The sequence below is a fragment of the Cinclus cinclus genome, chromosome 1 (assembly GCF_963662255.1).
Source record: "Cinclus cinclus chromosome 1, bCinCin1.1, whole genome shotgun sequence".
Taxonomy (NCBI): Eukaryota; Metazoa; Chordata; class Aves; order Passeriformes; family Cinclidae; genus Cinclus; species Cinclus cinclus.
The window spans coordinates 32,309,902-32,381,990 of record NC_085046.1 but is presented as its reverse complement, the minus strand read 5'-3'; positions in this window follow the sequence as shown (position 1 = coordinate 32,381,990).

Sequence of the window (72,089 nt, the reverse complement as noted above, 5' to 3'; positions counted from 1 at the left end):
AAAATGTTAAAGAAGAAAAACATAAGCGTGACTTTCAATAGCCCTTAACAATCTGTGAACCGGCCCATTGCTAACTGTCACACACAATGTACATTTTGTTTAGTGATTTCTGTTACACTGCCACTCTCTATGAAAATGTTTAAAAGAATAATTCAAGCTGCATGATCCCAGGTGCATAAACATGTGCTCCTCAAGCCAGCAGAGAAACTGCCGAGCCTAGCAGGGTCAATTCAGGGACTAAAAAAATCATTTCCTATTTTCCTTTATGGATTTGGAGCATGCTGGGATCAGCCAGTCTTGAAAAACAGAAAGAAGCTGTGTCTTCTACAGCAAAAACAGAACTGGGAAATGAAAGATGCCTCCAGTCCTGGCCAATTCTGTCAAAGCAGGATGGGGAAAATGTGTGGTTCCTGCTGTCTGAGGCTCCCAGTGGCTGTTCCTACTGCACTGCCAGCTCTGCAAAGCTGTGCCCTGCTTTGCTGAGAGTGGCTGGAGGGGAAGCCTGGCCCTGCTCCAGTTGAGGTGGTTAATACCTCACACCAAGCTTCCTCAGCTGAGGTCCCCGTGCCCTTGGCTCCCTGCTCAGCATATTTTTCAGGCACTTGAATTGCTCTTCAGAGACCTTCAAAGGTGCCTACCTTTCCACTGACTAAGCAAATATGCTTAAGTGGGATTTCAAGCCTTAAAGTACGGCTCCGTGCCTCCATGGGAACACGTGGTTTTCACGGACTGAAGCCCTTTGCTGTGTGCTCTCTCCTCTGGTGGAATGAGTTAGTGACTAAACAGGTCCTATTTCACCATTCACATGAAGTCACAGTCCAGTTTGTGGCACCTAAAACAGCTCTAAATGCAACTGTTAGTATTTGCTATGCCATGTGATGCACGATCCCTAAAATTCCTAATAATTTTCTCTTTTTTCCTCTTTTGCATATGGCTAAACTTCTTGCTTCTGCCTGGCTGAAGCATGGCAGGCACTTGGAGTGGTCCCCTGGTGTGGGGTGGAAGTGAATCAGTTGTAGTGCTATGACTTCAGCAAGCCTGGGCAGTCTTCAGGTTGTGGTAACACCTTGGCCAGCCTGTGGGGGAGGTGGGACCATTCCAAGTAACCTTTTTCCTGAGTGAAGAAGCTCAAGCAATCCCATGGCATGATGCTTGGGTTACCTACCTTTTTACTCAAATAGAAGCACAAGGGTCCGAGTTTGGCTCCTCTTGTTGTCCCCTGGACTGTGAAAACTGAGTGGAGACCATGATGAAAGAAACATGGTGCCACTTGTCTGTATAGTAAGGAAATGGAACAACTCTAAGTGCATGTGGTTCCAAATATGTTTATACCACTCAATTGCTTCCTTGACTTGCCCAACAATGGGTGATCTCCAAGTACTCAGGATGTATAATACTTTGGACGAGCTTCAGCTTGTTAAAAATTGCTGGAAAGCGGGAAGATTTCTGAAGAGACCTTTGGGAGTTATTCTCTGTCACTCAGAGGCTATGATCATCATCAAGGAGACAAATGGATGGCATGCAAGCCCCAAGGAAGTGCTGCCTCAGCAGTAAGGACCTCCTCAAATCCTAGTGTTTCTTCTCTGAATCTCTTAATCTTCTGTTCTGTTTCCAGCTAGTTTCCTGTTATGTTTTCTTTCCTGTTATCAACCCCCCCTTGTTTGTTTGTTTGTAAACAAGTTGTTTACTCCCTATTGGAGATAATGAAATCACTTTCTCAGTCTTGTTTTGGAGAGATACCACAGGCTGAGCTATAAAAGCCTTTCTCTGAAGTATTGGTCTTCATAATTTGCATTAGGTCTTTTAGATTATTTCTCATTGATATTCCAGTACGGCAACATTCTTTCTCTAAATCCATTTCTCAAGCAATATTTCTGTAACAGCAAGTTAAGCTAAAGACAAGCACTTTTTAACTTGTTTAAGAACTGAACACTTAAGTTCAGTACCTACCTCTTCTTTCTGGCTTAAATCTTTCTCCTGTCTGCACCGGAAGAGCAAACACTGCTTTGTGAATGACAATTCTCTTTTCTTTTGCTACTTGTCCCTCTTTCTTCCCTGTCAGTCTCTAGCATTTCCCTTTCTGTTCTTTGTGGATAAGTAGTTACATTGGAAGTGCTGGTGGGCTTGTCCAAGGATTCTTAATTCAGTATTTTGCAGAGGTATTAGTTAATTTTTTATGGTGTTAGGCATTTTCAGAAGTTAAGAGTATCTGAAGAGCCTTCTCTGTACCAATGGCAAATGACAATTTTATTTTTCCTTTTATTCCCTGCAAAATGTGTTTTTAAAGGTAGAGAAAAAGAGGAAAAATCAGCAAAATACCATATATTAATTATTATATTGAATACAACAGCAAAGATGGTTTAGAGAAGAGAAAATAAAGTGGGATAATAACATCTGATGAAACACTTCCATTTCAAAAATTGCACAATGGAAAGGTGTTCAGTTTTCCTTCGATGCTAGGAGTTGTTTTCCTATCTCCTTGCAGTTCAGCACCTAACTCTGATTCAAACAGTACATAATCTCTTTGGAAGCCATGCACCCTTTCAGGAGAGGGAGAGAAAAAAGGTGTGGTCTCTTTTATGAAAGCTTACAATACTGAGAAGGTCGCGGTACCAAAGAATTTCCCGTGTGTCGTACACGATCTATTCCAAGTCAGACAAAGTAGTCACTTGTTTGAATTAACAGGATGTTTTCGGTTTCCATAGAATCCATGCTTTTATGGTAGAATCAAACACTTCTTCAGCAGACTTCTGTACTGAAGCATACTAGCAGGGGTGAAATGAAACAAGTTTGAAAAACTTGACCTAATAGAAAGCAGAAGAAGGAAGTTTTATCTGTTGTTTCTATTGTCCTCATCTGCTTTACACTGGCAAAACATTAACATTGAAAACGCTGCTTGGAGAAGATTAAACATTTCCCTGTGGAAATATCTGACTGTTAAGGGAAACATCCAAACCTGGAAATTTATGGCTTGAATTCTCCTGTCTGGAAACACTCAGAGCTGTGATAGGTGAGATGCAGGGTGGCTACAGCTGTACTATTCTTTAGGAATATGGTTCCCTGCTAAGCTGCCTCTTCTATGGTGCAATGGGGAGGTTGAGGCAGATAATGGGATAGATAGATAGATAGATAGATAGATAGATAGATAGATAGATAGATATATAGATAGACAGACAGACAGACAGATAGATAGATAGATAGATAGATAGATGATAGATAGATAGACACAGCCAACATACAATGGGCTCACTAAACTACAAATGTTATGACACTCAGAGAGGCACTTCAAGACAGAAACACTTCTTTGTTTGCCTGTTGACCAACATCTGATTTTTTTTTCAGTTTTAGTTAATTAACTGGCAAATCCAGAGAGAGTAAATCACTTCTAGAAAATATTTTTTTTTTACTTGCACATAATATTTGCCTTTTCAAAGCTTCCAAAAATGTCTTTTTTCAAACATTTATTTTCTTTGTATTCACGCATTTTTCTCCCTTCAGTAAAACAATACTGCTGGTGATCTGACTGGTTCATGTTATGACAAAAACTGATAGGACCCATAAATGTGATCCTCTTTCATTGTTTTGTTTGGTTATTTCTTTCCCCCTCCTCCCTGTTGCACACCCCCACCCCCCAACCCCCCCAAAACCAAGTTTTTCCAGAGTTTCCAAAGAACAGGGACAGTTTGGATCTGGGTTACATTTCCTTCAACATAGAAGCTTTGGATTTTGATCCCCATCTTTAACAAGAAAAGAATGAAAGAAAGAGAAGCCATTTTTTGCAAATTAATACCTCCCTGACTGATATGAATTCAGTTCAGCATTCACAGTCTCCTTTCAGCTCTGGGGTGGACCACAAATGCCCGAATAGCCAAAGAATCAGCAAAATGTTTTCTTAAAAGTAAAGAAAACACAGATGCTTGAGCATGAAGAAAAGCATTCAATTTATCTTAGAAATAAAGAACTTTGTGACCCTGAATGATATTTGAAGATTTGTTTTAAATCCTTATCAACATGTTCTGCATGATTTAACAGCAATGGAAGCTCTATTTAGTGCACACCCTATTACAGCTATGCAGTGTCCCTTACACTGCTAATATACTTCAGCAATCATATTTTTCACTGAGTTTTACCACTGTTGACTACCTGTGAATTGAAGACTGTTGCCCTGACCCCTGGCAGCCCTCATACAGCTGTCATACATAACAGTCACCTGCCCTGAGATGCTTTTTTGTGTGTGTCATTGAAACAAATGAGTGGCAGGAGGTGCATTAGAGTAACATGAACTCCATCTCCAAAGGATTAGCAATAATATTGTTGACTTCCACGGTCAGACCTTTATGATTTAAAATTATTTGGATTTATCTCCTACTGGTATGCTCACTTTGGGGTTTCTGGTTGTATTTTCAGGGGGGGGAAATCAGCAGAAAGGAAGCATTAAGTTTTTCTCTCACTCATTTAGGTCACAAAATGGAGCTTAGAAAGAAAAATCAGTAGCTTTCAAATGCTATTACCTTGCTAATGATAGCTCTCATCGCATGACAGTTCTCAAACTGATAAGACATTCCAAACATCCACAGAAAAGTCAGAGAGGTTTTTCAGTGCCCCAGCTCTGTTTCTGCAGCTTGCACATGTTTTCAAATGTAATTTCATGCCTGCTTTCTGACAGCTCATTAAACAAAGGCCTCTTGGTACATATAGTGCCCATCTTCCTGCTGAGATCGTAACATATTTATGGTGTTTGCAGATTGCTGGCTGCTTGCTCTTCTACTTCCCAGTGTCCTGCCTGCCAAACGCTTATCAGTGTAGTGAAGGTGACAGTTTTCCCCATTTGTGTAGGTAGCAATGGTCTCGTGTTTGACCCTCAGAGGCAAGAAGCAATATGATTAGAAGAAGCTCCTGCAAGCAATAGATAAAAGCAATCACACAGGGAGAGAGACAGTGAGGAAGAGCTCAGGGGAGGAGGCTGATGTTGTGGAAGCTGATAGCTTGTATTCAGGGAAAGTGATGGCAGTTAGTTAGCTAGACAGCTGGTAACATCCAGACCTTGTGGGATTTCAGCTTCAGACAAAGCAAACAAGGATTCAGGAGTGTTGAGAAGCTATCTGGAGCGGTGTACAAGGGCAATCAGAGCTACTCACTTCTAATTATCTGCCTCTTTCCTGCCATTAAACTATCATTATTATACATTTGAACCAATGAAGTTTAGTGAATTTTTCATCTTTTATTTTCTTTAAAAGCTGGTGCCAAATCCCTGCTTTCCTTTTGAACAGAACAGATGAAGACATCTTTAAGCCAGCCGTTACCATTCATCCATCTGTCCTTGGAGCGTGGCAGGGGACTGGGAGCAGGTTTCTGCTTGTACCACCACCAGCAGCTGAAGTATCTGTTCCACTTCACCAGAGTAACAAAAGGGCTAATTGGGTTTTGTTTTTAAAAGAATTTTTTTCTTTTTTTCTTTTTTTTTTTTTACTTCTTGTCAAGCTTATCGCTTAGTCAGTATTAAAAGAAAATGCAGTAACAGCTCTGTTCAGCTGCCCAAAACCTAATCAACACAAAGGAGTTTTCGAGTAGACATCAGATAGGATTATGATATTGTTCCTAACTATGTGCATGTTCCAGGAAAAGGAGCATCTCTTTAACTAAAAGTCAGAGGGTGACAGGTAATGAAAGAAAAATATTTTACAGCTCGCAGGATGATTCTGTCCTCACATTAGGAGATCTGCCTAATTACAGCTGAGAGAAAAAGCAGCACCTGTGCATGTTTGCTGCTGTCTCACCTTGTACTCTGAACCCCTCATCTCTTACAAATAAGCAGATACTGAGAGAGTCCCAGCATGAACATAAGGGTTTGAGAAACATCCATGCCATGAGGGAGTAATATGTGTGATTTAATGGGTAGCTCTCCCTACTTGAGACATAAGTGAATAAAAAATTTTAGGACTTTGTCATGGAGAGTGACTTTGGGATCAGAGACAAACTCAAGGATCTCTGAATTTCTGGTCATTAGTGATGATATGACATTATTTATGACACCAGTGAAATTGAATTCTGAGTCTTACCCCCAAGTGGTGAGACAGGTAAGAGTTTGAGTAGGTTTGAGTACAGATGAAATCAGATGGGCTTGGATTCATCAGGATAAATGCAACTTACAGCAGACACTTGAAGTAGGACAGGAGAATCATAGACTAAAGGTCTAAATGCTATCCCAGTTCTCTCCAAATCTAAAGGTAGATAAGATGAATCCCACCTGCAAGGACTCCAAGTTCTATATTCCAACACAGGAAAGAAAGGAAGAGCCCTTACTTCCAAGGCAATACAGGCCAAAAATGAGCCCATAGATTCTCTAGGAAACTCCCAGAGAATCAAATTTCATGCTTGCTTATTTATCTGTCATCCATCATGGCTGAAAAAGAGTGATACCAGCTGTCCAACAAGAGGCAGATTTGAGGGATACAACATGGGTTTTGAGGGATAAATCCAAAATGAGATAATATAGATTTAGCTTTAGTTGCTTTCAACTTTAGTTTTAATTTCTTGGGGCCTTTTTTAAGACAATATAATTACCATTTTACATACAGTGCAAAGAGCCCAAGAATGGAGCTTTGTGCAGTACTGCCAAAGGCACTGTGAGTAACTGCAGTCCTCTGAACATCCCCCAGACACCCCACCTGTCTTACCCACCTGCATGGGCTCCAACTCACACACTGGTAGCCTTTTCTGCCTAGCAACTACCATGTGAGTGATAAGACATACTAATAACAAATAAATTATGCCCTAAATTACAACCCCCCTCATGTCAAAGTGTAACTCAGGTCAGAATCTGCATTCAATCTTTTAGTCCTGGGTTTTCCAGATACTGCTTTTGGTCTCATGGGTCCCCAGGAAAGTCAGTTAGCCTCTCAGTGACTCATGTTCCCCATCTCTGGTGAAGCAATTATAGTTTCCACCTACTGTGCAAGAGATGGGAAGGATTTGTTTCTCAAATATCACAGAGAGCCAGAAAGAATGTCCTGGAGAAGTGCTGTGATAGTGGTGCTGCAAAAAGCTGTGCAAAAATCACTGAAATGCTTTGGCTTGCCAGGAGTGTCAAAATTATGTACTTGTTATTTAAGACACACTATCTTACAGAATTTTCTGCACCTAAAGTCTAGGGCACATCACAACCCCCCCCCCCCCCCCCCCTTTTTTTTTTGTTTTTTCCAGGAACAAGATGTATTTTAAATAACTATCCCTGGATCCTTTGTAGACACTGTTGGTTGTCACAGAACTCTGGTAAAGAAAATATGTTGTTTTAGTATGTGTTTTTCCCTGTCTAATGAGCTACCACATCGGTCAATTTTGTTCTCTGTAATACATCAAAGCAATGGGAGTGCATTAAGAACCAAATGAGGGTCTTGGCCTCTCATCTTAGTTTTATCTCCCCCAATAATAATGAAGCTGGGTAACTTCCTAGAAAATAACAAATTGATATAAACAGCACTGGTTTGCCAGCTACTGTCATTGCTGATGGATAATCCTACAGCCTGAATGGGTTGTCCACATAGCTATTTGTCAGCACTGTCTGTGAGGAGCTCTGTGATAACACACTGTGCTAAATTCACTCTCATGTCTACAAAGGAATAAAAAATGGCTCATTTGAGTCAATAGATGTCACACAGAGTAAACAACAACAAAACCAGGATGTGGTTATATTGCAACCTCGCCAAAAAGATATCCCCAATGCTGAATAGGTTGCTACAGATTTAGGCACCTGGAATTTGGGTATATGCTAGTAAGTTTAGCTCACTGTTGGTCTGTTGTCTTTCTTTCATGAGAGTTAAATATGTTTAGTGCTTGCATTAAATGCCTACATTTTTATTATTGCTGGCAAAACTGACAATGAACATTCATCTAATCTCATTTATATCAAAGGGTAGATTTCCTGGGGTACACAGTTCTCTTAAAAAATAAAGAAGTGTTGAATTATGCTTAATGTCTGTGCTTCTGAGCTGACAACTGTGGCCTGTCTGGTGCATGACTAATGAAAATGGACCAGCTGCAACACTGGAGCTGGGCAAAAAAAGCAGACAGCTCTGCTTGCACGTAGCTGGGCACTCCTGTTGCCACATCTCTTGGCATACGTTGTGCTGCCTTTAAAAAAAATCCCTTTATGCTATAAAATATGTGCATCAAAACACAGAATTGTATAGTGTTGGATGAAGGACATTAGTGACCATGATGCACCGTTGGTACTGTGGACAGTTGTAAACCTCTTGAAGCACAGGGACATGCTGCTGTTTCTAATGAGAAACAGACAACCCCAGCAGACACATGGGAGGACACCCATTCCCTCTTCACATCCCACACCCTCTTCACTCTTTCCTCGCAGTCAGCTGGTGAGTCTCTCTTCAGAAAAACAAGGAGTGGTTGTTACATATGATGATGAAACATCTGGAAGGCTCACTTTGAAATATTTGCAGGATAAACTTTCCTCATGTTTTCACCAACATACTGACATTGCATAAACCTCATTGTGGAGAAGATCAAACAGGATGCTTTGTACATATCCAGAAAGGAAAGCATGTCCTGCTGGTTTTGCAGGATGGTTCCTTACATAAGATTTCCAAAGCAGGATGAAGAGCTCTCATCCAACAGCCTAGTTATGGCATACTGCTGCCAAAGTCTTTCAGGTTGCTGACCTTCAATACCCAGGTTTGAGTGTTAATATCTTAGTATCTCCTTTTCCCTGAGCATCTAGGATATGTTGTCTTCTGAGGAAGATAACAGGAAAGAGGTTTTTTAGGAGATCCCAAATATATTTTTAGTGGCCAAAGACTTGTAGTTTTCACCCAGGCTATGGGAGTGAGCACACACACATACAAAACTCCCCAACTTACTGACCCCACTGATTGTCTCAGCTTCTCAGAAAAACAAGTGACCCAGGACCAAGAATAGAGAAGTGAATGATCAAGCCAGGACAGAGATAGCATCTACATCTCTCCCTCTAACTATTTTTACTTAGAAGTTCAAGTGTCACTGACTTTGTTTTGAAGCAGTTGTCATGTTGATTCTAATGTGGAAAAAATGACCCAGACTTTTAGGGTTTTTTTTAATGGAGGCTGGAATGACAGTAAATTGCTGCTTTAATGGCAAATTGCTCAGCATTGCCTGAATAGTGCATTTTCTCCCAGAATTAGTCTGATTCAGTTGTCGAGTATAAGGCACACCACACATGGTTCACAGAGTCCAAAAAGGCTGTCACACTGTGTATCACGCCATCTTAATTGGAGGAGTTGGAGTGAAAGGCTGAAACTTGATCAGTTGTTGGATTAGGAGACTATGCAAGGAGAAACAAAGAAATGGCCCAGAGTAAAATGGATAACTTCGTACTAGAAATGTTATAGCTTGACCACACACATTCCTTAATAATGCATTTCCAACATAAACAGAGCCACAGGCACTTGGCATATAAGACAGCTTCTCTTTTTTGCAGGTAATCAATACACCATGTTTACATTGTCAGGATGGTCTCAACAGTGTTAAATTATAAATTAGATTCAGTGCAAGTAGAGATGCAAACACTGATCTGTATACTTTAACAGCCAGAACATGGGCTAAGCAATTCGTCCCTTTCAGGTAAAGATTTTAATAGGAAGTTTGGGAAAACCTGGACTCTGAAAAAGTTTCAAAACAAGTGTTTTAAGTGTTTTGTTCTAGAAGAAGCCTCACTTGGGAACAATTTCAGTTAAGCGCCATTTCGTAAAGATGTCCTTGGAGCAGCTTGCATCCAGCACAGAGTAAAACTGAAGCTGTCTCTTAAGGACAATCATCTGCAGCACACAATATTGACACATCAAAATGCCAGTGACAGTGGTGGTGACAGGGGCAGGTTATTCCAGCATTTTAGATTAACATATGATGACAGTCTTCAAAATACCCAGTGGAAAACAAAGCAATTACTTTGGGAATGCAAAGGTATCAAAAACATCTGGAGAAAAGACAAATATTTTCTATTTGAATTGTGACCTGTAGATGACAGCAGAAATCCCTTGGTCTCCCTGTCCAGAAAGCTGATTGAAAATTAAGTAACAGTATTTCCTGAAAAATTCTTATCATGCTGATGTTTTGTTAGCACTTTAGGAAAGAAAACCCCAATAAATATTATGTTTATAGACTTATATGATTATATATTACATTATTTTTTTGTATTAAAAAATTCTAGGTGCCCACTGACCACACACAGACAGAACTGGCCTGAAGCAATGGTGTGCAGGTGGCATGGCAAATGCTGCATCGCTGACCTGCCACCTCTTTGCTTTTCAATGATTTGCTCTTATGACAGACCAAGAAATCTTCTCATCTCTGCTTCTTCAGTTCCTTGATAAAAGAATTTTGTTTTATTTACTCCATATGAAGGTAAGAACTGTCTCACACCAAAGCCAAGAACCGTACAAGCCCCAGGGCAGAGGCAGATAGATGTGAGCAATGTCTTACATATGCTCCAGGATTCTCTCACAGATCACTTGCTCAGTCATATGCTTTCTGGATGCTGAGCCATCAGTGTTTGAAGAACAAGATAGGTTTTCTTTTTAAGACTGTGACTCCACATACCTATACCTTGCATCTGACAAGACGGGAAAGCAAATCCTAAATTTACAAGAGCTCTCTTAGGAGAACTTCTCTAGGGAAGTTCAGAAAACATAAAGCCATAGAGCTTCAAAGTCAGAATAAAAGCTAGAAAAATCTACTACAAACCCAGAGATACACCTTGGAGTTATCTTCTGGGGCCACGCTCTCTGGCAGAAGGATGTTGAAATGACCATTGATTATTAGTTCTTATTTTCATCCTAATAGGACAGAGAGTCCAGTCAGAGTTGGGTGCCATTGAGTTATCTGATAGACATGCATGTGTTAAAGCACACCTCTTGTGCCAAGCTGAGTACAGATGTTTATTATGACTTTTTAATTCATTTATGCATTTTGTATCAAGGCAACCCAATCAGAGGAGGCATAGGCTGATACAGGAAAGGAGTGATGCACATTTGACCACTACCTTGAATCCCTGGGTTTTTCTTAATCTGATTCGCTTGGTGAATTATAAAATGTGAAATGCCTGAAAGAACTCTTCTGGAATTCTGGTTTAGGGAATTTGTTGGTCTATTTCATATTTCAGCATGCTTTCTGTATTTTCATAATATTCTCCTTTTTTTTCCAGCAAAACCAATGATAATGCAATTATAATGTTTTTGATGATACTCGAGATACAGTCCTTCTTTATCTCTTCCCCTCATGCAAACCCATAAACTATCCAGGGAAATCTAAAGAATCTAAAGAAAGAAACCAACCCCCCCTATTCTTCCTGTGATCACTATCATCTGTCTGACAGGGGGTTATATCAGTTTTGTTTGCTTCTTTTTTATTTTACCCACATGTCACCAAAAGCAGTTTGGAAGGGTGTCTGGTGTGCACAGGAGACCAGGAACATAGAGCTGCTGGTGAGCATAATTTTGGACCCTGAGTTCACGTGTACATTTTGGGGGTGGGGAAGTTGTGCTCAAATTTGCAATCTAAGCAATTGTAGTCCTTGTGCTTGTAAAGACAGAGCTCAAAGGTGAAACCATTTTCCCCAGTGATGGTCTTATCCAGCCTGGGAAGCAAATTTATCCACTTGTGACTAGAGCAAGGGTAAGTGCCAGCCCGCAGGCAGTGTGGATAATCTAGGAGTTGGACCCTACCTCAATTTTACATGCCAAACATACTGGTACAGATATAGCCTTTATTGTAGATCAGTAGAAATTTCACTTCAAGTGACTCAAATGGTTGCAACAATACTGCTTTACAGGGAATTTTATCTCCTTAGACCTTACAAAAATCTGGTTTAAATAATCCAAATAATGTTTTAGAGATTAATTTTCAAACATGCGATTTTACCACCCAAACACAAAAGAGATCTTTGGGTAGACAATGTCTGAGGGAAGCTGGACTACAATCCCTATGGAAACTGGGCTCACAGTAACAAGGTGGGTGAGATCTCCCAGCTGCTCAAATTGCTATTGATCCAGCTGGAATCTGATCAAATGTGTTTGTCTTTATTACCAACATAGTGAGTGGGTTGGATGAGGAGCTGATTTCATTTGCTGCCCGTCACACTGGGGCAAATCTTACAGCCACTGAAATGCAAGTGAATTATGCTTGTTTTAAACCTGTGGCCTTTCTGGAATTTAGCCCACTGATAATTTCTTGTGATGCTTTGTAAAAGTCTAAATGAATCTCCAGTGAATGAATGTAGGGATTACTTTTTGCCCCCAGCACAGTAACAGCGTGCTACACTGAACAGCAGCAAAACTTTTTATCCTGCTGTGAGAAGTATTCAATTTCTTCAATGCAGAAAAGACCCAATACAATAACAGATTAATCCTGTGTTGTTATTTTCAAAACCTAACTTTACAGACATTGCAATAAAATCAAAATTAGGAGGTAAACTACAGCTGTAAGAGCTTTGGAGAAACCTGATGAAGGAAACACATTTCTGAAAGCAAAATAAGAAAACACCAAACCTATGAGCCAGGAAAAAACTTACTAAAAAGCAATGGGCAGCACTGACTGGGGTCTAGAGGTCAGAGACATTTCCCCTTATTATGGTTATTCAGTAACGTCCATGAAGGGAAATGGTAGCCAGCATGATGGGGCCAGCATCCCAGAGATCAACAGCAGTCAGTGTTGGAGCTCTGTTATGGGAGGTTGGGCCAGTAAAATTTCTTTTCTACTATGCAAAGGGGTCACTGGTGGGATTTACACAAATACCGTCATAGGACAGGTACTCCTGTCCTACATATATTCCTGTCCTGACCACTCTGGAAATAGATATCACAGAATCACAGAGCCAGTAAGGCTGGAAAAGGCCTCTGTGATCATTGAGTCCAATCTATATACTTTGAACTCAGTAATTAGTGAATGTCAGGCCCAGGGATTGTGTTAGACCAGTAGACTGATGCACTTTCAAGAAGCTGAGCCCTGGAATCCTGTCATCAGCTGGGCTGTCCTGTAGTGACCAAGCCTACTTTTTGCCTCACCTCCAGTAGCCTTTGCAAGTAGGGCCTTGACTTCCAGCCTGGTGCAGTGACTTTCATTTTATTGCACCCCTTGAGCTATCTTTCAGCTAAGCCCATGTGGTCCAAGTATTTCTTTACCTTCAATTTCTTTTTTCAGGTTCCTGCCAATTGCTGTACAATGGAAAGAGAGCCTCGATATTCTTTTGCCTAGATCCACCAAAGTTTCACCCTCCTTGCAGTTCTGACTTCCAGAGGCTTCCCAGAGAACTCATTAGCCCTGCTCCTTTTGCAACTGGGGAGGTCTCTGTGCACTCTCCCACCCAGCTGTGTGAGCTGCTCTCCAAATCCCTCCTGCCACCAACTCAAGGGACCAGAGCATCTCCAGCTTCTTTAACTACATATTAGTTATAGCCTCCACTGTAGAAATACAATGAGTTTGGCATGAAATGACAAAATAGAGCTGTTTATCACTCTATAAACCCTGGAGGGCCAAATGGTTTTGACACTGAGGCAGTGGAGCGATTACAAATCGAGCCTTTGGGCTGCAGCAGTCCCAGGGCTGCTGCTCTCTCTCAGCAATACATCCTCTGCTGGCTCCCTGCTTGCCAGCTCTTTGCAAAGCCCTTTCTACTGCCCATGTTAGTGCAGTGCATGGGCTTCAGCTTCGTGCTTGGCCTCTCCCCTGTGTCCCTCCATAAACCCTGGAAACAAGAGAAGAAAACAGCAGCAGGCAGTCGTACATCTGGCTGTCAGAGCCCATAGTGGCATGCCATGAGAGAGCTGTTGTGCCATGGAGGGGGGTCGTGGGCACACACTTTTTTAAAATGTGGCTTAGCACTTGAAATCCAAACATTTTTTTTCCTTAATGTAACTTTTGTTTGTAAATCCAGCACAGAAATCTTTGATTCCATCTGTGAAGTTGAGCTATGGCTCTCTTCCCAAAACCTTGGTCATAGGGTAAGGTTTGGTCTTTTTGCTCTTATGGCCAAAATTAACTAATTCTGCTCTTGAAATACAATATAAACAATAAATAATTTAGCTGAAAATACTTTTTTTTTTCTGAGTGCAAAACCAGTGCCTAATTTTTGCCAAATCATGTTTTATATTAAAGCAAAGAAGTTGAATATCTGCTCTTTACCACAAGAAGGGAAAGAAAACCTTTCCCATAAAGTCCTGCACAGTCATTAAAATCAGGAAAGCAGTTACTCTAGCAAATCTCCTTGCTCCTTCAGTTGTATTTCCTGTCACACTTATGCTATTTGTTTATGCAGTAGGGTTTCCTGTTAAGCAAATGGCAAGTGGGTTAATGGAGAATTCTCAAATACTTCTTTTGTGTGGCTGAAGTCCCCCTGGGATCTATTTAATTGTTCCTACAATGAAAGCGGTACCGTCTTAAGGTTCTTTAGCTCAGATAAACATCTTTAATCACTTTCATGTTGAAATAAAAGGAGCTTGGGAATGTGAAACATTAGTACACTTTGGTTCCTGAAAAGAGAACTTGGGGACACATTGCAGATACATATATAAATCATCTTGCTAACATTAGAGGGAGGGTTTGCTATAAGGCTTTCAGGATGCTTTAATGTAAGTAGCTCCTATTATTGCAGCTAAAATATTTTGCACATGTGAGCTGCTCTTTGGATGCTGGGAATGCAGCTGTACAACTTCAGCTTCACTCTGAAGCTGAAACTGGTCATTATCAAATGTGTTGTCGCGTATCAGTCTGAAGACAAATTCTGAAGTTTAACTTCTCTGGAGGCTTGCCAAGTTATAGAGTTAAGCCAGGGTCTTTTCTCTTTTCCATATGCTCTTGGGACTCCCACTGATATTAATGTAGAAAGTAATAAATACTATAATAAACTCATAACAATGTAGTCTGGTATCAGGCTTAATTATTCAGGTTTATGCCAAAAAATGCCTATGCCAGCAGGTGCCCTGGCAATAAGTTACCTGGAATGAACTGTAATAAGAAGCAACAAGGTATTTTTAATTTTTTTAAAAAAATTTTATTTATTATTATTGATAAGCATTTAATCCATCACTGGAACTAATTAGTAGGCATGGCAAAAGAGACCTGTACTGCTCTGTGCCTCGTTTCTTCTTCTTGCACACAAATGATGCTATTAATACTGGAAAGCAGCATCCCAAAAGTTTGCCCAGGGACTCCTCAGCACAGCTGGAAGATGCTCTGCTGTGTGTACCTGCCTTCCCTGCAGCTGAGCAGTGAACCCTGGAACAAGGCAGCTCTTCCCTGCTCAGACATAAAGGGAAGCTTGCCCAAAACACTTCTCAGTGTGTAACTTTGTGTAAAAGCAATAAAAGAGCACCTTTAATTGTGGATTTTTGCTGGGGAAGGAGATATGAGCACTACAGGATTGTGCTCAGGACCTCTGATGGCACAGTAGCATTTCCAAAGTGAGCTGAAAATGGAGAATGGGATCCTGATCCTTTGCTGTTTATTGCTCCAATGCAAGTTTACTGATTTCAAGAAGGGACAGGGTGAAAATATCTTTTCTACCATTCACTGAAACCTGACTCTTCAGCACAAGGACGGTGTACTTGGGTAGAATCAGGTCCTGCCCCCTATTGTTTCAGTACCTTATCATTTTCTTTATGCCTAAGAGCAAAATTAATCCATTTTAGATGTTATTCTGATTCTGCAATAAAATAGGGCTGGTTAATTTCAACATACTGGGTAAAACTCATGGCCCTTCTCACAACTTCAGAAGGTTTTGTGGTTTTGTCATATTTGATTATTGCTACACATCTAGCACTCTCAGGAATTTTACTTCCCCTTTTCATTAAACTTATTTTTACTACATTCTTTATGTAATGAAAGTGTCTGCAGGCAAATAAACACAAAGGCAGCACATAGCAGCAAGTAGGCCTTATGGAGTTCACATTCGAGGAGTTTAGTTCCAATGTTTCTGCCATTTTTTTTTTAATACCTGCTATATTTTCAAACCACAAAAGAGAAATGTTATAACAAACTTATCATGCAGACCATAACCACTTGTTACCTCAAACTAATTTTTAAGGTTTCCCTTTCCTTTGGAATTTCTGTTGAAATAATTTCAGTGGTTGAGTCCTGCTTGTTTCAGGACATGATGGAAAGCATTACTGGAGGGGGAAAGAACCGACTGTGTGATGCCTGCAGCATGACAAAAGAAAATTAGTCACATAGGTATTATTACTTGTTTCTCTTATGGCCTCTAATTCTCTATTTACATGGAGTACGTCCATCAAACACCCCCACACCCCATTATCTTCAGCAGGCTAAGACAAACTTGGGGCTTTATAACAGACCCAAGTACATCACCTCTCTGATGTACTACTAGGTATTTGTAAATTAAATGTCCTTTCATCATTGAGTCAAAAAACACAAACCTGCCCTTCTGGCTACTGTAACAATTATAGTTACTTTTCCTAAGGCTGCTCCTGCTGATTTATGTAAAATTTTAGGTTTATATGTGTGTGTGTGTGTGTGTGTGTGTGTGTGTGTGTGTGTGTGTAACTTTTTATTGTCAGCTGATAACACTACCAATTTTTTTTGTTTGTTTTAGTGAGCAATACTCCATGTCTTTCATTGAGATAAGCTGCCAAGGTTTTGACCTCATAGTTTATCCACATCAGTACCAGATTATTGTCTCGTAAAACTGTTGAGATGGTGCAGTTAATACTTGCTATTATTTTAGAGACCAGAACCATAATCTTCACCATAAAGATTGAAGTCCTTTGTACATGCTTAAAGTTTTCAAACTATGGGTCATATCCTGCCATTGATTTTTACGCAAAACTTCCAGGGTTTTTTGCAGTAATTGTGTTCTTTCCTCTTGTGATTTCACACCACAGGACTGGAATGATGCAATCACATTCCTAATACAAATTTATGAACTTTGTAACATCAAATTGGTGCTATAAAACAAAATCATTTTCAGTCTAAAGGGCATGTATGTGTATATTTGACAGACCTGTGCATCATTCTGCAAGCAACCATTTTTCTTAATATCAGCCAGCGAAACAAAGTTATATGTGAGTGATGTTGCTATTATGGAACTGATGGTAAACCCAAGCACTGTGCTGTTCCCTCCCTGAAATTATTTGATACAACAGTGGCGTTCTTTTTCAAATGCTAAAAATCAAAAGACACAGCGTCAACTTCAAAGGGAAATTGAAATGTCCAGATGAAAGGCGAGATGAAAGTCCAGATGGGAAGTCAAGTGTGCCTTGCTTTGGCTCATCAGATAAGTAGGGAACCAGGTGCATGTTTGAATTTTCCGGTCACAAAAATAAATTTTCTTCACTTTTTGGGAGGCAAATTGAGGATCTGTGGGTGTGCAGTTCCGCCACCCCATCTATAAAAGGTTATTTCAATGCTCATAACAAGCAAAATTTTGTGAGAAATATTTTTTTCCCCTTTTATGACTGTGTCTGCACTTTCATGCTTGTTTTCTGTTTCTCTTGAAGCAAGCAAAAACAAAGCAGATTTGTGGAAAAATATTCGGGCTTTTGCAAAAAGTAAGAAAAAACAAAAACGTCTATATTGATAAGAATGGCATCCGACATATTTCCAGAGGGCTACAAGAAATCTGTTATTCTTGTTGTCTTAATGCAAAAATAGTCTATAGAAAACTGATTTTGAAAAAAAGAAGTGTGATTCTACACATCTTTTGAGCTGTTGGCAATGCTGTTTATACTTTAGCTACTATAACATCATCTGTTGCTCTCATTTATGTGAAGAAGGGGACCAATGTTTCCTGCCAGACAAAAGAAAGAGACAAGATGGTCACCAAGATACTCTTTTTTTCTCTTAGCTGGTATAAACCAAATCCTGACAAAGTCCCCCTAGCTATAGGCACACCCAAGCACTGGAGTCTGTTTGAATAGGATTTTTTTCCTCCAGATTTTGCCTTCTGAAAACTGCATGTGCCCAACAAGTTGGACAGCCCTGTCATTGGTCCCAAAGTTAGTCCAAAGGAGCTGGTCATTCTTGAGGGAATTTTTCCTTGTGGCTTGCATACCACTTTTAGGATGGGATAAATTATCTCCAGGAGATACCTGGCTCCACCCATTGATTGTAAAAGGAGTTAAGGTGTCCAGTTTAGATGTAGGTTAGATGCTTATTTTAAAAATAAAGTCAAGTAAGATGAATTCTATTCCAGTTCTGTGATCAATACCTCTTCTTCCCATATTTTGTCTAAAATAGAATTATCCCATGCTAAAGCAAAGACTTATTGACTTGAGAGGTTTTTATAAATTCTAAGACTGTCACAGTGGTTACAGCAAGAAACTTCCAGTCTGTGTGCCTCAAAGCGATTTCTTCTGTGCTGATACTGTTTTTCTCAGTGAAGGGTATCAATAAAAAAGCTACTCTTCCTTTCTGTCCAGTGTTATTTCATGGCAAGTAATAGATTGCAATTTATACTTAATCTCTCATTTTTGTGTCTCAAGTCACTGATCATCAGACACTGACAAACCTTTGCTGCAGAGCTGTCAGTGATTCAGAACGTGTAACGCCACATTTCACAACCTGAAGCTTTCTAAACGGATTGTAACTGATGGTTAACATCCTGATCAAGGAAAATTTCTCCCCTTGTTTCATTAAGGCCATCTTGAATGTATGCTCATAGAAGATAATTTCCAGTTCCTTCTGGTATTGCCTAACCCATGGTAGTAGCGTACAAGCAATTAAAGAATTTATTCTCTTAATGTTCCTGGGTGTCTTGATTAATTTTGTTCTTGACATATTTATTTTATGCTAAATGAATGTTAATTTTCTCCTTCTTTTTCTTCTCCCCTTTTGCTCTTAATTTAGTGCTTGTCTGCTCAGGATAAGCAGACAGCACTGGGACAGATTGTTTCTGCTGCTGAGAGGGAAACCATCCAAATCACACTTGTCTCTTCCTACAGAACTGGGGCCCCAAAACTAAGCACTCCTCCTATGCCCACCTCGGTGTATGTAGTGGTTCACTTTAAGGTCTTTAATTGATGACTTTTTTTGCTCAAAACAGTATAAAGGATCTCCAATACAATAACCTGGGCACTTGACTCCTGAGGACTGTCCCAGGGTGGCACTAAGCTCCTGGCTTTTACTGTATGACAGCTATCTCCATACATCAGATTGAGAGTGAAAATCCAGATCCATTTTCAAGAAAGGTGATGTGGCTGTTCAGTGTGAATATCATAGAATTATTTAGATTGGAAAAGATCAGTAAGATCATTGAGTTCAACTGTTAACCCAGCATTGCCAAGCCTATCAGTGCCTAGGTGCCTCACCTGAATGTCTTTAAATATTTCCTTGGATGGTGACTCCAACACTTCCCTGGGAAGCATTTCAAGGCTTGATAACATTGTGAGTTCACCACACACTTGGAGCAGACTGATTTCAACCAAGCTCTTTCTGTAACTACCAGCTGATGGGCTGGCCCTTGTCCTTTGCTTCTGCTTTAGTTTTGAGTGGTGTAAATCAAGAGTGCTTCAGATGAAATCTATTGCATCTACTCAAGCGCACAATGGCATTGAGGAAAAGCAAGTCCTTGTTCCCAAAAATTATTTTCCCTCAATGTGTTGCTGCAGGACAGTTGGTTGGCTTAGCTTCTTTTGAGTCCACAAAACAGCTTAGGGCACCAGGAGGTTCTTGGTCCCTCTCTCCACTCCTCTGCATGAGCAGCAGCTGCTCCCTCACACATCCCAAATACCTTCTTGGTGATGGCAGTGACAGCAGAGCTGCCAGTCCAACTCTCCATCCGTCTGGCAGAGGTGAAGGAGGCAGCAGGATGTGGGCTCATTTCCTCCCACAGATGAGCCACTGCTTACTCTGGCTCTGTCTACACCTGGCCTTGGTCTTGCAACTGTAAATATAGTTTCCTAAAGAGTGCTGGCCAAAGTTCTTAATTTTAAAATCTCTTTTACTGCCTTGTGGTTATTTCACAGGCCATACACCACTCTGCGGTCATTTTGATGCACAACAGCAAGCTGGGATTCAAATTTCAACAGATCCTTCCTCAAAATAAATGTGCATCAACAACCCTGTCCCAGGCCCCTGCACAGAACTCTTGGAGGCAGGATTTGTCCCTCTGGTCCAAAGCAATCAGTTAAGCAAATGGGTTTAATGGTCAGATCTTTATTGGAGGGTGGGGAATGGAGGGGTCAATAACATCAGTTTGGGAAGCCTGAACACACCAAGGGGAGTAGACCTTGGAAAGCCTTAGTCAGGGTGAAAATTCTCTGCTCTGCGAGGTTTGTGGAGGAATCCAGGTCCCAACCCCCTTCCCTGCCACTTGCTACCACAGATCATTCCCACCAGTGGAAGGATGCTCTGTTCTGCAGAAGAGGCTGTCTGGGACTCTCCAAAACAGAGACAGGTGATGTTCTGCTGCTGGAAAGGGAGGTTCCAACCTCTGCTTCTGCTAAGTGCACTTGTTGTCCAGCACAAATAGTGTTTTTCCCTCTTACTGAACTTGCTGATAGCCTCTGTCCTAGCTCTGTCAGTTGAGAGTCTCTCTTTTGCTGCATTTGTCTTTAACCTCTCTCCTTAGGTGTGGCCCCACAGACTGCTGTAGCTACCCGTGTGCGCTCCTGTTTTAACAGGCAATTTATTGGTTACTGCATGCCTTAGCCTCTGTCTCAGTTTTCATCTTTTGAGTCTTCCAGCAAGCCCTGTGGCATGTGAGTAATTTTAGAAGAAGTGGTGACATGCTAAATACAAAGGGAGCTTTTCCTGCCTTGAAGAATAGAAAGCAAATCCTATCCTTCCAAGGCCCCTCTCTGCCAAACATATCTTCTTCTGGTGCCATTGGCTTCAGGTGATCCTTCACACCGGGATAACACTAGTGTGAAAGGTGCCATGCTGAATATTCAGGGGAACCTTTAGCTGCTCTGGGTTGGCAGGGCTCAGCTGAGGATTTTTCCAAGCAAATATCTTGAATATGAAAAATGCATTCAATTATATGGAGAGGAACTTACCAGAAAGGTGATATCTTAGTTAAAAATTGGGGTGATTAACAGTTCTCAGCTTTTAAAAAAAGCAGCCAAAACACTTATCATATAGTTGGACATCAAAAAAATCTAGAATGAAATAAAAAATCATGGGGCCAAAAATGAAAATACTATGTCATTCCTTTGTAACCAGAAATTAAGAATATTTTCTTAATCTTGGCTCCAGTCGATGCAAAAAAAAACCTAAACAAGAAACATGATAGGAAGTTAATGCTGGAGAAAAATTACTTCCACTAATACATAAATGTAAAAATATATATCAGCCTGCTGTTCATTTAAATTTCATTTTATTTCAGGCATGGATAAACAAGGTCAACACCCTAAGCTCTGATTCTGGTTTCTTGGTCTCAACCAGTCTTCAAAATAATTCCCTGCATTTTTGACTGGTGAAACATTTCTTTCAGTAATAGGAGAAAATAGATATGTCAGGTGATTAAGTGACACAAGTTTTTTTCAGTTATATAGGAAAATATAGTGGGGATTATGAGAATGAAGTTTGATCACATAAACTATTTTTTTTTATTTCTTTTACTCAAGAAAACTATAGGGTCCATTTCAGCCCTCAGGTGGCTAAAAAAATCAAAATATCTTCTTCAACCCTATCCAGAAGTCCAAGCAAACGCATGATGTTAAAATTTGTTTGGCTTCTTTTTGGTCAAAGATGGGAGTGAATTTTGGAGTCAGGGAAGACAGAAACCTCTCCTTTCTTTGTCTTCCCTAATGATGTGTCAGTGCTGTGGGACCACAACAGAAATAAAGATGATCCCTACTGAAATACAGCATATTTTTATCACCACTTGCATTTTTTAAACTTCATTCTTTGTATTTCCAAATTATTCAGAGCAGCTGAAGCTATGCCATACTTGGGATTTAAGGCTAAAGGAAGCAGTAAAAATAAAACATGATGCTTCCAAATCCCAAAAGCTAAAAAAAAGGGTAGTGTGGTAGCAGGGGATTTTCACTTACGGAGATAAAAAACAAGTGAGTGAAGAGAACATGGGCATTTTGGGGCTGGAGAGAAAAAACTCTGTTTCTGCATGGGTTTCTCTGCCTCCAAAGGAGACACTGCACTATGCCATGTTGTATGATGCATATGCATATATACATAAGCAAATTAGTCACACATAAGTAAATTCATCCATATATCATGTTTGGCTGGTGAGGGAAGCTGAGGGAAAGCTTTGCATTAATGGAAGTCCATATTTTGCTTCTGTGCAGTTACTAGCTGGAAGCTGATGGTCTCAGTAATTTTTTGAACCAACTGCAAAAGACCCACAGAATTTCCCCTCAGGCCTTTTGAGATAGAATTTCAAGAGACAGGTTTTTCTTTTTGAAAAGCCTTAATGTTTCTTTTTGACTGGTAAGAAGCGGAGTGAATGAAAGGGCCCAAAATTCTTGCTCCTGAAGTGATCCATTTAGTTCAATACCCAGCCTCTCTATCCCTATAGTGAATTGTTTAGAAAGGCATCTTTCAGCTGCTGCAGATGTGCGCTCTGTCAATTATCAGCCTTAAATGGTTGGGTTTACACATTTTTGTCTCCAGCAAATTCTACTATAAACTTCTTTACCTCTTCCTTAATGGCTTCCTAATGTATCTTAGTGAAAGATGGATATCCCATACTCTCTTTTAAACACCTCATTCCTTAGATATTTTATCTTGACAGTTCTGCCTTCCACAGCTGGCAATCTCCCAAACACAGAAGCACATTTTTGTCTCCTGTAGGCCTACCATGACTAAATGTTATCGTGGCAATTTTATACTCGAGGTTATCATCGTGCAGCACCGCAACTGCCACTTGTCATCTTCTTCCACAGAGCACAGGGATGGCAGTGGAACAGAGAGGTTTGTAATGCTGCAGCACAAACCCCAAGATACTTGATACCAAGATGCTTGAATAGTGAGGATCAAATTAGCACACATTAAACAGCTCACCCCAGGCTGGCTCACTAACATAAAGCGATGGCTGCCGGGTGCCAAGCCAGATGTTCCAGATGAGCACTCTGTGAAAGTGAACACCACATCAGGTACTTTTCAGTGCTCACAGAGGGGCTGGTAACCTCCACGTTTACCCGCTTCCTGAGAGAAAATAGTCGCCATTCTTGATTCACACAAAGCAGTAATTTAAGAAATGCTTCAAAAAATATATGTACCACACTTAGCATCCAGAGAAGTAACACATCTCTCTGCCTCTTCCATGTGGCTGAATTTGCTTTAATTTTGAAAAAATTAGGACAGTGGTAGGAAAATCTGCCTTAGGTTCCAGTTACCAGAGTTTTATACAGAATAACTTCTGTACATTCTTTTAAATGTGCCTAAAGCAATGCACACTAACATGCACTATGTTGTGATACCCTTATTGATGACATGCTAAGCGTGGACATTTAAACTCAAGATTCACCAGATACTTGAATAACAACTTGTTTTTGAGATGTTTCTTCTTATTTTTTTGGGGTTTTTTCCACTTTTTTTTTTTTAATTTTCCAAGTGATTAGGATAAAATCAATATTTTTTAGTATTTTGGGAGTGATATATGGTACTTGCTGAAGCTTGGACTTTGCCATTTCTCCCCATAGCTGTGTGTCTCAGGTAGTACCTCAAGATTGCTCTTTATCTCTATTTATAAGTAAACCAAACAGAAACAAAAATGTGTTTATTAAAAGTAATATAAATGTACATTGCAAAGTCCTGTACGAGAGGAAAAATCATATAAGAAAGCAAAACTGCAGAGCTACAAAAATAATTCACACCCATAATGGGTCTGCTGGCCCTGCTGGCCCATAATAAAAGGTATGAGTCTAAAAGGGGGAGAACATTGAAATCAGTGCTGCTCAGGGAGATGCACTTCAGCTCTGAAATGCTGACAGCTCAGAAAGACTTCATTTTTCCTCATCACTGCCAAGTTTTAAAGTTTCCAGTTTTGGCTTTTATCAAGAAATCAAATCATCATCCCTTTTTTTTTTTTTTTTTTAAAGGCCAACATTTCTGAAAAAGACCTCATGATTTTGTGTGCTCCACTGGACAAAGTACTAGTAATTTCTTGAGTTTATCTTTCCATGCCTCTGCTGTTGAGAGGAGGGGTAATGCAGTCAGTTCATACCTATATGGGTAGCCTATACTATAATGAGACATTCATTTCAAGGAAATTGAATCTCAGTAAGAATCCTCATCCTCTGACCATACTGTCTGACAAAGGTGAGCAGTTTCATAAACATATACTAGCTGGATACATTACCAAGCTTAATGCAAATACACCCATATCTTATCTGCTGGCAATTTGATATAAGCTTAAGGCAATGCAAATGCTTGTCTTCCCCCAGAAAGAATATATATAATTGCACACTGGCAAATTTTTTAAAAAAAATCTTGTATGTATTTGTGTATATTTGTGAAAAAAATAATGCTATTTTTCTCCTGAAGGAATGGGAAATAACCTACCTCATAGATTTTTGAATCTATGCTGAGTTAATGTAGCTGGAAGTTTCAGAAAGCTTATCTTCTTACCAAATCTTAAATCCTGAGCTTTCAGCATCCAAGGCACATGTGTTTTAGACATTATTTAAGAACAGGCCATTGAGCAGACTTTAAATCAGGTACAAAAATAAAGGGGAAACCATTCCTGTTTTGCAATATTTATCACTTTCTCTGAAAAATGTGGGCTGCAAATGGCAGTCCAGTTTCATATGTCCTCATGCTGGGCATACCATTAAGGGTCGGGGCGCAGCCCCCACTTTGCATGGCAGAGCGATGGGAAAGCATGCCAAGCAGTTTGGTTTCAAAATGCCAGATTACAGGCTGCTTGTGGAAAAAAAGCACCTCCCCCACCTTGCCAGAAAAAGAAATTCAGCAGCCTGGGGATGGAGAATGGATCAATTGCCAGAAATTAGGCTGCCAACTCGCTTCCCCATGTTCTTTCTCATTATTGCTCAAATAACCATTTGTACTCGCACCAGATGCTTGTTAATCAAGGCCAATTAGCCTGTTTTGCTCAGAAAATTTCCAACCGGCAAGACAAATAGTTCAAATGGCACAGAGGTCAACCAAAGAAGGAGCACCGGTGACAGTTTCATGTGTGTTTAGCCAAATAGAAAGCAGACATGGCAAGGGCACACATGTACAGTTCCCACGTGAATTGCATTGTATATTCATCCCATGGTAACACGTGAGGCTTGCTCTGGTCAGGCAGAAAGCTCAGACAGCAATTCAGCTGTTTCAGGTGCTTGTCTGCCTGTTGACTTAGACTAATATCCTATGCTGATTTCCTAATCTAAGTTGCCCAAAATGTCAAGGTAAATAAGGCTTAAGGGCAATAATATTAAACAAGATCTTCAGGGGTCCTTTCCCAGCTGGCTGTGCTGAGAGCCAGGTCAACCCAGCCACTGCAGCCAGCCATCCATCTGCATCCTGCCTGGGGATTTCTCTCTCCCCCTCTTTGCAATCCCATGGCAACCATCCAACAACCTGACAGCTTTAAATCTTCTCCGGCATATGTCAAAGCAGGTTGAGAAGCCAGCAGGCTTGCTGTACAGCTCAGGCTTTCTAAAATTTGTTTTTTAAGTGACATATGGTAACAGAAAGTAATGTGATCAGGTGATATCGCTTTGCAGATCCATCATGGCAGGAGGGGGCAAGGGAACACAATAAGAATCCCTAACATCAGACAAGAGGGGAATGTAGTCTGGGTTGTGCAAAAATCTGCAGTATGTCCCAAAATTTTCTATTTCCTAAATGCTCTTTCTTTCTGAAGGTCTAGATATGAGAAAAGAAAGGGTGGGAATTTACTACATCATTTCTTATTTCCTACATGTTATAAGACTGTGGTACTGAAAAGTTTCTGTTGGGGGGAGCTTTGCAAACACAGGCATAAACCACATCCAACATAATTTCAGTTTTTATTTGAAATTGCCAATAATAAGAGTAATTTGCTCAGAATTTATCTGTGAGTTTCAATTTCATAAACTCACAATATCTTCATGCTTGAAAATTACTTCTGACTAATAAAAGGATGTTAATACCCTATTTTATCACCCTGTGCATTTTCTATTCCATTAAATCAATAGAGCCATACATGACAATCTCTGTTAATTCCAATATAACTCACAGGTATTTAGTCATTTATTTTGGTTGATGTAAGCTCATTAATGCACCTTTGTTTTGGCCCACGGCTCCCTCTCTCACTGTGCAGAGAGACTGGATTCAGTGTTTATGTCTGTGTACTCCCATGCTCTTATTTTCAACACAGCAAAAATTTCTTTACTAAGCAGACCAGGACCACCCAAAGTAATTTCATTCAAGAACAGGGCTGTCTTCAAACATCAGTGGCCTCTCAAGATAAAAGGTCAGCATGTTAATTCACCACATCCCAGATCCCAAATATCTCCCCTTCTAGAAATGAAAGGCATTTTTAAGAAGACCTCCTGTGCATGAAGTTGTTTGCATTTTTGTCCAATGGGATTGTTTGGAAAGGGTTGTCAGAGACTTTCTGAGCACAGAGAACACAAAACAAAGACGTGTTGCCCTGCTGCTCTCTGGTGCTGCCAGGGTTTTCCTCCTGGTAAGGTGCACACACAGGCACTGGATGTCATGTGGGGCACTCCCAGGGATGCAAAAGTGTCCAGGTGATTTGTTATCTCCACGTGGCTCAAACACTGGTGTTCCAAGGGCAGTTCCTGATGGCATTGCAGAGGGCCCGATGTGAGAGATGCTGGCAATGCTGCAGGGCAGTGGCTGAGAGCAAGACACTGCTCCTCCCTCCTGCCCCTGTGCCACCCAAACCCCAGCCCCAGACCTGGGAGTGGGCAAAACTGAGCAGATGGAGAGGAATAACAATGTGTTGTGCCTATAATGCTGGTTTATCTGTTTATACAAGGAAAATGAATGAATATTCAGAAGTACCTGGTAAAGGTGTTGGCCCTGCCACAATGCGCATACACCTTTACACAAACCAGTATTTATGAATGGACTCACCCCGGGGTAGCTGGTGGTGAAGCAGCTCTGATGGCTCATTTTGGGTGAAAACCGAAGAATTTGTAGATTAGTTTGTGAAATATATCTTGTAAAGCATAGATATTCACATCTATAACAACTCTGCTAGAGATAAGAGTCCATATGTTGCAAGATGTAGATAATCCTTTCCAAAATTCAACATGTAACGATGCAAAACATGAACAGTTGAGTGCTCATTGAAGACGGCTTTTAGAAGATTTATCCTAAGCTGCTTTTTTTCCTCATCAGACCCTTTGAGTGCCATATCATTAAATCTTAAATCACTATGTCCATTGCAAAATTCTTTGGGTTTAACTCAATTTCTTTTTTTTTTTTTTATTTTTGAGATACTGGCTATAAAAGTCTTACATCTAATCAAGAGTGTATCATCTTATGCTTCCCAGAAACTAGGCTGAGGCACAAATTAATTGCTCAGCCCTGTAAGAAATGTGCCCTACCTAACTTGTTGCTGAATTTCTTTCTTAGAGAATAGATTAAATTTTGCACCCCACTTTTCTAAAAGCTGATAGTTTAAATGTTCGTAAAATTAATAAGTTCAAAAAGGTAACATGTACAAAGAGATGTACTAGTTTCCAAATCCAAATGAGGACACAAAAGTAAAATATCTACTTTATAATTTCCTGAGTATTTCATTTGTGAACTGCAGTTTTACCATGAAATAAATGAAAAGCTCATTCACAGAATTAGAAATAGTTGTAATTTTAGTGAGAGAGAGGAAGAGAGAAGTGAATTACATCCAAACTCCCTTAAAGGTTGGAAGACTGTAATTTAATCTTGTAATCTGATAAACCAAGACAAATGAGGCAATTGGCAAACAGGTATTTTAATCAAAATACCTCTAGAAAAACCACACAAATGACAAACACATGCCAGATCTGAAAGACACATTCATTTCAAAGTGCTGATTTAAGAAAATCTGGCCAGTATGTGACTGGCTGAATTACCTCCATATTTCTGTTCTTCATGTGTGTAGTATTTTCAATTTTAGATCAAGAACATTGCCTTTAAAAATGGCAAAGGCAATATCCTACCATAGTCACAGCAGAAAGACAGTCTCTGTTACATGCCAGAGTCATTAACCTAATAATTTTTTCATGGCTGTAAGTTAACCCCTGCAAGCTTTTGCTTTCAGCAGCTGCTGCATATTAAAACCTTCCTCGATTTGACTAAGCCCTTGAATAGTTTCATTCTGTAACAGGCGAATTTCTATGTCGAGCTTGTAGTCAGCATTTTATGAAACAGTTCCTATTGTTATGAAAATGTTTCTCTGCCTTTTTGTTATGTGCTTTTCTTTCTAAAGCCGGCTGTTGCTGTCTTTGCATTTTTTCATTCAAAGGTCAGGTCAAAGGTACTGAATGGTTGACCATGGCTATGTGGAATGTAAGTGAACCCAAGAATGGCCTTTCTGATTGATCATCTATTGAAACAGTGAGAGTGTTATGCCTTTGGATTAAAACGTAACCCAGGGCACTGGAAAGCTGGAGCTACTGGCTGTTTGTGAAATATGCATAGAGAACTTTCTATTGCTCACAGTGTTTGATGTGGATCTGAAATTCCATGTGAACCTTCCAGGTCTTCTTCCCATAACCCCTGTGAATGTCTTTCCCTTTGCTTCACATCTCATTATAAAATGATGTCTGTAATGCATTACACTGGCGAGGAGTTACTGTATCTGCACAAAGGAGTTACACGTGAAATGCTCTTTTCAACACTACCTTGTAATTTAAGGCAATCAAGAAGAAAACCTGGCAACCTCAAGTCTTCCTCTTAACCAGGACTTTACTGAAGAGATTGGCTTGAATCTGGTTTGAGAGATTACTACATTTTTGTAGGCATGACATGATATTCTTTTTAGAAACTTGTCCTTGTCAAAAATAAATCTATTTTGCATTTCATGCATGTGACAGTAGGCTGCTCTTAATTTTTGCTCTTGAGTTTTAATGTAGTACATTGCAGCAGTTGTACAACAAAGAGAAAATTTGATATAACCTGAGAACATGAAGCAGAATAAAGATCACTGCTAATGTTCACTCCCACCTTCTGCTCTGTCATTACTTCTGCAGTTAAGTAGTTGTAAAATAGCATCTGTGACACCAGTACCTGTGCTTGTGCATTACAATATCACTTAATGAGACCTCCTTTGGTATAGCAACTTCTGCTTTGGACAGTTTCTTTTACTTTTGAAGACAGAGCAGGGACAGCATCATTTTCAAATTATTTATTTCAAAAGCTAAAAGTGTCTCCAGCCAATTCCAAGCAGCTGGGTCTGGGATTCAGTGAGCTAACGGGACATTCCTCACAGAATCCGCTGACATTTCATTGTAACAGCCAACATGACAACCTGAACCCTACGTGCCATCTAGTGAATATTAAAACAAAATGGGATGGATCCCTGGAAAGCAAGAGGATCTTGTCTCTCCTCTTGAAGCCAAATTATGAAAAAATACTGAGTCTTTAATACTTTCATCTCACTGCCTAGATGCCAGATTTACTGGCGTGGGGCTTTGGAGTCATTGCTTGATAATCTCAGCTACTGAGTACAGTTATGCCACAGTAGGATTTTAGAACCTGCCATAGCAGGTCTCCAAAGCCTCTGACAAATTATTTTGGTATCGCCCTTATTCATGGCATTGCAGAGCCCTTGTAACAAAGGCAAAAGGCACAATACCTCGTTCTGGTTTATTGACATTTTGACACTTCTTACTAAACAGGAGGACATAGAGAGCACTGTAGTGTTGGGCTGCGTGTGTTTGTGAACAGCAGGAACATCTCTGAATGATAACTATCATGATAAAGGCTTCATAATGATTTAAAGATGATTCTTCTACCTAAGCAGGTCACGACCATACCTTGGAGTGCTATCTACAAGCTACCACTTTCTTCCAGTCAGATCCTGGCATCAGCTCCAACCAGCCAATTACTCCTTTTTCAAACCAGTTCTCTCATCAAAAAGCATGTGCCGTTCATTGGTCCATGTGACAATTAGGAACCAGGAGGGTCTCAGTGACCCACAGTTCTGTTATGGAGTTCTTGGTACTCCAAAGACACAAGGGATGTCATTATGACAGTAAACAACACTTTTGACTTCAGAAAATCGTTGGATTAAGAACAAGCTGTGAATTTGGTGTTCATTACTTTTAGATTGGAACAGATCACTATGACTTGGCCTTTGATTTTTATCTGTGTTGTCACAGCTGGGAGCAAAGTAGCAACGTAGTTTTTAATTAGAAGACCACAATCTCAGAGAGAAAAGGACATTGCCAGCTGCAATCTATGCCTGCCAAGTAATGTGAGTTTGAAAAAGCCTGTGAGTGTGAGTGGTACTGCCTGGAAGGGGTACAGCAAACAGAGTAAATTATGCTATTCAGTTCCTTATCTGACATTCTTCTGGACAAACTGTGGAATAATTCCGTGCCTTAATGTTCTTAGTTGCTTATGACAAAAGGGCAAAGAAAAGCCTTTCTCAGCTTCCTTGAGGCAGACTGACTCCCAGCGTTAGAGCCTCATTTGCCCTGGCTAAGCATGGATTGCCCCACTATGCTACACCTCCGCTGCCCTCTGGCAGTGGATTAAGTCACTTCAGCCAGGTCATGGCACAAGTTATTTCTGTGTGTGTCACAGCACAACACAAACAACATCCTTCTTACACAGGCCCTGTATGTGCACGTGCAGTCATTTGGGCAGGCTGTGGCCCCATTTTCTGGACGGTATCTCCATACACCATTAGAGACAACCCTAAGACTGCACTGCAGCCCTACCTGCACTGAGTGTAACAGTTCAAGCAGTCCAATGTGTTCCCCAGATGTGCTCCCCAGGACCAGAGGCCGTGCAAAAGCCCTGCTCAGCCTGGGCTGTGCAGTCCTAGAGGGGACTAATGGAGTGGTTTCAGTTAAGCATGTGCTCAAACGCTTTCCTGGGCAGGGGCCAGAACAATCCATGTCCTGCTGGACTGACTTAAACCCACATGGCTCCAAAGACATTTGCAAGAGTTCTGCAGAGGTAAATCAAACCCCTAGACTTGGATACAAAGTGAGCTCCATTTTCCTCACATCATCCAGATGTATCCCATAGAAGAAATAGAAATTTACGGGATTTTCCACTGATGGCGTTTTGCCCAGCTCAGCCCTTCTGTGGCTGTCAGAGCTGTGGTTAAAACTAAGGACCCCAAAACTCTGGCAGGTTGTCATTCCCTCAGAATGTGCAGTTTCATCAAATACAAAATGTTTTGCAAAACTGATCTGATTTGGAAAAAATAAGGTTTTGGAGGAGAAATGGTAAATATTTGTTCCTTATGTTTTCAATATTTTAAATAAATTTTTTTGATGTCTCAATTCAAAAACAAATTTAAAAGACATGGGCTCTAAGTTATAAATACTGCTTTTCAACAGACAGAATGATGATTTCATGATAAATATAGCCCCTTTGGGGTAAGAAGAGAATCTCTTTCAACATGACAGATCCAGTCATCCAATTTACCTGTAGAAAATTAGGCAGTGTTTCATCCAGGTATAACTTCATCATTCTGTTATATATATTCAGAGAGCCTGAGAGAATATGTCTTTCATGCAGCTGACTCACTAACCCAGCATTAAGGGCGTGGTTGATTCCTGGTGCCCTCTCACCTCTGTCTGGAGAAAACTCTTTCAGACACAGACCCTGGGAGTCCTGATAGCTCTAACATAACCCATTGATTCAACAGCGTCCAGCTACTCAGCGCAGACCTGAAGGAGGTTCCTTAGTGTTTCTAAAAAGGGATGAGCACCTCAAGGGCTCCTGTCCTGCGTTGAAAGAAGCTGCAGACCACAGGTACTCTGCAATTTGCAGACTGGAGTCAGCTTAAAAAGTAACACCAAGCTAAGGAAATGGGAAGACTCAGAGTCCCATCAGCCATGCCAAGAAGCCACACACAAACCAGGCAAACAGAGTCCATAGTGGAGTGTACTGTCCCAGTGACACCTGTTTGGGACACAGTTTGGTTTAACAAGCCTGTGCTTCACCACAGAACTCTCACCTAGCGCTAACTACAACTCAAGACAAGAAAAAAGGAGTCAACATTATTAACCTATCTGCAAGTATTGTTTTGTTTTGCTTTTCTCTTTTTTCTAAGACAAGTATTTGGGGGAGAAGGAGGAGGCAATTGCAATTTGAGCAGAAGATAAAGGTCAAAGTCTCGAAATCCTTTGCCAAATGGACCTGATGCCCTGAACACAGCTCTAATCACAGTAGGACAATGTTCTCTATTGCACCTTAGTGGGAGATCTCTGTTGGCTCGAACAAAATAGATTCTCCTCAAAGAATGGAATGAGATGACAGTGCTGATATTGTCTTTGAATGACCTCCAAAAGAAAATCAGGAAGTGCATACCAAACTTGATTTGAAAAGTACTTGTTGTACTGACTGAGGAAAAAAAAATCAGATTAAATATCCTGATTATACAATTCATCAATATAGAGTGAAATGGGAAATAGGAAATACATACAAACATCCCTATCCACAAGTTTATGTGGTCTTTTCAATTTTCATAAAGGATAGAAGACAATGAATAGCAGGGTATTCAAAGTGTACAGAAATATTTCTGCAAATCTAGAAGCAGTGAAATGTTATAAAAGCCCAATTTAGTAGGGTAAGAATTGCTTTTCCTTTTCAAATTGGTGTGTATAATTTTTTTTTGCAGTAACTTAATAATCTTCCCATGATTATTTTTAACTAGCATTTTGCTGTCAGACATTTGATTCTTTTCTCTGTATTGAAATCTTTTCAGGCTATTACCTTTATCTTTATCCTATTATATTGGAGTTTTTTTAAACAGGGGTCTTTAAAGGTTAGTGGTACTGCATACTTTCCTTTTTCAAAGCCTAGCCAGATCTGGGCACTGATCAAATGGTTCAATAGTGTCTTCTCTTGACTTTTCATTTCCTCCTCCAAGGGAAAAAGAAATTCTGCCTTTGGGGACAAAAGGGCAGTTCATCAGAGCTGTGAACTCAAATGCTATCCAGAAACTTCAGGAATAAAATCAGACTTGGTGAGATACATCTGTAAAAGTGTTAAGCTTTTTTTGTTCCTTTTTTTTTTTTTTAATTGAACCCAAGGAATTCTTTCCTAAGAAAAGATTTTTTGACTGACTCTCATTTTTATCATTGTATTTTTTTTTTTTCAATTCTTGGATCATTTATATCACCACATGCCAGAAGGGCACAGCCTATTTTCAAACATAAGGCTTTGCTTCCCTTGATAACTCAGGTGTGAGACTACAGGGCAAAGGGCTGCTTCCCTTAACAACTCCCAACTATAAGAATAATAAGAGTGATGATAAAGATAAGATGAGGTAAACTAAATATAACAGGTCTCGCAGATGAAAACTTCTGAAAATACAAGTAAAAGGCAAAAAGTAATCTTTTAATTAGCAGAAGGGTACAAAATGTGACTAATTTCATTTCCAGAATGCAATAGGAAATTAATGTCTTCTGGCTGCTGCTCCATATACTGCTGAAATCAAACCTGATCTCAAGGGGCTGCCTGACAAGGTCCTTGCACTGCCACAGGTTTGATGACTGGGTTGAGAGAAAGCTTGAATGGCAGGAAGGGATGCTCCTATCCACGTGTGTGCACTCCCAGGCAGAGTGGAGGCAGGGCTGCCCTGGGAGGCAGGGCTGCACCAGGATGCAGTGCTCCTGGCTGTCCAACAATGTCCAACTCCTGGCAATCATGTTTGCAGAGCTCTTGGTGGAACCTGTTTCCCAGGTGTGCCTCCCTAAACCTACGGACACCTTGAGCCCTGTCTCCTGGTGCAAGGGCAGGAACCACCTCCCTGGCCCTCTGTGCCAGTGTATGCCAGCATATGCCCTCTTATTATGTGTTGCTTTCCTGCATATCTGTAGAGAACTTCATACCAGAACCATCCTATGCAAATAGCTGCTGCACAGGGAACTCTGAAACCTAATGGTTACAGCAGAGATCTGGGCATTCCCAGAAGTAGGGGAGTCACAACATTTGGGATGGGTGGTTTATGCATGACTGTTTTTCCAAAGAGCAAATTTTTCTGCTTTACTCCCTGGGGATATGGTGTGTGAGATATTTTGCTATAGTTGCAAACATATCCATCTGAGCTTTCCTTCAGACTGGTCTTGACAGTCACTCCCACTTGATCCAGCTCTAAGAGGCGCCTAGTTAGTCAAGTTGAAAGGTCAAATATATCCTAGCATGATTCCCAGCTCATCAATCCAACGTGACCCATTGGATCACATACATGCTGATGTGCCAGTAAAAGCAGAAGCACCGAGATAGAAAACACTTACTGCTGTTACTTTATGAATTTGTACTTTTTGTGATGATTCACAAGCCAAATAAAGCACCATCACTAGGAATGTGCATTCAAAGAAGAAACACTTCAGTAGATGACAGCTTAGTCTGAGACAGTAAGGTGGAGAGGAATAACTGAATCTGCTTCTCCAGACTGGACAATCTTGCATGAAGAGCAGGATAATCAATGAGGTGCCTACATCCACAGCTCCTAGTCTGAGGCATAGGGGAGCATAGGCTGAGTCTGAGGAGAGCAGATCTGCAGACCCCACATGCAGAGGACAGGTGCAGTACATTCAAGTCCTTTCAACTAATGTTCCTTTCCTCACCCCTTTCAACATCTACTTCTGATAGGGAAGAGGTGACTCGGTGACTCAGGTACTGCCTAAAGCATGAGTAATAGAGTGCTCAGTGTTAGTCTGTATTTTCTTGTCTATCAGCACCATTGGCAATATTTCTGCCAACAGAATGGATTTTATGTTATCTCTGTCCTGTTTGCTGACAGTACATATTCCTGTGTTTTCTCTATATTGTGGTGCCTAAATGGATTAGTACTTTGTGACACAAATTGATCAAGCCCTGTTGGAGCCTTGAGCTTCTAATACCTCTCCTAAAGAGTCCCATACACAAGTCATGCTGGAATCACAGAACTCTGAATGTGTAAGAGGTTTTTCAACAGAGAAAATCATTATTTAGAACACAAACCCTTGTCTGTCTCTTGAATTTAAATATGTATTTGCTGATTTTAAATACTACTTGGATTGGTGATGAGAGGACTGCTTCCAAGGAAGGTTCAGGGTTAAAAACTACAGCAAATAGAAATTGTGCAGGTTGCCAATTATTTCCAGCTGAGTTTCCTGTGTCAGAGAAAAGGCAGGCTGGTAAGCAAATAGGGATTGGTGTATTTGGAAGAGGGAGAAGGTTTTGGCTCCCAGGAGCTGGTGATTAGTCTAATATCTCTGTTTGGACTCAGGTTTGAGCTGAGTCTGCCAGAAAAAGGGGAAGACAGTTTGAGCAAATGATTTATCCTGAAACCCATCTCAGAAACCTTGGGGAATATTTTTCTGAGCTTTGTAGCAGTAGTATAGGGCTCTTGGGAGGTTAGAGATTGGTCGAATAAGCTGCTCACATGTTAACTGAGAGCACTAGGCTGATTTGCCTGAAAGAACTTATAGAGAGGAAAAATAAGAAAATTGCTTGTCAAAGAACTGATAAAGTTTGTCAGTTCCAGGCTTGATTTCAGATGTTAGACTATTTCATGACAGGGAAAACATTTTCTGGGATATCAAAGAAATACCTTGGTATTTTTATCATTTGTGAATATTTGCTTGCTGTGTACTTCAGTCTAAACTTTTTTCCTTGTGCCTCTTGAAGACACAGAGTTAGGATCTTCCCAAGACTGTCTGCAAGAAGCAGAAATGGCTTGCTGCAGGGCTCACTGCACAATGGGAAAGTGTTTCCCTGCCATGCAGTATAGTAGGGGAAGAATCACAGGTGCCAGGTGCTAATGTGTTCACCATTTTTGTCCCTAGAGCTTTCCCTCTTTCAGATGGCGCAGATTAAGCAGAAGGTGAGCAGCAATGACCTTCAAAACCAGAGCTCCCATCCATCCCCAGGAAGTACACTGGCACTTGCAAATCCTCACAGTTCTCAGATACAAGTCTTTATTCTCTCAGTAACATGACTGAAAATACAGTGACTCACATTTTCATATGTGCTTAATTTTAAATGTAGTTATTTCAGTCATTTTCTCCATCACAGTATCATTTGCTATCTCATGGCAGCAAGATTCTGAATTGCTCCTCAGTCATGTAAAACAGTTCTTCTCATCTGTGAAAGACGGGTATGAGGATGTTAAAATGTTTCATGTAAGTGCAGCATTGGTGAGTTGTTCTGGTAGATTCAGGCACACTCAAATAAATGGCATGGATTGCCAGTCCCATTACTTTCAAACCAGCTAACTTGTCAGAAAAAGCTGCTCCTTGGAGCTGCTGCTTGGTCTTTTAATGTCTTCCCTCCTTCTCCTCATCACTGTAAATGAAAATAAAAAGATTTCATATACATTCTTGTAGTCTAAATTGCAAAATCCTATGCTGTAGCAAAGTGGAAAACCTTAATTTTACAAGAAGTCTATTGTTTTAGTGCACTGATTTTGTGCATTGTTTCTGCAAGTCTCAGAGCACAGAAAAAGAAAGGAGCAGAGAAAAAGAATGGATCTCTGGAGGTAATATGAAATTGAGCACAGAAATACAAATTCTTTCAATTCCGACAGATTCAAGACTCTGGGACTGAATCTGTATGTCACGTAGCTTGTCAGAACAGTGGATAATATGAGATATTGTTAGGTACCCTGAAAGGAAAAGAAATCACAGGGGAAGTTTTGTTGCTGTTGGAATTTCTGAGAACCAGTCTCCACATACACACATATGTTACAGGCTTGCAGAGTCCCACTGAAGTCAAATATTTGTGTGTTTGAAGTTAAAGCAATGCTTTCCTGCCTTTCCTCCACTGGATGGAGGCCAGTGGGCTCCACGCTTTCCCAAACAATCTTGAAGCACTTTTCTCCTCTAATTCAGTTCCCTTGGCATAAGAGAAAGCTCTCATAAGTTGTTATCTCTGCTTAGCAGAGGCTTCTTTAATGGATAATATGATGTTAAAGAAGAGATGAGTTGTCCTAGGAGTGCAATAAAGGTAATATGATGAGAGGAGACAGCCCTGATCTGAGGAGACAGCTACCTCCACCCAGACTCTAGTGCTGAGAGAAGATAGTACCTGTGTGTTAAGACACATTAGGCAATGAGTCATTTTTGGTAGAGAATTAAATTTATCATTTTTGATCTACAAGGGCAAGAGGCCCTCCAGATCCCAGAAAAGAAACAAGACTTGCATCATTTAAGTTTGTAAGAAAGGCAAAAAGGCAAATAAGATTTTCCACAAATAGACTAAGATGAGGGATTTCATCTGTAATGCTGTACATAGGAAATGGGTTCCCATACTTACTCAAAGCTGCTTCCTTATGTCATAGCAGGCTTTAGGATTAATTGTTCATAGCCCATAGGAAAGATGGAGAAAAATTACTCCAATAATACCAAAAAGAATTTTGAAAAAACAGCACAGAAAAGAAAGTCTAACCCATCCAAAGGCTGTCAGCCCATTACTGCCCATTTTTGCTTTCCACTGCACTATTAAATGGGTGGCAAAATACAGCATGAAGTATGCCCTGGAACTGGAGTCACTGCATACAGGTCTAAGTGGGTTACTTGTGCATCCTCTCTGCATCCCTGCTGCCCATCACAGTCAGGTTTCCATAATAACACCAGCATAGCTGCAGCACCTGCCCATTTGCCTGATGCTGTTACCAGAAATGGCATTGTAACCTCAGTGTGAAAAGTAATAATTCCCTTCTCACCTGTAAAAGGGTGCACATTAGCATGTCAGAGCCTTGCTCTCTTTGGGATCAGGCTGTCAAGGAGTATCCTCCAGCTGTCTGGTGGAAAGCCAGGGGGTTTCTAAAGGAGCATCCCCTGTTATGACCAGAGCTTGGTGTAACAGCAACTCCATCCCAGCTCCCCAAAACACTGGTTTAGAAGCAGCTCCTCTGATCTCACCTGATATAGCAATTCTGCAGTACATAAAAGACGTGTTGTTCTTATTACTGTACACAGAAATTTATTCAGAGCTAGACTAGGTTCCGTTCACTGAGGCTATCCTGCCACCAGCTTCATCTTCTTTGTAACCCCTCTCAATTTTAATCGCTTCCACTGAATAGGACAAGAAAAGGGAAATTATGGTTCTGTTCTGCATTTGACTGCAGTGGTGATCATTGCATTAAGAAAAAGGGAAACCTCACCTTTCAGTTTGGTTTTTCTTGTGCTCTCCATGTCTTTGGTCTGCATGTGTAAAATATATATATATATATTTTTATATATGCTAGTTTGTTACTTCTCAAGCAGTCAGAACTCTGTCCAGATGTGTGGCAGAAAAAAAAGCTAAGGAATTCTACCCAGAGGAACAGAATAATTTTATGATGGCACAACACATGCTGTGTATGCCTGTTCACAGGGTTTTCAATTACTTGCCTTACCTACCCAGCTGCAAGTTTCCTTTCCCAAACCCTGGCCCTTTGAAAACCTGAGGCACATAGTTAAGAAGTCTGATGCTAGAAGTCCCAACCTAAATGTAAATCCAGTGTGTTAGCTGTAGATGCTTATGACAACATAAGAAAATCTCTCTCAGCCAGAAAAATTTACATTTTGTTCAGCTTCACTGCTTTTTATGCATATGAGTTCTCTTAATGAATTCACGGTTTTGAAAAATGAGACTTTTCTTTCTCTGTGGTTGGAAGGACTTTTCTCCAGAGTCAGCTAAGCAAAAAGCTTCAGATAACCAAACTGAGTTTTCTTTTTCTGCTCTTTAATGACTTTGGCCTGAAGTGCTTACAGGGAAAATAAAAATCTGTCAGGTGATAGTCTTAAATCAGGGAGAGGAGAAAACCAAGAGGAAGGAGCCATTGAAAAGCATGCAGGATCCACAGCAGCTTGTTCTGGTAAAGCACAGTTGGCTGTCCCCTCAAAACCCACTGAGCCTCTCCTGGGCTCTAGTGCCTGCATTAATCATGTACTCCTGGTATACAGCTTAAAACTGCATACCACATTCTTTTTGTACAACCCAACAGTAAATAAAGTAGGGTAAGCTTATTCTAAACTTACTCGTGATCAGTTTTTCTTACTTTAGTTTCCCATTTTTTAATACATTCAGCCTGATTCTGCTGCTCCTTCCCTTTGCTCAAAGTACAAGTGTGACATCAAAGGCTCTGAAGTTGCAAAGTCCAGTGCAAACAAGATGGGAACCAAGTCTGTGTTCTCCTGGGATAAAATTTCAGCTCCAATGATGTCAGGACTTTGAGAGACAGAATTTACTATGCAGCCAATTTAAACCCCATTTCTTTCTCCGATGTAAACCCTGACTTATCCATATATAGAGCTGCTCATTCCACCACTGGATAATTTTCTTTCCAGGGTGTTGTTCATAAGAAGAGTCTTAAGCAGATGAAAGAGAAAAGGAAAGAGGAAGGAGTGTAGTTAAGAGGTTTCCTTCAGCTTTTTATTGGCAGATAAAAGTACCATCCTTGCTGAAACCAGCGATGATTTATTTATTGGCAAAAAAGGTCAATTAAACTTTATAGTCACTAGTATCCTGTTAAAAAATAATAAAACTAACACATATATTAAATAATAGGTTAACATTAATGGCAAACAATGTTACCATCTGCCCTGTCAATCAAAGTGTATGCTGAAATTCTTCACTGAACTGGAACCGCAGAAAGAGAAAGGGATACAGGATCATTATGGCAGCCCAGGCTATAAATTACAGGCAGTAGATATATTGCTGTGAAAGCTAGATCATTCCTTAAAATGAATTCAACCTTCTTGACCTACCCCTTTTCTTCAGAATTTCATCTCTCTATGTGACTACTTCTTGGACTGCTGGTACAGGTGCCTGAAGATTTTGCAGCATGTTTAAAAATATGAGAAACGACAAATACTTTGACGAATTATCTCTCAAGCCTGGCCATTGCTGTAGCACTTCATGCATTCTGATCAGACCTCCCAGCTGTAATGAATTCGCCCTTGGAGGAGGGTGAAATCCAGTGATGGTTGTTAAAGCAGGCAGTACCCAAACCATGCTTGCTTTTAGCCTGAGCAGGAGGACCAGCAGGGAGGGAGAACCAACTCCTGGGAGGACTCATAAGATCAAGGCTAACCAGACCTTTTCATGTATGGAAATATTTTTCCTGGCTCCAAAAAAAAAAAAAAAAAGGTATATGGATATGGATATGGATATGGATATGGATATGGATATGGATATGGATATGTATGCAAGTGAAATTCTGTGTGCAATAGAGCTCTGATAAAATGTTATTTCAGGTCAATCAAAATTTTCCACTGTTATGAAAGCAAAGTACTTTGGTCCAAGTTTTCCCTTTGAAAACTTGTCGATGTGTTTCTGTGCGAAAATAATAACAATGAATTGCATGTGGGAAAAAAATCACTTCCAAATTAAAACTGAAAAGATTACATTCCAGAAATGTTCAAATGGGCCACTTCAACCTTAAGGGAATGCTTTGTTTTGGGACAAGAAGTTCTGGAAACAAAATACTGCCAAAACTGACTTTTTTTTTTTTTTTTAAGCAGTGAATAAAGAGAAAAAAATGGCTCTTTTCTGTTAGAAGAAACTTTGATTAAAAAATAAATAGTTTGGCTGTGCTTTGCTGAGCTCCAGCACCATAGTCTGAACTTGAGTGTCAGGAGACAGTCTTCAGGTGGCATTAGCTGCTGCTAAGGTGACACTGGGGGGAAGATCCTGGTCATCATTGTTAGTTAAACAGCATTTACTGTTGAACTCAGAAAACTCATGTGGGATCAATATTATATTTGCATCTTGGTGGATATTGTTCAGAAGTGCAATCCAAGCTGGAGCCCGCATCCTTTTAAGCCTGTAGACATCTTGTCAGCTGGGTACAGACACTATAAGTGATATGTGCATTTTGTTTCAATTGGCTATCGTCAGTAGCAGAGAAACAGATCTCTTCTTTGCAGGAGGTAGCTTTCTTTTCTCGTGGAGACCATGTTGAGGGTCAAACTATGCCTATGAAAAAAGCAGGTCATGATTTGAAAAAGAAGGACTTTCCCTATATTTTCTTATATGCTTCTCACTATATTGATATTTAAACCTTTTATAATTACTGGCCTGATCTGTCTAGGGAAAAGAGACGGAGCGTTATACGTGGCAGTGCCACACACAGACAGACCACCAGATCAAGATAAATTTCCTAATTTAAGAATTATTTTAACGGGGTGGGAAAGGGCAGCTCAGTTTTGTCACCTCCGCCGACACCCCCCGGCACGCACGACTGCTCTCATTGTGGAGGAGAGCCTGCCCATCAGCACGGACATCACTGCCGGCAGAGCAGCTGCAGGAGCTTGGTGACCCCCTCCCACGCTTACACCGCCGGGCCTTTTTAATTGCAACCCGCAGCTTAAAGTCTTCATTAAGTTCTCCCCGAGCCCTGCCTCCTGCTCTAAGATCAGCCGCTTGTCGCCCTGACCGGCGGAGCAGCGAGGAACATCTGCAGTTCAAACGTGATGCATATGCAACAGCGCTCTCCAGATTAAAGGTCAGCAGACTCCTCCGACACCCAGGGCCCGTCTCTCCCTTGCAGGGTGTCTGGTGTCCTTTGTTGTAACTCTAGACTTCCTGCCAGGCTTTTTGCCCGCTAGCTCAGCCCGGCTGCCGCAAGGCTGGCGCGGTCCCTCCGCAAGCTGCGCGGAGCTGCCCTCGCACACGGGCTGTTCGCAGGCGTGCGGGGGATGCCGCATCCCTCCCTTCCTCCCTTCCTCCCTCCCTCCCTCCCTTCCTTCCTCCCTCCCTCCCTTCCTTCCTCCCTCCCTTCCTTCCTTCCTCCCTCCCTTCCTTCCTCCCTCCCTTCCTTCTTTCCTCCCTCCCTTCCTTCCTCTGCTTGTCGCAAAGCCCAGGGAGAGGATGACTGCAACAGCTGCAGTGCCGGCTCGTTCGTGACAAATGGTCCTGTCACTCTTCTTATTGATTAGCAATGTTATGACATTTCCCTTCAAAAACACAGATGTGGCACGGGCAGCGACGGGAGCGCTGCTCTGGGAGGAACATAATGTTTGTGTTGTTCACATTCTCCTCTCTGCATCTGTTCATATCCGTGGCGATGGTTTCATGCACTGATTCTTTTATCAAGAAGAAGCAGTGTGGGAGAAGGTGAGCCCTGTGCCTGGGTTAAAGGCAAATACAGCTTGTCACATCAGGGGACTTGAGAGTGCAGATGACAAGCGTGGTTCTCCCCCCCACAAGACCAGTGTGCAGGGAGACAGCTGGGGGCTCAGTCAGCTTGGGGACTTAGTCTAGCTGGTGCTTGCAAGAGAGAGTGAAGATGTGGTGAATCCATATGTGACTTCAGATTCCTTTTGAGAGGTCCTTGGGTCAATTTTTTTTTTTGGTCTCGGAATGTACCGTAAGGAATTCATAATAAAGCCTGTAAAATTTTGAAGGTACACTTTGTGGGCAGGGGAGGTTTTCCAGGTGAATGGATTTCCCAGTCCTCCAGGAAAGCCACACTTTTGTCCCCTGGAGCCCCAGAAGGGATGTTAGCACATCAGCTGAGTTCTCATGGGGCCAACCACCAACTGCACTCCACTTCCATGGAAATCCTTCTTCCTACAAGAGAGAAGAGTGACCTAAGATTGCCAGGTTGCAGAGGCTTGGAAAAGGTAGTCAAGGATGGAGAACACCAGGACTAAACTTTGGCATGAGGAGGAGGGTTTCAGGCAGCAACAGCCTAAGATAGGGCATTAGAAAAGTATAATGGTAAATTATTTTTTAAAAAGGTAAAAAGGTATAGTATACATGTTTGGAACATATCTGGATCTTCTGGGGGCTGAACATCACAGGTGAGGGCCCTGAAAAGATCTGGACACCAAGTCTGACACGTGCCATTCCACACAGGATTAAGCTGCGAGGTCCTGGGAAAAGCCTGCACTAGTGAGCTGAGGGTATCTCCATGTATCTCTGCTCCGTGCTCAAATTTTCACTGTAAAGGCATGTTCTGGTCACACTGCTCTGATCAGATTTCTCTGGAAAGAAATCTCATCTGATATAGCAAAAAGCAACATTTTCCTCAGTAAGGGCATAGCTGACCTCCTTGAATCTGATATTTATAGGCCAAAAGACAAGTCTAAGAGAGTCTCTATTTTCACTGGCATGAAAGAGAGCAAGGTTTTTTCTCTGAGCGTACAAAATAGGCCCAGATTAATCTTAAAGTGGCTTAATGCTTTTCTTAATAGCCTGAAACATTTAATTCAGCTTTCAGGTTGACTTCTTTAACAGGGAAGCTAGATAGAGGGAAAGCACTTTCCTCCCAGTCCTAAGGGCTGTTGTTCCTTGGAGGCTGAATTAGGGCAGCATGAACAGTCTGGTTTAAGAGTCTTGGAAACACCTGATAAACTGACTCTATACACAGCAGTTAATGAGCTTGTTGTTGCATTTGAGGGATCTCTGTATCTTTGGAGTCAGTAAAACCAAATGATGTCTAATAGAATTTGTTTCCTTGGCCAAAAACTCTTGCAGTGCTAACACAGCTAAAATGGGCTGACCCACCAGCTTGATTTACATGAACTTGAAGTAAAACACATTAGCATGATTGTGTAGGCATCACTGTACAGATCATGCTGGTAATGAGAAGCATATTTGTGAATGTCTCTTGTACAGCTTTCAGCACATTTTACAGCCAAAAAGAGATATGGTCTAGGGGGAAAAAAGAAAAATACAACAAAATCATGGGTTTGACCCCCAGGCAACATGATGTGGATTAATATGAGTTAAATGGAATGTGACCAATTTGCAAGGCATTTGGTTTGTATCTTGAGAAATTGAAGAAAAGATCATTTTTCCCTGCAATCACAGTAAGCCTTAGGCTATGAGCTCTTGTAGTCTCTACAATTGCCACAGGCTTCCTCTTTTAATATACTAGTGTATCCTAGAATATTTCTTACAATTTTCATAGTCCAATGATGTGATAGATTTGCCAGTATGATACTTCTGCTGCCTTTCCTTGGGAAAAACCTCCATTAGCTGTAATGTGTGCCTATAGCTTCTGTGAGTTTCATCAATTTTTGTGCAATATTTTGCCCACAGCTATTCATTTATGCAAGAAAACAGTTGCAGTAATAGACATCCTATGTATGCAGGGATTATACAGCAAGAAAAGCATTTTTCCACCAAAAGGTCACAGTTCCTGAAGAAGATTGTTTCAGGCTGGTAAATTCTGGGTTCATTATGGACCCACAATTTTTGTTCATATGAGAATTTTTTTATATATATAACAAAAAAAATCTCAAAATTATGCAGTTCTCAGGGTTTTATTAACTATAAAAATTCTTTTATGTTTGAGATTGAGAGTTAGAAACTTTTCAATGCTTTACCAAACAGGTTGAAAGACAGTATTCTCAGTGGAGTATCTGTTTCAGAGAGACACTATTGAGGTCACAAGGAACTCAATAGAAGTCTTCAAATACAGCCCAGGAACTCCATGCCCATGAAGTAAGATGCACTTCCTCTAAAATTCATATCCTTTATCACACCACACCACCTCCTCATACCAGCAGATTGCCATGAGACCATCCCAAATATTTCAAGTTCAGTTTTCTATCCATCACTTTGGAGCTATAATTCAGGAAAAGATTTGCCTTTTCTTTTCAAATGACCCAAACAAAGTGCTCCAAAGGCACAAATCCAGCAACTAACTTCAGTATGCCCTTCAGCCTTCAATGCTTAAGAGAAAAAATATCCATGATATGTTTGGCAGTCTTCCACTTGAGTGTGTGGGCAATATCACTCAGGAACATTTGGTAGCTATAGATACAAGATGTTCTGTAATTGTTAAACTAATTTGTTTGAATAATGGATAAGGAGGGACAAATAGAGGTTGCTTTTCACTTTTTTATTTATTTAAGACACAAGGACTGAAAGATGGGCCTTTAGGCAATCATGGTTTCAAGTGCAGAGGTTTGGGGCAAAGCAAATCCAAGATCAATTTGCACCTCTAGGTACCACCATCCAGCTATCTAGTTCTTCAACCACTAACTCAGAGGAGAGAAGTAGCAGCTGTGAACCACCTTCTGCCCACCAGTGAGCAGTAACAACCAGCAGGACACTGTGCCTTGATCCTGGCTCCAGGTCCTGACTGGATGACATGCTCCTTGCAGAGTTTGCATCACAAAATACAGAAATCTATTCTTGGTTTTGCAGGCAGAAGAGGGGTGTGTTTCTGGTGATACTTTGAGCCATGCTTGTTGAAGAGAGGGATGTGGGATTGTGCTCTCAGCTACAGATGCCTTGTTAAATTCCGGATGCACAAAGGGAGAGGAGGTTTAAGCATTTTGGCTGTTCACTAGCTATTGCTGCCTTCTGTACTGTGCCAGTGGTTATGGAGAACGAGCATGGCAAGGGGGCCTCAGTCTCTCTCTCTTTTCAGTGGTGTTACAGGTGCTTTAGAGAGTAGGGGGAAGGTAGATTTACAATATATTCCTGTCTATAGATATAATGTGTAATTAGTCTTAATCCTTTTTAACATTCTCTGTTCTTCACCAAGAGTCTTATTGGTTTAAATACGGTTTCTACGAAAATAATTTCCTTGTGGGATCCCAGATAAGTTTGGAGTGAAAGGGGCTTTTGAAGATCACTTAGTTCAGCCTCATCTTAAGAGGAGGGTCAGATTGACAGCACAGGTTAGATGGGGCCTTGATCAGGTGAGTTTTGAAATTAGTCAGGTGGAAGAATCAGAATTTTAATAGATAAATAGACAAATCTCTAGGTAGTGCCTTGTTCTTTATTTCTTGAGGGGCTCAAGATCAAGAAGATTCATACAACAGTATGTGGTGCCACAAGCTGCTCTTCCCATCACTTCCTCATCTGTATTTGGTCTACCTGAAAGCATCTGAGTTGGAGGAGTGTATCTGTGCTAATTCACAAGGTCACAGCGTTTAATATTGCTAGATTTGAGCATTCCCATCCCTTTCCTTTAGTCATTCAACCCTCTCCTTTCAAGACTTACTGTCCCTTTTTTCCCTTCCACTTTTCAGGTCACAGCCTTCAGTTCTTCAGGATAGTAGCCCTGCCCTGGGGAGGATGGCAGGCTGCTCATCAAGGGCATGGGTTAGGCAGGAATTTTCTTTTCCCTCCTGTTCCCCACCCTGAGACAGTTGTGAAACTGATGGGCTATTTCTCCTCTAAGTTCAGCAACAAAGCCTCACAGCTTGTAAGAACAATTCAGCCACAATTAGTGTTGGTGTGAAGCCAGGGCCTCCCACAGATGAGTCTGCCTGGTCCAGTGCAGAAGCTGCAATCTCTTTAATGATGGGAGTTTCAACTAAATTAAAGTTGACCCTCAGGCTTCTGGCAGCTAAATTCCAACAATAACCTTTCCTCCCACCCCTTCCTCTGGAAAAAATCCTACCAACAACAAACTACAAGTGAGATGGGGAGGAGACCTCACTGGTTTTAACCTTTACAGGACAGTGGATGCGTCCAAATTAGACAAAAAACCATGATGTCTCCTGGTGAAGTGCCATAAATAGTGCTATCTCCCAGTGTGATCTTTGAGAGAATCTGTTTTGGGGAAAGAACAGAAGAAGAGTCCTAAAAAGAGCGCGTGAAAAATGATGAAAGTTGCTTTGAAGTGAGTCTGAGAGCTGCAGTGCTTTCAGCAGCTTCCCCCTGGAAGCCCTTGAAATTCTATCTGCAATAAAAGGTACCAAAAGAAAACAGCTGGCAGGAGCTGTTAAAGTGGAAACAATATGCAGTTCAGAAGAGATAAACAGGATGGGCACAGAGCAGACTGAAAAACAAGGTATGGATCTCTTATGTGATGGAAACAGCCCTTCTGTCCTGGGTTGGGATAGTGTGACCACAGAAATATTGCTGGCTTTAGGAAAGTGGACCGGGGAAAAACAGACATCACTTGGTTTTCAAGGGATCATGCATTTTGCTTTGCACTGAGGGACAGGAGCATCAGGTCTGGTCCCCCAGTTGTTTTCTGAACAGTCCTAAGCTTACATAAACAGATGAAGATGTAGGGATGTTGTGATGAATGACACCACAAAGATAGAAGCCAGTCTTGCATACTGATATTTCTCTGGTAGCAGAAACAAGAGCAGCTCTAACAGGAGTCCCTTTCCAGTTTCAGGACAGTGAGACTCTTCTCTTGCTAGAAGGGCAGTAATGCTTTGCTGCCTGCTGTAGAGATGGGTCCAATCCTTCTGCAACGCTGAAGAAATGCCAAGGCTGCTGCCAAACTCGAAGCCTGTAACAGAACATAAACCCTGCTTTTGTCCTCAGTCGTACAGTCTTCGGAGACAGAAACTGGTGAACCCTGGACATTGGGGTCAGAATATGATCCATCTTTTTGTGCAATGCAAAGAGAGATTGCTAATGGAGTGTACGTGGGCCTTAACCTGTTCTGGTTTAGAGAAGTGAAACTTAGATATTGCTGCAGTTCCCAAATCAGATCTGTTCAGCAGAACTCTACTGAAGGAACTGAGAGCCAAATAGATATGGAAGAATCATGAGGAAGCTGTGTGCAACCACATCTGAAAAAGAATCTCCCATGCTCTGATTCACTATTGATTCTGCCCAACATCACTCATGGAAGGCCTTCTTAGAGACCTCTGCTCACAACGGAAGGAATATTAATCAAAACTTTTGTCCTGTCGTGCAAATGCACTTCAGATCAAATGCACTTCTAAGGAAAAACAGTAATTCAGAGATGTAGTAGGAGTGAAGCAGAGAGGAGCAGAGTCATATTTTCTCTGCTTTGATTTTTGTTTTATACAATTCTTATTCTGCAGTTCTGATGTAATTACTTGTAACCATTAGACTGTCCCAGTGTTAGGACAGAAGCAAAGCTGTGTCCACACTGACTTTCCAGGCATGTGTTTTTTCAAGGAATATTAAAAGAAAAAAGAAACAGTCTTCAGTAAATTTTAGAAAGATGTGAAAATGTTGGCATCAGGTCATTGTGCAGATGACCTAAGAGATTGTGTCATTGTGTCCTTACAGTTTCCTCAAGAAGTCAGCTTGGGCAGAGCCATCCTGAAGAGAGGAAAGAACAGCCAGGATTCACATTTTCTAGATATAAGTTAAATCTTTATTTGGGAAGAATCTAGTACCTTGCTGATGACTATAGGATAACCTATAGGCAGGGAGAGAACTGTATCTGTGATAGTAAGTGCCACCTTATCCTGTGGACAACCTACCTGCTTTCAGAAAGGTCCCAGATACTCAAAATGCTTTGTGGGCTTAAACATTGCTGAGGACCTGGATCTAAAGTGCCTATTCAGAAAAAAATCTCACACAGTTCCTGCAGCTCCAAATCTTTTTATACTCTGAGGCTGCAAAACTCTCTTACTTGCACCACTTTCATTCTGATTTGCAACTGATTTAGCTCCCCATAAAATCAGTGGGCATCCCTCTGCTTTCTCTAATAGATGTTGGATTGGGTGTTAAAGAAGAAAAAATCAGTCTGTCTAAACCATATGCACAGATAATGTTCAACTTGTTATTAGAAACAGAGCTTGGAATGGAAAAAAATGAAATGTTAAATATGTTCAGGAGTCGGGAGACTGAAGATGCCATCAGCAATGAAAAGGTGATTTCAATATATACAGGAGTATTGGACTGGAATACTAGACTGTGTGCTATCCAATTCCATTTTCTCTTACAACTAAATCCTGTGGAATGTAATAAAATCTAACCTAATTTAATAAAATCTAAACTTAATCAAAAGGCCTTTGAGCAAGTGAATGAAATTTAATTGCAAATTACAATCTGACCACGCAGTTGTGGATCCTGTAAAGTTACAGAGATTATTCTGTTACATTCTCTAGGTTTTATAAGCAGATGACTTAAGATAAGATAAACTGCATTAGACCACCGAGTTTCATTCTTTTCAAAATCTTCATGATTCTTTTAAGTTTTTCACTGAACTATGGACAATAATATATTTCTACCTGAATACAGGAAGCCATCAATTTATTTGTACACTGAAAATTTAGATTTTGTTTTCTTTGAAAATTTAGATTTTGTTTTCTTTATCATGAATTTATAGACTCAATAGAGTAACTGCATATTACTTGTATATGTAAATATTTAATAATAAAAAATTCTTAAGCTTTTGCATAAGGTCATAGGACATTAGAATGCTCAATAAGTTAAATATACCAAGTTTGAATTTCCTTTAACACTTCTGGAGTGTTCAGATTTTCTTTGGTATAAGTTCAAAATTGGATTCTCACTTTAAAATTTTCCTGTTCAAAATTAATTTTTTATGTGGCAGGTTCTGTGCTATAAGGATGTGCAAATTATTTGTGTTTACATTAATGCATACGAATACTAACTTGAAACCTGCAATACAAAGAGGAAAACAAGGTGTTTCTTGACCCAATTGTCTCTACAGAAGTCTGCCTTGCTCTTCCTCACCTGCCTCTGAAGAAAATCCTCGTTAGTCCTTTAACTCCCACTCTAATTTTGTTTAACTGAGAAGTTGTATATTCCTGCTAACATACTTTCTCAAGGCAGTGCAAGCCAAAGCGAATATAATTTACAGTGATAAATAATATTTCAGTATAGCAAACACCATTCTCTGTCCTCTCTTCCACATTGGTGCAAGATCTGGTTTGCACAGAGCTGATCTCCACTCCACTGCTGGTCTGTGTCTGATGTCCTTGAGACCTGGCTGCACATTGGATTTTCCATCCTTTCTGTGTACAGAATCAATAACACATGAGAAGAATTGAATGGTTAATTCCAACAGGTGATTTTTTTTTTTAATGATCACCATTTGTCTACCCTGATTTTTGACTTCCCAAATATTGTTACTGTGGCCAGTTTAAACCTTGAGCCTATGAGGGCTTCTTTGGCATTCTGCAGAAATAAAATAAATGTGAGTTTCATGTGCTCAGGAAATTCTCTGCATCTTTTGAGATAAAACTTTGTTTTCAATCTTCCTGACATTTTACTCTGGACTCAGTAACCTATTGAAGCTGCTGTTACTGCAAACCACAGGAACCTCATAACACTGTTTAGAGTAAGTCACATCCTGTTCACCTCCTGGTATATCATTGTCTTCCATCATCCACCACCAGGAAGGTTACCCCAGTGCCTGAGGATGGGAGGGACTGGATCCCCACCACATACCCTGCAGTCATTGCCTGTACTGCTCCCACCCACGCTCCCTTGAGCTGCTGCAGCACCAGAGCCTCAGGCAAAAAGCAGCAAGATGGGTTTTGCTTGAATGGGGAATCACAGCCAAAAAGCTGTGGGAGAGTAAAAGGGGAGAACAAGGATGTGTAATCTTGTTATACCCCCGTCCTCACCTTCCTCTCCGTGATCAAATTTAATTTGATAAAATAATGCATGCAATAACAGCCAAAGCTCAAGCCACAGAGGGAATAACTAAGCAAATGCAAAATGATGGATTCAAAGCAGCACATAACATTTCTTAATGCAACATGCTTCCTTTTAAATCAACATTTGGGTCTTAACTCCTGGAGCAACTTCAACATACGCTGCCTGTCTCCTCAGAAGTGCCCTCTGGCAGAGAACAGACTCTGTGTGCTGTGTCTTTGTCTAATTGCATTTTAGCACAGCACAGTGAAAAGAAAATAGAGAAAATGAACTAGTTAATTCCATGGTTAAAGCCATGTCTGTCTGCGTTTGGAAAGCGGAGGAGAAGGAAATCCTTTCTGCTTTGCTGAACTGTCCTGTGTAGGATGGCAAACACTGCCATGCTGGCAATGCTCAGTGAGCACTGAAGGACAGGTCTCAGCTGCTCATATCTGTGCAAGTTCACAGGTAATGGTTAATGGGACTATAGTTATTGTATGGATATACTTGATTGGTTTCCCCACACGGGCTGCTTGTTGATATACATTAATTGTTGGGATGAAAGAAACTGTTCCTTTACTTTATGCTGACTAGTTAGAAGCATTTCTTACAAGCTGAAATTTTGCATGAATTCCCTTGGTCAATGCTTGATGAGGTTTTTCTATGTCTCTGTGTTTAAATTACCTTTCACACAAAAAGACAAACACATTAAATATCATCATGCTGAGTATCCCACCTTTCATCTCATGACATGATCCTGTATCTTACCTCTCAATTACACCATCAGCTTCTTTTTTCGCTTTGTCTGACCTTGCAAACCATGCCCTATCCTCTGTGAGGCTAAAACATTTGGGAGAGCTGGCTGCCCCACTAAACTACGTTCCAGAAGGGGATGTAAGGAAAGGCACAATCTCTTTAAGGAGGTTGTTGATGTTCTTGCTGTTCAGGGCAGGCAGAAGAAGCCTTTGGTAGGTGAAAAATCTGACTTGCCCAAGCAAAGTGCTTGGGCTCTGTATGAGAAGGAAACTGTTTTCTGAGACAAGGTTTTGCAGTATGTACTGTTTAACAAACATGCTTAATGTTGTAGAAAAACATGGGCTGATGATATTTTCTATGGAGGTGATAAAAAATAACCTTTTCTTCCTCTCAGAAACAAGGACATGGAGGCAGATGACCTGGACCCTGGTTTTGAAAGGCATCTACCAGCATTTTTTAATCCGTGGGAGCATTCTTGAAATAAAAACAAAAAACAACAAAGGTGGAACATAAAGCTAGTTTTATTTTTCCACAACCAACTGTGCTAAATCAGAACCGGCAAATGACAGTTGCATCAGGAATATCCTCACAAGGATGAAAGAATGGGAAGGTATCCAGCACAGTATTAATGCAACCCTGAATCTCACAGCAATGCTCTGCTCTGCGGCAGAGCCTTGAAGTCGTCCGAGGAGAAGAGGAAGGGGGAGTGCAGTCCAGAGGGGGAAAGATGGATGATCTTGTAGCTGACCCATTCTTTTTTCATCTCTCTGGCACCACATCCTTTGCCACACAAGTCATAAAATTTCTTACCAGTAGCTATTTTGACAGTGGCATAATAAAGCTCAGAAGGGAATGAAGAAACACATCCAGAAGTGTCAAAATAATGTAGCATACTGTGTTTGCACTAATGTTATTATATAGTGGATTATCAGTAGTTATGCCAACACAAAAGAAAAGTAAAACTGAAGGGTTGAGGTTTTTTTCAGAAGATAAGACATATTTTGATTTTGCAAAGTACCTTCACATACCTTGAGAAAGAGTCTTTATTGTTAACCTAAGAAAGAATGATTTCCTTGGAAATGAACATGATTGCTATGAAAATCTCTGGCAGGATACAGGCAAGAAAAAATACAGTCTAGTATCAAAGTAGTCCAGAAAGACATGATTGAAATCATGGGTTTAATTTATTTTGAACAATTTCTCATCTGGTAACATTTTTCCATCCTATTTTAATGCCTCCATTCTAAAATTAACCTTCACCTTACATGAACTAAAGAAATGTCATAACTGCATCTGTATGCAACACTGTATAGGATTGTTAGCTGCTGGTACCAGTGGTATTAATTTCAAATATATTTCAATTTTCTTTGAAAAGCAACATAATGGAAAGTGAAATTATATCAAATGCAATAATAATAAAGATGAAAAAGCATGTATATGTAAATGTAGTAGTCAGAAACTTCCCTGATATTGGTAGCAGTTGTGTCAGACACTTTAGGATCACACTACATCCAGCAAAAGACCGTGTGCTGCTACATGACATTGGTAGGAAACAGGAGAGGGATTAAAGGTGACATGAAATGAAGTGACCTGACCTAGGAATGCTGTTACACACCAGAGAGAGGAGCAGCAGATAAAGCATAGGACTTAGGAGTCCCCAGTGGGTAGTTTAACCATGAATGGTGCTGCTTCTGCCTGTGTTCTATGCAGTCCTTCTTGTCCAGGGACACAGTACACCCAAACAGAGCTGGGAGAGTTTGAGCCCCAGCACCACTACAGCCACCCCAGTGCAGCTCCACGTGTGAGACCCATTTTGCTCTCTCCAAGGGAAGTCAGGGTTGAGCTTCACTGGAGCCAGGGGGGAGTCATTGGAACAGCAGTGGGAATTTACTCCAGCTCCAGGTGAGCACCAGGTCCATTTGGTCAACAAGGTAACACCCAAGAAATTGCACTTGCTACACTGCAGAGAGAGCAGGGAAGACAGAGTGTTTGGTGTGTCAAGCAGAAGATTGCAAGACCTGGTTTCTCCTGGCCCTCAGTGACAGCAAAACATTTTTAAATTGGGCCATGGTGCCTTCAAAATGAAGGGTGCCTTTCTGAAATGAAGGGACCAGGGAAGCCCTGGGAGCTTGAGCAGAGAGGAGTTATGGAACCTGGACACAATGGGGTTTCTGGTGGAAAGAAAACACCCTGGTGGCTTTGACTGCTCCATTAGGCTGCGGAAAAATAAAGTCTACAAGCATAGAGCAGCCACTTTAAGGAATGGCATTTCTTAAGTTAATATACAGTTCATCCTCTGTGTCCCCAGATATATGCCACAAGACAATGAGAGCTTCCTTGGATTTTTTTTCCTAGCTTCTTTGAGGTTTTGGAGTTTTTTGGGAGAGGGGGAGGTTGGATTTTTTAATTGGCACTAATATAAATGAACAGTCATTTTTACACACATGGCGGGGAGCCTGAGGGGCAGGCAGACATCCTTCAGATCATCTGTCCTATAAACTCACTGGAAATTACTCTGTCCTTTGCCCAATTACTTAGTACTCCAAATGTTCATACTAAAGGAAAGTATGAAATTAGCTCCAGGGCAGGCTTAACCTCTTCAGTCCAAGAGCTCCAAAATGGATTTTTCAAGCCAAATACCCAAGTATCATTACAAGAGATGCACACCAGCTTGGGTTTGCCTGTGCGGCTGCTTGGAGCCCGGCTGCTCGGCGGTGGTTTCCAAGGGGAGAGCCAAATCGTGCTAATTGCACAGCATTTATGGGTATGTGTGCCTGTAATGCAGCCCCCTGTGTCCTCCTCAGACCATCACTCATGTCACACACACTACAGGCACATCCAGCAGCTGCGAGGTGACCTGGAGATGGAAAGCTCACTTCCCATATCCAATCCCCAGAGCCAGATGGGCCCGTTCCCTAAATGACTATATAAATTCTAATCACAGCTATAGACAATGTCGGCAGGTCCCGCAGGCTTTCCTGCTGACCCCAGGGAGCAACCACAGTGATGCAATACCTCAGCTGGTCCTCTGGAAAATCCCATGATACAATGTTTGCCTCCACCCTATCCAGCTGCAGAGGACATGCCAACAGGGACATGGCAGAAGAAAAGCGGCTGGATGGATGGCTCCCAACCCTCTGCTCCTGAAGAGCAGGAGAGGACCTTTCTGACTAGTCACTGATGGAAAGAAAATGGCCCCATTTTCCCAGGCACCCCAGGAAAGTGTCTGCCAGCCCCAGTGGGTGGCTAGTATGGCTCTTTATGGCAGGACACCAGTGTTTCGGGTCTCCTGATGCCTCAGGAGAGCTGTATGCTTTAAGGTGTTTGCTCACTCACATCCAGCTCCTCCCTGCTCAGCTCTAATAAAAGTCACTGCGGCTCCTCTGTTTGTTTCATGTTTAAAACACAGCACCTAGTAAAAACCTGCAGCCAGCTAAGCAGGACATTTGAACCTTGACCCATGTTTCTTAAACGTTTAATCTCTTTTTTGGTTCACCAGCGATGTCTGCATTAACTCAACACGATGGTGTATCTGCTGCATGTTTCCAAGCACAAACCAGTAGCTGAACTTTTTAAGACTAAAACTGAGGGAATTTACAGTCAAAAGTAGCCAGCTTGCTATTTTCTTACTGTTGCTTCCTAGAATTAGTCAGAAATAAAATTACTTTGAGGAAAGATTTCCCTCAAAATCATCCTGGTATGGTGCGTTTTAAAGCATAATACTTTATGTGCTTCCAGGGGTCTTAACACTTTTTGTATTTAAAAAAAAAAAAAGAGAACCAAATTATATCATCTTCCTTGCACCAAAATTTTTAAGAGTGCTGCTGGGGAAAGTTCTGGTTCAGTATAAATGCTGTCATTACAAAAGATATAGGAAATAGTTTATGACTGTGTCCTGCATGTAATTCATTAAAGAGTAGCTGGCCAAAGAAGAGGTTAATAGTATATTTTTTTCCTGGAAGGAAGAGAGGACACACATTGAGGAGTCGAAACTTTTGCCTGGGAAAGGTTTGCAGAAAGTTGTGTCCACTGACTTATACTTTGTATTCAGGAGCATAAGATCTAGGATGTGATGGCAGAGGCATTCAGAGATATTTCTATGCTGTGGCTGATTCTTTTCTGCAGAGCTTGTGAAGCAAAACCTGCACAGTGCTATATTGTCACTGGCAATGAAGTAGCTCCACCATCTGGGTTTTTTTAGCATTGCCTTTCTTCCTCTATTTCACTGGACTGTATATGGGTTTTTTGTTTTGTTTCACTTTTTTTATTTTTTTTTTTTTATTTTTAACCAGTAAGGCCACATATTGGAAATAAAAGAAATTATAAGATAAAAGTGTAAGTGTGGGTAATTGAGAATATCCTTCTGGCCCTTGTGGTCCATCCAACATGAACTTCTGTCTCTGAACTGATTTCAAGAAAAAGTTTTAAAAATCTTTGTTTTAAAAATGTCCCACCATGTTATTACAACTACTGAAATCTTCAGAAGTCACTGTCTTAAGAGATAACAGTGAAGTGGAAGAAAGGATTTATTCCAAAAATACATTTCTGAGACATATATTATTATTTACTTCCATTAAGACCAAGTGGATTTATTCCTGAAATACAAGGAAGATGAAAGAAGAAAATTCAGACTTTGGTGATAGAATTAATAAAGTCATTGCCTTTGTAGCTAGCAGGCTTTTTTATTGTTAAGAACCTCAGCCTGAACTCCTAACATTCTGGTTTCATGTAAAAATCCAGGACGTATGCATAAATTTCAAGAAGAAGGAAATTCAACCCAGCTGAAATCAGCCTGGCAGCAGAATATAATCAAACCCAAACCTTGCCCACTGTGTGGCTTTTTCCAACCTCTCCCACATTAGTGTAGTTGGGGTTCATATTATGCCCCCAAAGTCTTTATTATTTTTTTTCCACATTTTCCAGTCAGAGAAAACTGAGTGAAGACATGAACTATTCTGATCTGTTTGAGGGCTCCAAAGGCTGCTGCTGGAGCTGTTTCCCCAGGGCTCTTTGCCAGTGCTGCGCTGCCGGAGGCTATGACAGAGAACTGAGCAAGGCAGGTCCAAGGGGCAGTGGCATCCCTTCTGCCATCTCTCCATGGTCCTTATCAGCCCTTGCACAGTTTAGGGTTAAGCAGCTTTTCTCAGTCCATCCTGCCCTTCAGACAACATGGGCACTTCTTTACAAGGCCTGATGTACAAAAGATCACAAGCTGCCACTGACAGAAGGATGAAATGTGTATGAGCAGCCTCAGACCTCTGCGGGGTTAGACAGGGAGAGAGGTGGTGGTGCCCTGAATGGACTGTTTAATTTTCTTTTTTCACAGCAGTTCTCATTGTAAGTCCCACTGGACAACAAAAATGTTTATTTCTCTATCACATGTGGTTTTAAAAGAGCTTAGCTAGTACTACAGAGAGCTGGTGTTTGCTTTTCTTTTTTATAAACCTACCAGCAGTAGCTAAAATTCTATGTAGTGCCCAAATCTGTTTTATAAGTGTTTTGCTGGGCTTAGCAGGAGATTTGGCATCAGAGTAGTGATGAAAGAGGGCAATAGTCCTTGCTGATATCATGTCATGAACTAACTCTTTCAATCCTTTTCTTATATAGGAGATGTTGTAGAGGCATACAAGCTCTGACAGTTCTGTTATTTTGTTGTATCTGTTCCTCCCCCTGCTCTTCTCACATGTCTGCTCTCTTCTTTTGTTGTTGTTGTTGTTTTGGCACTCTTCAAGATGAGAAGAAAGCAATCCCAACAGAAAATAAAATAAAAGCAATCTCTTCATTTACAGAAATTGTACAAAAAGCAACAATACTCTCAATAAGACCACTTTGGAGTTTTGAGGACTTGTAGACCTTTGTTGGCTGGTGAGGCAATGGATTTTTCACTGCAGACTGTAAGCAACTGTCTCATTGTCTGCAGTCATACAAATAAAGCATTGCAGAGTCCATGACCTCAGCATTGCTGCAATGATCATCTCACTGCTTTGATTAACTGAAGGACCAATAAGTTGATGTCCTGAAATCAATGAAACTCAAGTCGATGAGAGAAAGAAGCAGTCCAATACAAGACACACCATTTATTCCTCTCGGATAGCAATGCCCCTTGTACAATGTCTGGTTTGGATGGAGGAGAGCATATCCCTGCCTTCAATTAACAGCCTCACTTGCTCCAAGTGAGCAGCTTTTTTTTTTTTCTCTTTGGCAGAACAGAAACATGGAGTCTAGGAAGCACCTACTTTGCCTACCACCATATTCTTCCCTAGGCATTATTCTAGTCATAAGTGTTCTCAGACTGGTCCCTATCCCTGGTTTATATTGAGTCAGTATCCTCAAGGATCCTGGGTTATACTCAGACAGCATCTAGCCCAGGACCCTGTCCCAGAGCATAGGCTACTGAAGTTGGTAGAACCTAAGTCCCAAAACCAACAATCCCAGCCCATCCTTCCATGAGCCCTGACTATCAGCCAGCAGGGCACTGTGAACTTACCTGACCAGAGGCTGCATCTAAATCACCTCTAAAAAAGCCACCACCAGATCTATTCTTCAGACAGCCATTTAGCTCTGTTTTTGAACCTGTCTGTAGTCCTGGCCTCCACAACAGCCCAGAGTTAATTTTCATGGTTTAGCTATTCACTGTGTGAAAAGTTGTTGTTTTATTTTGTTTTAATCTTTCAACCTATTGGTATTTTAAAAATAGGACAGGGAAAAAAACAAACAAACAAACAAAAAAAACCCACAACCAAGCAGTTCTTACCACTCTTATGAAAACAAGTTGAAGAAAAGGAAGCACCTTGATTTGAGATGAGATCAGGCTTACAGAAGGACTCTTTAAGCCTCCCCAGTTTAGTTTATTTAAGCCCAGTGAAATGAGCTATGTAAAAATAAATTAAAAAGTCTCAGCCTTTAAAGAACCAAAATTACCAGAAGCTTCTGCTACTAGAAAATTCCTCTATTATATATTTGGCAGCAAAGTGCCTGCATAGACAGATGACATGCCATTAGAGTCCATATAAGTAACCACTAGGGAAAGCACCTGCTGCAATACAGAAGATGTTGTTAGAAATGCAAAGATCTGATTGAAAAGCAATTTATATTCCAAGCAAATGCATAATAAGAGAAGACACACTACCCAGCGCAGAGCTTCCTGCAGAGGAAAGTGACACACAATAGAAAGTAGTTAATCTGTGGAAATAATTAAACAAGATCAAGGGGAAAATATATATCAGAATATGCAGTGCTTAGCCAAAACATGGCCCATTCAGCTTAATGAAAAGTGAGCTTTTCCTCTTGGTCACAGAGTCTCACAATCCAGAAAAATTCTTTAAATTAGGAAATAGAGAGAGGGATGCTGAGTCTAAACCAGCAATGAGATCATGCTATTTCACTGGCCACACATGCCTATTGTTGAGTAAAAAGGAGCATGGACAAAGAAATTCAGATTTTGTTTCAGAATAAATATTACTGCCTTCCTGTCCTAGACACATCTGTTCCTGAGAGAAATGGAAACAGAGAGAGGAAAAGCTCTTTTATTCACTTTTTCATACCAGTAAAAACCACATGAATTCAGCCTGTGCTTTCTGCCCTATTTCTTTGCTCCCCTGGATGTTAACAGAAACAGTACTGTTAAACTGGCAGGAGACTGAGCCAGACCCTGGAGTTGTATACAGAGAAGTGGAACAGTGGTGAAGAAAAGAGGTTAAGATTGCCTTATTTGTGCTTTTCAACCTATAGCCAACAGAGGGCAAAACCCAAGCTGGAAAAGAACAGAGGAGAAATCTTATGATCTTTGACAAGTTGAGCATCTTCTTTCTCCTGGTAGGAGAGAAATAACTGACAGCTAAGTTTAGTGATGGACCTTAGGGAAAATGAACAGTTGAACTGATTCTGGTAAGACCGTGGGACTTCCTTACAATAAGTCTTGGTTGCGGGTGGCTCATCCCTCTTCCTGCTCTGAAGAGTTATGCATCTGTGCCAAGTGTCCAAGGCATGTGGTCACATTAACCTGTGATAAAACTATGTTTAATCTAAGCAGCAGCTCTTGGCAGTGGTGGAGAACAGATACAAAGATGCAAATATTGAAGCAGAGGCAGTTTGTTGATGAATTCTGCACCTATGATCTAAGGCTTGAAGAAATACCGAGGTAAAGCAAGGAAATGGAGAAGCTTAATATACAAATATGTTCACTTTTTGTTCCGACAAATCTGCCTTTCACTTCTTAGTCTGTGCATGTTTATGTCATTTAGCAGTGTGGTCTTGTGGCCAGTGTTTTACTCGCCCTCCCCTGTCGCTGAGTCCCTGAAGGGTGAAACCACACAGCCTCGTCAGGGTGAAGCTCTGGGCCAGACTGCAGGAGCTGGCAAAGGGATACGTGATGTCCCCTGTGGTCTTGGGACCTGCAGCTGCTCTGTGTCCTGGGAAGGCACCGGCACTGGTGTATCTCCCTCGGGAACTGAGAAGTCACCAAGCCAGGGTGTTGGCTGAGCACAGCAGAGCTGAAGGATTTGTCCCATGCTCAGCCCCCTGGCACTGCTTTGCTCTTACCTGCAGGGGATTCACTCGGGGTCATGGCTGTTTCCAACGTCTCATACACAGCTCATTACCATAATTCTGGTGGTCACTGGTGAGATCCTGAGTATTAGCTCAGAACTGAGTTTCCAATAAGTGACTGCAGGTTCTTTACCTCACAGCGCTTTTGCAAACAGAAGCAAGAAATATGTTTCCAAAATGATAACAGCAAGAATCTGTCTGCAATCTGCAATTCAGATAGGAACACAAAGAGCATTTCATCTCCTTTGTGATTAAGAGTGAGCCTGACACATGGAAAACAACCAGACCACACAGACAAAGGAACACTGGAAATAATAACCTTTAAAGACGCACATCTGAAAAAAATAACTCTTCCAATGTTTAAATTGGACTAGTGAGTACAGATGCCAAATGCATTTCAGGAATAGCTTGGCAATGACTGAGTACAACATTTAATTAAGTGATTATATAATCAACCCTCTGTCTTATGAAGCAATAATTCAATTCCCAAGTGAGTAAGCCATGAGGCTGAAGGTCGGGCACTTTATCACAATGAAGGAATCTGATTACTGCTGGGGAAAACATAAGGACAAAGATGTTATTGTTAAAATACTAGTTTAATTAATATAAAATTAATAAGTCTTTTTAATAAGTCTTTTTAATAAGTCTTCATAGCAGTGCATAGCCTGCCAGAAAGATAGCTTTCTCCATTTTCCATGTGGAAGTGGTAATTATTTATGGCCACACAGAATGTGCAGGAAGTTAATGATGTCACACAGTCAATTTATTTGGAATAAAATTACAAGAGTCATTTTATCAGGGAATTATATAGTTCTCCTCCTGGAGTACAAGTAGACAAGAGACCACACTTATTCTGTAAAAGAGAGATCAGACAAGGTAACTACATTGCTGGAAAGCTTTACACTGTATTATTAACAATAATTCCACTAAACCAGACATTCTAGCCCCATTGAGCTGTGGCTTCACATATGCACAATATATGATAAGGGAGATCTGATCAGCAGTTGATGAAAATACATATATTAACAGTATATATGAAGTTGCAGCAGAAAGTAAGAAATGCCTTGCACAAGCAGGACACAAGAAGAAGGCAGGATATGAATTAAATTCTTTTATTTATGTTGGGGTTTGTCTACAGTTCTGTTTAGATTATTTTAGTAAAAATGTCAGCAAATCAGAGTAGGAAGTAATCATAAAGGGCATTTTTGAAACCAGTCAGAGTAATGTGGATAGAAGAACAATTCCTACATATAAAGCATCAGAACCACAGGAAAAGCAAAAGGAGAGAAGAGCAAAAGGAGAATGAATTTGGGAAATTGGCTGGGTATAGAGATGGGACAAATTTAAAAGGAAAAGAGAAGCAGTGACCAGGGTGATTAACATATGCAATTGCAGTCTTCAGAGATGAGTGAATAATGACTTTAAGAGGGCGTGTAACCTCCTTTTCACTGCTGTTATTGCATTTGCAATAACAATGGGTCAGGAGACCCATGTGCAGACTCAGCATTTCTGGAAGGCACCAGAGAAGATGCCCCACCTGCTGTAAGATCTCTGGATATAAAGGAAGAAAACTGAAAATCAAAAGAATCTGAGCATTGAATTTGGCCTGTTGCAGTAAATTCTACTTTCATTGTGGCACTAGGATATTAGGGGCTGTATTACATGCTGGGTTCCCAAGATGGACAGTTGAATGGGCTGCATACCATGTAATCATTGATTTGGTGCCTTGAATTAGAGATTATAGGGAAAGCTGCTGGGGAAAATAGCACTAATATAGACTGAGACTGGTTACTAAAATGAGGACGAAAACTATCAGGCTGCAATAATTTCATAGGAAAGTGTTCTTAAGTGAGGGAAAAAGAGTTTATGTTCCATGTAGAAGAATCCCTGCAGAATAGTTTCAGCTTATTAACACTAAATTAACCACAGCAAATGAGTACCACTGTTGTTAATGACCTGGCATTTTATAAGCACATTGGGGCTCAGTTTTAAACTATTTCACACACAAATAGAAAATGAGATTAAAGATGAAAACAAGGAAATCCACCCAGCAGTTGCAGATTCAGAGGCTGCTGCAGAAGGGTGTTCTTAAGGGTGTGCACAGAAGTAAAATGAGGTGCGTTTTGCTTCTGGAGTTTGACCACTGGCACTGAAACATGAGGCTTAACACGAGACAGGTCTGAGTAGGGAAATCATTAGGGGTATGTACAAATTGCTAAACAAGGAGGGATTCAATGATTTTGAAAGAAAGGAGCCATGGAAGGCATGTAGAAGTGGGAAAGGAATAATAGGGACTGATGTGGGGGAATGATCTGATGAATGGGCCAGGTCCTTTAGAATCATACAAACAGAATCATTTCGTTTGGGCCAGCAAGATCCAACCGTGTACCTAGCACCACTACCATGTTCACCATGAAACCATGTCCTCAAGAGCCATACCCACATATTTTTTTAACTTTCAGGGATGTTGGTTCAAATACTTCAGGGACTGGCCTGTTTCAATGCTTCTTTCTTCACTAGTGTCTAATTTAAACCTCCTCTGGGGCAACTTGAGGCCTCTCATGCTGTCATTTATGTCACAGCATAAGCCAGGACTTCTTTGTGTTGTGTCCCTGAGAGGCCCTACACAGAGCTAGTCTCTGCTGTGCATGCTGGGGCTACAGGACAACTCCATGGGCTGGTCAGATGTAAGTCTGACCTTTTCCTGTAAGTCAGGGGCATCTCAACTCCTATCACTCCATATTTTGAAGCCATGCTGTGACAGAATTACTGTCCTGCAAGGTACAGCCTGCGGTGAGTGCTCTACCAACTTCTTCCATGCAAGTGGAGCAAACTTGGGTCACCTGGCAGGGTGATCCTACAGTCCTTGGTCAAAACAGCCCATATGATCTTGTCCCTCCGTGTCTATCTGTAATGCATAGCTATGTACCCTTCCTCAGCCAGAGAGGTGGGTGCACAGCACGCTTCTTTACCAGCAAAAGAGTATCTGCCATACAAACAGCCTAGGAAAAAAATGTGGTAATTTATTTTCTACATGATATGTTGTTGTAGCATTCTCTGGTGAGGCTTTCTGGGTTGTGCCAATAATCACAGCACAATCTCCTTCATCTGGGGCCTGTTGCCAATGTTGATTAAACTCTAAGTTCAGTGAGTCTAGGTCTGAAGTTCTGAAATTCATAGGATTTCAGATGTCAAACTGGCAATCAAATAGCCAAAATAAAAATGGTAGGAAGCCACAGGCAACACAGTTGATGTTAAAACTGATGCCAGTTTCCAAGATATATTAACAAGGTAAATGTTAGCCTACCAAGACAAATATTAACCTACCATCCAGACTACTAATGAACAAGCAAAGCTGTTGATAGACCAACATCAAATACCAAAGAGCATCAGATATTTTTATGCTCTTCTTTGAATTTATTACACTGCAGCTCTTTCCATCTCAGAAGTTTTGCAAAAGCTCTGAATTTTAACTTAGATTTTAAAATGCACTGAGCTTCCCAGATACGTTGTCTAACAATGTTAACGACGGCTGGTTTCAGAAATCCCAGTAGAATTTGTATGCAATTAATGTTCTCCTCCTCTGAACAAAAACCTAGAGGTTTGCAAAACACACCATATGTTTGTCAGTTTGCCAATGAATCAAGATGTTTTTGCAGCCTTCTGAGTTTCAATAATTAATGGTAATGTCTAAAATCTAAATCACAGTCCAGGGGCCTGGAACAGAACGTTTGCAATGTCCAGTGTTGTTCAGCATCATCAGAGTGAGACATTACAGGTGAGAAACTAAACATTTGTACTGACTCCCATTCTTCCCTTCCCTACCTGATCTCCCACTCTATCACCTTTGCTCCTTCCAAGATATCTGACTGGATTTGTTCGAAAGGCTTACTTACTATGAAAATAATGCTATTACTGCAGCACAGGCTTTGGTCTCAAACACCTAAGTGTTCAGTGCTTCTGCATGATCTGCCTAAGTGGACTTGATCTTGGTGACCAAATGCTGTCTAATGATTTCCAGGTCTGAAAATATATTTTATTCCCATCAAGTAATTTCTTATTTGCCTTAACAGAATATTAACAATTATTTAATAATATCAATAAAGTTAGGCAAAAAAAAGCAAATCAGTTACAATTTAAAATTGTGTTCACAAGCAGGAGGGCTAATTTTTATGAGCCATGTTTTAACAATTATTATTTTTAATTGTAAATGCTTGAAAGAGCAACACAGAAAGAAATACTTAACATAAATTCCTCACATGCTTCCTTCTTTCACCCTTGGGTAAGTCTCCTGTGATATCCTTTGCTTCCATACTTTTACATGAGCACTCCTGCTTTGGCTGTGACTTTCCAAGTTTCTTTTCTTTGAGGTGATGATATTGTTTTTGCTAGGCTACTAAAAGTCTTTCGCTTTATTGATTTCCAGGTGATCAGACCTATTCCAGTCTTTTTTCCCAGACAGACCTAAATTTGCAGTTCAAAATGGCTAATAAAGAATCAGGAAATTCCTTAGGTATCTTTAAAATAGCTGGACTGCTTTCCCTCCTTTTCCCCCTCCAGAATAGAAGTAATGCAGGAAGTATTCTAATAATAATTATAATGTCACCAGCTCTTCTGCTTCAAAATTATAAACATCACTTGAATTGAGTAATTCTTAAACTTGGGAAATAGCATGCTCATTTTAATATTATTCATAAAATGGCTAATTTGTGCGATTAATGATCTTAATTTATATCTAGTGTGCCATATACATAAGCAGTTCCCAGGATCAGCGTATTTTTAATTTGTTGATTTTTCTCAAGTGCATCACAATAATATTGGTGTCATGTTGATAGGAGAGAACACGTGTTTTAGGACCTATTACTTTTCAAACTCTGTCCCTGCACAGAGTATGGAGTGCATTAAAAATATTCAGAGTAATTCCTTCAAGAATCAACAAATTGCTCCTGCGTGACAGAGGCATAGGATATACCAGCACCATTTGGAACACCTTCATCCTGTTAATTTCTGGGGTAAAACCATTCCTTAACAGAGTGACATGCATAATGATGGACAGAACAACATAGACAGGAACTGCCAGATTTTCTGGAAAACAGAAGGATTCAAACCCTACCGTGAGAACTGTGGCACAACACTAAGAGAATACAGGCATTTAATTATGTGATCTCTCTTCCCTTTTAAAGATGGCACTGTCAGCAGCAGCAGCAATAAACATATCTGTCTTAAGCCATCTCTGCATATTTCTGGGTTTCCTATTAAATTGTGGCTTGCTTGCAGTATGCCTTTTAATAAATTGATGCAGCAGCAATAACTGGAGTGCCCAATACAAAAAAAAAAAAAAAAAAAAAAGACTGTTAATGCTAGGTATGGCTTTCACCAATATAGTTTATTTCAGTTTGAAGCTGACAGCAGAAATCCTGGTACAGATAATATATATCCTATTAAGCCTCAATGTGAGACAGTATTATTGACATACAACCTTGGCTGTGGCAAACACAGGGGTTTCTTTTGAAGATTCACTCTCTGTTTTGTAAAAGCTATATCCAGTCCACCTCCACATGATCATTTTAAGCCAGTTTTAGTACACAAATGTTTAGTTTTTCTTTTTGACAGTTTGCTTGCCAGCTTCATGAAAATAATAATGAAAATTATTCCCTTGCCTTAAGAAAATGATGAATTAAAAAAAAAATCAAACCATAAACCACCCAGTGATTACTTCTCAACTGAAAAGTTTTGTCTTTCACAAAAATGGAACCCATGAGCAACATCTCTGTCCAGTACCCCTAATTATTTTATCTGGAAATGCTGGTGCAGTGAATCCCGAGTGCTGCAGGATAAGTATCCTGTAACCCCAGGGTTCCATTTCCCATTAGAAAACTCTCAGCTGGTTGCCCCATTTCAACCTGAAAGATCCACTTGCTGCTCTTCTGCAATGCAGTGGGTCCACCAGACAGGAGACTATGATGTCCATGGGACTCTGGCTGGGTAGGTTGCCAGACCTGCAGAGAAGGGAAGGGGCATGGAGAACTGGCATTAAAAGCCACAGGGGAGAGCTTGGTGGAAAAATTCTGACAAAAACAATTTTCCATTGAAAACTGCTTGTTCAGGGTGATTTTCACTCGCCCTGCAGGGGCTCCAGTGGAGCACCGTCTGCTTTCCTGTCAGCTCACCCCCTCTTCTCTCTGCTAAACTTAGCAGTCATCAAAATCCTGCAGGTTGAAAAAATTCCAGTTTCCCAGACGGGGACCATGAGCTCAAAAACACTTCTGGCTGCAGGTCATCAACCAGGATTCATGGAGTGCAGATCTGGGTCCCACAGTAGGAAGCAGGGGAAGAAGTACCTTGTGGATATCAGAGCTTGAACTCCCCCAGTGATGCTGCCTTCTGAAAGCCTTGAAGTAAGACGTTTTTGATAGTTTTATAATTGCTTCCTTTAAGAAAATCCCTGCTGAGGGAATTTAATATGTTGTTTGAGGGGTTTTGTTTGGTCTGAATTTCCCAGAAAATAGACAGTCTAGCCTTAGTCTGGATTCAAATAGGAAAATATTTTTCAAACTGAATTTTTAAAATTTTATTTTAAATTTAGTTAAAGTTTATAATGTCAACCCTGTAATAATTAACTTTCAATCACAGCTTAAATTTTCCATGGGGGCAGGGAGAGAACAAATACAATTGAAAATGAAGACAAGAACTATGATGATTTTCCCTGTATAGAGAAATCTTTGGTTGCTGCCATCTGGACTTTTAGGTCATCCTTTTCTCAATCCCCTATGCATAAGGACCACCCATTGGATAAGGGAACAAGACAAAAATCTACATCAGAATATCTACCTGCCACAACAACCCCTTGAAGTCCTGGGTATCTGTAACCATAACCCTGCTTTAAATTTATGCTTAGATCTGACCCAGGTCTCCACCTAGTTAGAAAAGAAGTGAAAAGAAGTGAGAAAATTTGGATTGCAGAAATAACCTGAATATACTTTGGTGTCTGGTTCACAAGATCCATCTTTTCAAATACTTTGAATTCTGCAAACACCACCTCTCAAAACTTCTTTATATGCCTATGGGTGTTTGAGAGTTACCAGGGCTCAGTAGCACAGCTTAGCAATTTAAACAGGAAACCAGGCAGTCTTGAGTGAGAGTTGGCAGAAATAAGTGCACAAACCTTACTGACTCCCACTGCCTGATGAAGACACAAAAATGGGCAACGGCAGGCAGAATTTCATATTGTCCCACTGAGAGGAATAGAAAACTTGCTCTCTGCATCTTAAAGGCTCAAAGAAGTGTCATGACCCTGACATATGGTCTTCTACATGCTAAGAACAAAATATGTTTGGCAATGACACAGGCAGGACTGGACCAAGAGATGGGAAGTACCTCTGCACCTGGTGCAGTAAGAGCAGGTGATTGTGTCACTGTTGTGTGGTGCTGCCAATGATCAATAAAATGGCCATGCTGCTGCAGACACTCTCAGGAGAGGGGAGGCCAAGCACTCTGCAGGGGAGGCAGTGAAGAAACCTGTCACTGATTCATCCATGGGAGCAGCCTGATGCTCCTAGGGCAGTGAGAACAGCAGGTGAGGAGGAGGAGGCCCCCCAGAGCATCCTCCAACGGCAATGACTGCTGCCATGGCAACAGCAGCTATGTGGTAGAGGAGGAGACAGGCACCAGCTGTGGCTGGGTGATTGTTTTACTCTCATTTTCAGCAGAACTGCTCAGTACTGTGTTGCTGGGTTTGAAGGACAAAAGGGTAGATGCCCCTCTGCCAGCAGTGCTTCCCCAGTAGCTCTTCCCCACAGACTGCAGGTACCTGTACACCCCTCTGAGCACAGGGCACTCCCTTTAGACCCTGAGCTCCCTTGCACTATTTTCACTCATTTAACAAAATTCCTCCTTGCTTTCTGTAGATGTGAGATAAAAAAGAATCACTAAAGTGCCCCCACAGTTGTAATCTGCAGAATACAGGCACAGTATGCTCTCAGTTGCACCAGCACAGAACCCTGTAGCTTCATCCTTATTCCAGATTTAGCTCCTTATAACCAATCCATTCTGCCCCAGAGATTCTTAGATCAAACTCTGCCCCTGGCATGACACCTCTGATCCTAGCTGTGATCACCTAAGGAATTCAGCATGCAAGTCTAAATCAGGCTCCATCCATTCTCAAAGACACCTGCAGAATGTGAATTATCCACAGACAGGGAGACGACTCATATTCTGGAAATGCAAGCCCTTAGCATCAGACAGGATAAATTGCCCTCTGAGGGCAACGGAGAGACACTACTCAACCAAATTAAAGTGCAATATTCAAAGCCTAATGTCTGATGAAGTGACTCTCATCTGCAGAGTAATGTTGCCTACAGACCTACCGAGTCTCATTCACCCCACACAATTTACTCCCGCTTCTTGCTCCCTGCAGCTGAGTCAATGGCTCACATATTCAGGGCTGTGCTTCACCCTCTCGTCTGCTTGGAGACCCCACACCAGACACAGCTAAATACAGCCCTTCCTCCTTGTTGCAAGATGCCAGCTTCAAAATATACATTTCTCCCAGACAGAAATTATCTGAGCAATGCCATTAGCAATTGTACCTATAGGGCACATTCTGAACTCCAGTTATGGTGTGATTGCCCAGAGAGTCCATTGAAACTCAAATAACCCATTTCAGTACATTTACCAATTATCATGCAAGGATGAGTAAGAAACAATTTGCTGTTTAAAATCAGCAAATGAAATCAAGACAACTTTCATCTTTATGAGTTTCATTTGATTTTCCTGTACTCCAGATGAACTCCTACCCCCAAACCAGAAGTCATAAGTGATTAATATATATATCTTTTACTGAAAGCCACCAAGGGCACTAAATTAAATCTGCAGTGCTCTCCCTCTCTCTACCACACACATAAATGGTCTGGAAGCCTGTGCAAGACTTCCTACTGGAGTGAAATTGCCTGCCAGCCTAAGAGCTATTAGTGCTGGTTAGAGAGTCACAGAATGATTTAGCAGAATTTTAAATGATTGCTGCAGCAGCATGCTCCACACTGGAGACTGGACACTGTTCTTGGAAATGGCATTTGGAAAAAGCTTATGATTTTAAACTCATCTGGCACAACTCTTGGTGTTTTACATTCCTTTAAGGATCCTACTCAGGCACATGCACATTATCTTTCCATGATTCACCATCAAACTTCTTGTTTTTAGTGCCAAAATCATGTGTAACTCAAATGCTGTTCACTTCAACCTTTCCCATTGTCTATCTATGCCAGTAGCTGCTGTGAATTGTTCCAGAAGGGTCACAGGTCTAACACAACAAGACCTGTTCCAATAATGAGTAATAGTTATGCATCATGTAAATTGCATTGACTTGCAGCCTACGTCTACCAAAAGTGCACACTACTAAAAATCTATTATACTCAGACAAACAAACCCTGAAATCCTCTGGGTCTCCCAGCACTAGCCTTTCTGATAAAAGGTATAAAATCGCAGACTTCTCTGTTCACATAGACAGTTTTTAAAGGATCATTCTCATCAGCCCAGTGGAAATGATAAATCCTGTCAGCATAGAAACTGGAGCTGCATTTGAGTCTTGAACCTTGAAATTCCTATTTTTTTCCCAGTGAAAAACAAGTGGTGTAAGAATTTGACGGTCAGGGAGTGAGGACGTGAGAAAAGGGACAGATGGTCATCTTTCAGATGTCTGCACAGAATAAAAACCGTCTTTAAATGGAATCAGACATTTGTAGTTTCCAGTCCAAAATGGCAGATTGAACTAAAGGCTATGAGAGATTAGGATTTTGCCATCATCTTGACAAGGCCATTACCTCATCTAGTAACTTAGGTTAAGAAACCCTTTTTCTTTTGAATGATGACAGAATCGCCTGTTTTGAGAAAGCCTTCTTATTTTCCAGAATGAATGGTAACTTCCAGTGGGATCCTCTCTCTGCAGCTTGTGCCAGACAAAGCACTGCTAAAGGTTTTCTCTTCCTAAGATTCAGTTTGGACAAATGTGAATCTGGGAATAAAAAACAAAAGGGAAATATCAGTCACATGGAAGACTTATGATTTGTCTGTAGGAACCCAGGCAGAGGGGAAAGAGAGCCTGTATACTAAAGACATTTTTGTTTTCATTTCCTCTGGTGAGAAGATTTATATAGAACACCTATCTAGATTGGTGCTTCCTCGCCTGTTTTTAGGACTAAATAAATGGCCAGGACTTGAAACCATAAACTCTATTGACCAAAAACTAATTTGTCTCAAACATATAGAAAGGCTAATATTGATTCCTCAGACTCCATAAGCCTTAGGCACTTAGTAAGGGCAAGTGGCTTTACTTGGATTTCCTCCATGTCAATTCTGCCAGACAGTAAGATCTTACACCACAAAACTTATGGTTACTGAGGTTGCCACTCTGATGTCTGGTCTGGTTATTCTGTCCAACTTTTGCTTTTGTACCATTCCAGCTCCTATCAGAACATGCCACTGTCAAATGGTGAGGTCCATTTCATGGTCCTCTGCTGGTCCTTCTGGTGCCAGCCCATCGTCAAACTCCCTTCCACTCCTCCCTCCTGTTGTCACATCCACATCTGTCTCATTTCTCTACTTTATCTTTCAATGTTGAGGCTGTCCTTGCCTGCGTGTGATCCATCAGGGATGCTCAAATGCTGGCAGAAGAATATCGGTAGGTCTGTTATGGGAAGAATAAGAAGACCAGTTTTTCAAATCTGCTTTTTTTCCCCCTAGCTTTATACAAAGCCCACAGGACCTGGATTGGCAGATGATTTCCTCCCTTTTCAGCATGAAAAACCATGTGAGCTAGTCACCAAAACAAATGAGCTGGGGGAGCATTTTCCTTGTGAAGTCCAGCCTCTGAGGGATGCTTTGAGGTGTCACAACATCATTATGAAGTTCTTGATAAAAACCATATAAAAGCACAGTAAGCTGGAGCCACTGACCATTGCAGTCAACTGAAAGATTTCCAAGGGCTTTGGACCTGACCCCTCAGAAAACACGAACCATGGGAATACATAAGTTCCCAATAAACCCCCAATTTCTGAAAGGCATGGGATTTTTTGTGAGAAGGAAAATTTGGAGAGCGTTATGATGAGCAGTGAGCAGTGATATTATCTAAAGCTTCCCTGCATGGAATCTTTACATATCATCTAAACCATCTTTCACAGACAGCAGGGTTACACCAGAGCTTCCCCCTACCAGCTCATGCACCAAGCACAGTCAGTCTCCTCTGAGACTTTTTCAAGAGCAGACAAGTCCACCACAACCCAAAATCAAGTTCCTACCCATTACTTCAAATGCACCAAAAGCCCTGGTACCCCACCACTTGTCAGAATCATTCAAATTTGATGCAAAAACCCCAAAAATTCTGCATATTTTGTTTTCCCCATTTTGGTTTCCAGTCCGGTTTAGGACTGATGTCTGGCATCCCTGCCCTGACCCAGAGGAGGGTGCAAGTTTCCCTGGTCCAGCACTGCTGCACACCTGCTGACTCATAACAAAAAACAGGACAGGTACCCCAGGGCTTCTCACAGTTTAAACTGTGTCTCAGGGCTGGCTTTGGCTTAGCTCCAACTTCACATTTTCTGGCTTGGACAAGTCGTTTCTTAGTTCTCCTTGTTATTCTCTCCTCCTTTCCCTGATACCATGCCACAAAGTTCTTTGTCTCAAGACCAAAAGCAGCTACACAGACTCTTCTATCCCTGACAGAAGGAATGTAATAGCCATCCCAGGGATCTGTCTGACATTAGTCAGAACACTTCCTTGCTAAATCTTACAAACATGGTTTTAGAGGAGCTGATGAGAATAGAACTTCGCATATTTTAATCTCATGCATTAGTGAGAGTTTTGTTTTACATTCCTGGGACTGTTGAGATATGCCAACTTTAGGTGAGCCTGACCTAACAGTCAAAAAGAGGAAAAAAAGTGCAACTAATTTATTTTCAAGATGTAAGGATCAAATATCCATAATTAAATTTTCTGACAATTGGAAACAGGGCAGAAACAGGGCTACCATGTCTTAAAGAAGAAAATGTATTCTCTTGTGTGCCTTCTATGGCCTATGAAAAAACTCTGTTTATATTTAACATATACTGAGTTAGGTTCCCTTAAATTTGAGAGGAAACAGCAAGTCCTGGTCCAGGGCCCAAATTCCAGCAGGCAGATGGACAGATGAAGAAATGTGAAGAGAGGTCCATAACACAGAATACTCGGGGGTGGGGGAGGGGGGGGGGGGGGGGGGGGGGAAGAAGTCACAAGAACAAACCACCTCCAAGCTCAGAAAAAGTACTGATTTTCTAATCAGCTATAGAGAGATCAATTTCTGCCTCTCTATGCAATCATGTATATATATATGTATATATACATACACATACATAGATGTCAGACTATAAAAAGCTGTAGGAAAGTGTTGATTCTGTTTCAACTAGTGCAGAATGTGTACCTTTCAACTAGAGACTGGATTCAACTTCTGTGAAACACAT